The sequence below is a fragment of the Pongo abelii genome, chromosome 18 (assembly GCF_028885655.2).
Source record: "Pongo abelii isolate AG06213 chromosome 18, NHGRI_mPonAbe1-v2.0_pri, whole genome shotgun sequence".
Lineage (NCBI taxonomy): Eukaryota > Metazoa > Chordata > Mammalia > Primates > Hominidae > Pongo > Pongo abelii.
This window is the reverse complement of record NC_072003.2, coordinates 48,580,332-48,639,333: the sequence shown is the minus strand read 5'-3', so window position 1 is coordinate 48,639,333 and position 59,002 is coordinate 48,580,332. Positions and strand designations below refer to the sequence as shown.

The 59,002-nt window shown below is 45.0% G+C and overlaps 1 protein-coding gene and 1 long non-coding RNA gene across 4 annotated transcripts; one reads left to right on the top strand and one right to left on the bottom strand.

The window, feature by feature from the left end:
• Positions 1-15,964: 15,964 nt before the first annotated feature.
• On the bottom strand, positions 15,965-39,888 carry C18H16orf78 (chromosome 18 C16orf78 homolog). The gene is made up of 5 exons (XM_002826400.4): positions 39,399-39,888; positions 35,653-35,769; positions 34,905-35,028; positions 18,699-18,954; positions 15,965-16,247 (listed from the first exon to the last, which is right to left on the bottom strand). Exons 1-5 carry the CDS (start codon positions 39,546-39,548, stop codon positions 16,100-16,102), a joined length of 795 nt encoding a protein of 264 aa, XP_002826446.1. The 5' UTR covers positions 39,549-39,888; the 3' UTR covers positions 15,965-16,099.
• LOC129050779 (uncharacterized) lies at positions 39,702-58,607 on the top strand. 3 transcript variants are annotated; one of them, XR_008514549.2, is made up of 5 exons: positions 39,702-39,923; positions 42,682-42,790; positions 44,570-44,691; positions 46,537-46,669; positions 58,228-58,607. It is a non-coding gene; the product is annotated as an uncharacterized LOC129050779 (long non-coding RNA). The 3 variants fall into 3 exon arrangements; XR_008514548.2 differs by lacking the exon at positions 58,228-58,607 and adding an exon at positions 50,442-50,785 and having other exon boundaries at positions 39,706-39,923; XR_008514550.2 differs by lacking the exon at positions 58,228-58,607 and adding an exon at positions 50,442-50,779 and having other exon boundaries at positions 39,709-39,923; positions 42,730-42,790.
• The last annotated feature ends 395 nt before the right edge of the window (positions 58,608-59,002 follow it).

Genomic DNA, 59,002 nt, shown 5'->3' with positions numbered 1-59,002 from the left:
CACCTCACCGGCAATGGGCCCCTCCTAGGACTTTGCCATTGACAATGGTGCCTTCTGGAAGTCACCTCCATTTCCAAGCTGGCCCGGTAGGGCCCAGATAACGAAGCTGCTTTAACATAAATAATTTGCTTCTGAGGTGTAAGAAGTGGGGAATATTTTTAGAAGGCCTGCCCTCCTAGGGGAAGTAAATGACTTATGAAAACGGGATTTTTCAAAGTGGCCTTCAAGAGAAAAGGGAGCCGTGTGTGATGGCCAAAATGGAATTCTATGAATTAGTGCGACTCATTATTCTGGCCGTACGCACACAGAAACACGCACACACACACACACTCACTCACTTTTCCTCCTGCCATCCATTTCATGGTCTTAGCTCGAATCTGAAATAAAACCCTGGCAGCCCTCCTCCCCTGGCCCTCAGCGGCGGCCTGTCTGATTGGATGCCTCCCACAGCCCTGAAGACCAGAGCTTCAAGGAGGAAGCCGCCAGGGACACGCTGAGTCCTCGCTTCTTAAAGTGCGCCCGTAAGTTACCTTGAAATGTTATTTAAAAAAAAAAAAAAAAAAAGTATTTTAGGTTCAACAGACACTTGGGTTCCTGTTAACAACTCATTTAAGGAGAAAGTGGGGGGAAGGCATTCAGATCAAGGCTTCTTTGACAACGTGAACCTCCTTACTTTGAATCCTTACATTGTTGATGGGATGAAAGATTTCGTGGAGACGCAGATGGGTAAATGCGCAGGTGAGAAAGGACAGATGTTCACTACAACGGAGACGCAGGGATCTTGGGATGAGCTTTGTCTGGCCAATAATGGAGAATAGATATTGGAGGGAGGGGGGAGTGGGAGACCCAGAAAACCAAGACACAAAAACCACTTTTGTGGCCATTGTGTTTCCACTGGAGTCTTGATCTAGGGAAGATGTGCTGTTTGGAGAACTAACAAGACGACCGACTGCTTTGATGGGGCATGTTCTGAAAACCAAGGTCTACAGAAGTCATCCATGGCCGGCTTCCTGGGGCCTTTCTCCCCTTTTCTACAAAATCTGGCTGCCAAGGAGGCACAGATATGTTTTCTGCCCATCACCCCCCAAAGCCCCAGACAATCAGCTCAGACCGTCTTTTCTTGAAGGTTCATGGTTGCGTCCTGGTGCCCACAGGCTCAACTTTGAACTTCTCAGCCAGCAGCCAAGGGCTGCCATGAGCTAGCTCCACCTCGCCTTCTCTTCCCAGTCCTCATACCTCCCCAAGACCCTACTGCCACCAGACCAGTCTTCTCCCTGATCCCATATTATTCTTTCCTCCTCCATGGAGGTCCCCTTATCCAAAGATTTTCCTGTCTACTTGTCTGAGGTCTACTTGTCCTGGACAACCTGACTCCCAGGAGCTTTCTGAGCCCATCTTCACTGAGCTCTTGTGAGTTCCAACTCTATGTTCCTTTGATCCATCTCATTGACTGTCTTTCTAGTCTACTCTCCCAAGAGGACTTTTTAACTCTTTCAAAACAAGAGTTCTGCCTGCGAGGTGCCAGCAGATGGCACAAGACCAACAGAGTGGGCACAATAAGAAAGTAATGGCCTCTTCCAAACAGCATGAAGTGGCCAGGCTGTGGACCAGAGGGTGCACATGATATGGTTCACCACCCTCTCTTGGAGATCTTCCATACCTGAGGCTCAGGGGCAGAACTCAAAAGAAACTGCCACCATAGTGCTGTCACCCTCTGCTGACCATCCTGAAACCTGGAGGTCCGCTTATCCTCTGGGGCAAGACCCAAGCTATCAACCTCTCTATGTTGTCCCAACTCTTTTTTTTTTCTAGAACAGTTCATTCATTCAATAAAATTGTTGAGTGGCCCACTGTGTGCCAGGCACTGGGGATCTGGGGGTGAGTATCCTATACCCAGCTCCATTGTCTTGGGACTTACAGACAATGAATTAAGAGCCACAGAAATGACTGATTACAGTCAGAATAAGTGCAACGACAGTTTAAGTGCAGGCTGCTCTGAATATTTAGATAGACCTAACAATTGCTTCTCAAGGATGCTGTTTTACGTCTGGTGGGTTTTGATCAGGCTGCCCTACAGCAGTGGCAAAAGGAGCCATAAGCTGCGTTGATGGGCCACTTAATGGGATGCTGAGCCTAGGGGGACTGATGGAAGAAGGTCAGTTCTCATGGTGGGTCTGAGGCGAGGCTCGTGCTCTGAGTGCTGGTGGAGAAGTATCTCCAGGCGGGGACTGTGCCTGGAATTCTTAGGAATGTGGAGGAGGTCAGAGTAGGAGCCAGCTGTCCCCCCAACTTAGGCCATAGACAGAAATGTCTCAACATCCTCCGGTGCTAAGTGCCTTCACCTTTTTAAAAGGAGGGCCTTCTTTTCAACAAGCTCTCATGTCCCATGCAAAGAGTCCTCCAAGCCTTGCTAGCATCACCCTATTGGGTACCAGTTACTCCCTCACTGGCTGTATTTTACTTCCTTGATTTTTCTATTAATGAAGCCAATGAGCTGCTTTGTATTATGGCTTCTTCTGCTAATGTTTATCTACTCTACATCATGGTGAGTTCCAGGAGAATTAAATTGATGTCTAGTTCTTTTTGGATATCAATTAAATTGATATCTAGTTCTTTTTGGATCCTAGTGAGGGCATAAACCAGATAAACAAGTATCTGGCATGCATGCCACCACTTCTGAATCCAGTGGCCATGGCAGACATTATTAATTAATCCTGGTGCTCATTTCTGCTGTGCCTTGATACGGTTTCAAAGGAGGTTTCAAAGTACCTCCTCAGAACACTCTTTTCTGGTTACCCTTTGGGGGAAGTCACTCCTTCTCTGATTTTTTTTTTTTAATGACTTAAATCATTCTTTTCTTCACAGTGCTCTTTCACTTGCAATTATGTACTTTTAAAGGCTTATTTAAGGACTGTTTCCCCAACTAAGCTGTAAACTTATGGAACCATGTCTGTCTTTGCTCATCATTGCAGTGGGGTGGTGAGCCCATCCCTTGTCCTGTGGGAAGAGCTCAGTGCATGTTTGCTGCAAGTTGACTGAATGCTTGAGTAAATGAGTGATTTAAAAAGAGGACCCAGGTTTATCATCAAAATGCCTAGCTTAATGCTGGCTTGGTAGCTTCCTAACTGTGCACTTGGACAGCTCCCTCCCCTTCTCTGGGCATCAGATTCCCCATTAGTAAAACGAGGATAAAATCTTTCCTCGTGTCCTGATGGTGGAAAATAAGTGAAAACGTTTTGTAACTCAGAGGCAAACGCTGGCAGTGGTGATTGTTGGTGTGATTTCTCCCCTTTTCTCTGCTGCAGGGCTGGGAGCTGTTCAAGCAGAGGTTTCACTTTTCTGGAGCTTTTGAAGGCTCTGGGACAAAGACTGCCCTCCTGAGCTTGGGGGCCACGGGGAATTTTATCTTGGATTCGGGTTGGTTTGGCGGGTGCTAGCAGGCTGGTGTTCAGTGCGGGGCCTAGAGGGTACATGACGGGAGCGGGCAGCTGCTCCTCCCCTCCTGCCTGGGTCCAGGGTGGCAGCCTCTCCACTGCTGGGGCCCTGTGGGGAGGGGGCCTGAGGTCCTGGGTACTGAGCCCTGCCCATGGGAGGCATGCACGTGACTCTGGCCTTGAACATTTAGGATGCAGCATGGGGTCACTGCCCGCATGGGTGAGGAGGGAGGGGCCACTGTATGCTGCACCCCTTTGTTGTTTCTACAGCTGGGGTCAGGCAGCCCCTTCCCTTTGAGAATTTGAACCCCTGGAGCCTGCTTCCCTACAAGGTAGTCCTTCTCTGGCCAGTGAAGCCTGCCTAATGCACCCTGGGGAAGCTGATGCCTTAAGCAAAGTGGCTCGCGCCAGCCCTGCTGAAGCTGATCCCAGCTGGCCTGGAGCGGGTAGGAATTTGTGTGTGTTGTAGCAGGGGATTGGGGGAGCTCAGGAATGGCCAAGTGCAATGGCAGGACCCTGACTGGCTGTTACCAATCCCAGAAAGGGGCATGGAATGGTGGGGCTGGCCAAGGCCCAGTGACAGGGAAACAGAGAGCTCCACTACCCTGTCTCCTGACTCTCAGCTGGGGTGGGTGGCAGGGCCCAGCAGGAGTCAGGCCTTTCTCCCAGAAGGGCAGGGCCCATAACTTGTCCTCCTAGAGGGCCAGTTCACTGGGGAAAATGGGTCCTGGTTGCAGAGAAACCAGGCCCATTCTCCCTTGGCAGCCAGAGATCTTGAATTGTGGGGGCAGGAAGCAGAGGAGGACCTGGGAGCAGGTCCCCTACAGGCAGGTGGGGCTTGGGAAGCTTGAAAGTCTTTTTCTGCTCACTCTCCTGTGCTATCCCCATTCAACCACTCAGCAAAGCTAGATTCCACCCACTTCCCATCTCCTGCCTTTGCCTGGGGTGCCCTCATCCCACCTTCTATTTCCCTACAAGGTCCAATGCAAATGTCACCACCTCTACAGGGACCCCAGTGACTCCTTCAGACAAGGTCAGTTGCTGCCCCTTCTTGGGTCCTACCCTCTTTTTTTTCCCCCCATTACTAGGGTGTTCTTAGCGGAATAATTATGAATTAACGAGGGCATTGTTTTCTTCTGTCTTCCTCTAGACTGTGAGCTCCAAAGACATCATCATTGTGGTCAGTATCTGTCATTCCTGCCTGCCTTGCCTCCAGGTCTGCTTCCTTCTGTAATGGCACCTGTGGTCTCCAGTCCTCACCATGCCCCCCAGTGATGCTTGGCTCCTGGTCTCCACACCCTTGTGTTGTTCCCTCCCACACTGACCAGAGCTGAGTTGTGTGACCAATAGGACATTACAGAAGTGAAGCAATGCAGCAGGGTGTGTGACTTCCCAGGGGACAGCAACAGGGCCCTCTAGCTTCTGCCCTGTTCCCTTTTGGGCTGGTTGCTCAGACGAAGCCAACTACCATGTTTTCAGGACACTCAAGTAGCCCCATGAAGAGGCCCATGTGGAGAGGTGTTGAAACCTTCAGCCAACAGCCAGCACCAGCTGGCCAGCTGTGAGACTAAGCCACCTTGGAAAATGGATCCTTCAGCCCAGCCAGGCCTTCGGATGACTGCAGCTTTGCTGACAGATTGACGCCAACCTCATCACAGACCCAGCTACCCCACCGTGTTCCTGACCCACAGGAACCATGTGGGATGATACGTATTTGTTATTGTTTGGGGAGAAGTTATTAGCCAGCAAAAGAACCAATAAGTATCTCAGTTCTCTTCGGAAACTACCCTTCTTCCACTGCATGTGGCCTTGGTAGAACTGGCACTTTAGGTGCTCCATCTTCCCTGGGCCAAGGGATGGGGGCCTTGACCCTAGAGAGGACAATGAGACCCTCTTTCTGGAATTTGTATCTTGAGCCAGAGAGACTAGACCAGGAAATGATTGGACTGATTTCCAGAAGCTACTTGACATCACGCACACACACATAGGAACACATACACATATATATGTCTATACATATATACATATAAACACACACGTATGCACACCACATGCACATGCACCCATACATATATAAACCTACATACATATACACATGCACATATATTTTCCTTTTTTTGCCAAAGTTAGGTGCAGCCATCACTAGCATCATCTTCACAGTGTCATCAGCAACCACACCACTCATATTAGGCCCTGGAACACACGTCATTCAGTAAGTGCTCAACCAGTGCATGTTGGATAAATTAAAATCCTAGAAATAAGAATGAAGTCAGGGCTGCTTCTTGTGATTTTGACTTGTGTTTTGTTCATCATCTTGGAGAAGATTTTGAAAGCCTGAGAATTGATGACCTTTGTTCTCTGTCTCCCTCCTTCCCAGAGGAGAGTAGCTTTGTGCTCAGTTACCTGCCACAGAAAGGTTCTGCTGCCAAGCAGGGAGTTGAAGGGATCTGCAGACAGCCTGCCTGTGTTGGTCTGGAAGCCCATGCTCTTTGAGGTGAGAACTGGGGTGAGAGGAAGGCATAAGCCTCAGAAGAAAGCATGGCAGTGGTGGGGGTAGGGGGTAGAGAAGTGGTTGTTGTGAGTGGAGACTTTGTGAGGTTTTTGGGCTGTGACCTGCAGCAATTCAGCAGTGACCAGTATAGGCTGGCCCAGACACTGGGAATCCTACACACCCCAAGGTATTGGTCTGTCCAGGACCTTGGGGGTGTAAGAGAGGGAGCCCCACTAAGGGATGGAAATTGAATTTCCACCAGTCCAGCTCAACAGGGGCATGAAATCAGATTTTTAGTGATTTGATTTAGGGGGCTGTGCCATTTCTCCTGTACTCAAGTTTGTGGAATAAGTCTCAAAGCTACTATAGTGGCAGGAATTTTCATTTTTTGGTCTTTGTTCATTATTGTATTACGAAGTCTGGCACATTGCCTAAAACACAGTAGGCACTCAATAAATGTTAGTGCTTAAAGGCACATGTAGAAAATGAAAATTTCCTGTGTGCCTGCTAAGTGCTAGAGACTCTTGAAACTTCACTTGGATTCTTCTTTTCACACCAACACTTGAAACTTGGTATTTTCTTTCACATTTTATTTCTCCTCCGTTCCTTCATTTCTTCCTTCTTCCCTTCCCAATCCTTTTCCAGCTGTCTGAATGTATTTGCATGTGTTCTTGTAAGCAGTGTATTGTTGTATGTGTGTATTTTCCGTTTGTGTTAAGACTAGAGTGTCACTTCTCATCCTGTTTCCCATCTTTTTCACTCACCTTGTTTTGCCATCCACCAGCAACCAGACACTGGTGCCAGTGCTGGGGTCCTTAAGTAGATCTCCTGGGATAGAACTTTGGAATATACATCCAGGAGTGGGGCTGCTTGCTAGGTCCCTGCAGTGTCCATGTGTAATTTAACCCAGAGCAGCTGCAGTGGCCCACACTCCTACTGCAAGGCATGAAGCTTCCTTCGTTTCCACATCTGTGCCAACATTGGCCTTCCCTAGCTTTCTAACATGTTTCAGTCTCATAGAGTGGTACCTCATGGTTATTTTAACTTGCATTTCTTGCCCCGATTTGGAGGAAAAGAATTGAAGTCTCAGAAAAGTGATGTCAGTGAGTAGCTGGGCTTGTGTCCATCTACCCGAGGCTTAGGCTCGAGGGCCTGGCTTCCCCTTAGATGGGCTGACAGCTCTGCCGGCAGCCGGGCCAGACAGCGTGGACACCGTCAGGAGAGTAGCCTTCTGCTGTGATAGAGCCCCACCTGGTGGCGCAGGAAGGGAAGGGGAAGGGGAAGAGGAGGGAAAGAAATGGAAGGGGAGAAATTTACCCCAGCAGCTGCACAAGGCCACGCCCTGCCACAGTCATTGCACACCTGGAGGACATGGGCCAGGCCTTAAGGGACTTAGGTTTAGTCTCTGCTTCTGGGAGGTGGAAGGAACTAGAATAGCTTCACCATTGAGGAGCCTATTGTTTTTAGCAAATGAAACCGGAACTTTTTTTTAAACAAAAAACAGTATATTTCTTTTAAAAATGTACTTTTAACTAGAGTACAATATACTCACATAAAGGGCATAAATCCCAAGTGCACAGCTCAATGAATTTTCTAAGCTAACTGGCCTCCAGTGGATCACATACGCCCTCTTCCAAGGATAGCCACCATCCTGACTTCAAACACTAGGTCTAGGTCTTTTTTTTTTTTGGCTTGGGTTGAAGGTTGTATAAATGGAACTCCACAGGTGTTCTTTTTTGTATTTTACTACTTTTGCAGAATACGGTGTGTATAATTCATCCATATTGTTTGGTCATTCTTGTTTTCGTGCGGTATTCCATTGTATGATTATACTGCAAGATACGCTTTCTACTGTTGACTGATGGATATTTGGGTTGATTCCAGTTCTTGGTTATATAGAATAAAGTTGCTGCAAAATTTAGCACATGTCTATTGGTGCACACATCCATTGGCGCACACGTCTTTGGTGCACACGTCCATTGGCGCACACGTCCATTGGCACACACGTCCATTGGTGCACACGTCTATTGGTGCACACGTCCATTGGTGCACACATCCATTGGTGCATTTGTCTATTGGTGCACGCATCCGTTGATGCACACGTCTGTTGGTGCACACGTCTGCTGGTGCACACGTCTATCGGCACACATGTCCGTTGGTGCACACGTCAACCGGTGCACACGTCCATTGGTGCACACGTCTATTAGTGCACACGTCCATTGGTGCACATGTCCATTGGTGCATACATCCATTGGTTCATACGTCCATTGGCGCACATGTCCATTAGTGCACACGTCTATTGGTGCACACGTTCATTGGCGCACACGTCCATTGGCGCACACGTCCATTGGTGCACATGTCTATTGATGCACACGTCTACTGGCGCACATGTCCATTGGCACACACATCTATTGGCGCACATGTTCATTGGTGCACACGTCTATTGGTGCACACGTCCATTGGTGCTTACATCTATTGGTGCACATGTGCATGCAGTTCTGTTCAGCATGTATGCATAGGAAATACCAGACCATAGAGGAGAGTATATTCAACTTTACTGGATGCTCTCAGTTTTCCTAAGTGGTTGTGCCAACCTGCAGGGGCAATGGCAAGAGTGTGAGAGTTCTGATTGCTCCAGATTCTCACCAATGGGCTTTGCCATTGCCAGTCTTCAGCCATTCTAGTGTGTGCATAGTGCTTCTGCATCGTGTTTTATAACTTGCATATCCTGATGATTAATGACATTTTTTATGTTTATTAGTCACTTGGCTATCTTCTTTTGTGAAGTTTCTATACTAATAGAAGACTTTTGCCTATTTTTTCCACTGAGTGACCTGCCTTTTTCTTACCAATATATAGGAGTTAAAAATATATCGCCTCGATAGGAGTCCTTTGTCAGATATGTTGTCAGAAGAAATATCTTCTCTTGCTTGTGTTGCTGGCCTTTTCACTCTCTTAGTGATGTCTTAGATAAGTAGAAATTCTTTTCTTTTCTTGAGACAGGGTCTTGCTCTGTTGTCTAGGCTGGAGTGCAGTGGCATGATCATGGCTCACTGCAGCCTTAACCTCCTGGGCTCAAGTGATCCTCCCACCTCAGCCTCCTGAGTAGCTGGGACTACAGGCATCCACCACCATCCCTGGCTAATTAAATAAAGTTTTCTTTTGTATAGATAGGTCTTACTATGTTGCCCAGGCAGGTCTTGAACTCCTGGCCTCAAGTTTTCCTTCTATTTCAATCTCCTAAAGTGCTGGGATTATAAGTGTGAGTCGCTGCACCTGGCCAGAAATTCTGAATTCTAATATAATACAATTTATTACATTTTTCTTTTATTATTGGAGCTTGTTGTGTTGTGTTCAAAATCTTTTTGCCTACCCCAAGGTCATGGAGATTGTCATCTGCCATTCTTCTAAAAACTTCCACAATCTGCATCCATCTGGAACTGATTTTTGCATATGGTGGGAAGCAGAGGGTCAATATTTTTTCCATATGGATATTTAATTGACCAGCCTGATTTATTGGAAAGACCATCATTTCTCCACTGCATTGCAGTGTCACCTTTGCCATAAACCAGGGAATAGTACACATGTGAATCTGTTCCTGGTATATGTGTTTGTCTGTTTCTGTATCTGGTGGTAACTGTTTTAGGGAGTGCAATAGAATTATACTATTCATGAGGCAATTTCAGAGTCTGTAAAACACCCGTTTAGAGTGTGCTGCAGGTGGTGCTGTCTGCTGATGGACGCTGGCTTGGGGTTGTCTGATAAAAATTCCTTTCTCAATGCGACCTGTGAATCTTAGGACTCACTGTGGGCTCGCCTGGCCAGGATGTCAGGAACATGAATTTAAGGCTTCTTGTGCTTATGAAGTCCAAGAATAAAGCACTCTGCACCCACAGAGGGAGCCATGTAGCCTCAGCTGTTTTGAGTGGGACAAGGTCTCTTCTCTGCTTTCATTTCCTTTCCCTTTTCCAGTTCATGCTGAACCCCAGAAAAGCCTTCAGTCTGGCGCTACAGGTGCATCTGGCGTCTGAGAGGTGGGCTCCCCACAGCAGTTCCTCCTTGGAGGTTCTGGAGGCACCAAGCAATCTCTTGAGGATGTGGCATTCAGCTCAGCTGGGGCTGGGCTAGACCTCCTGCTAACGTTACTTCATGAACAGGGTTTTTGTGTTGACGTACAGGTCTCCAAACAGGGGCCTTGGGGTTGCAGAGGGAGAAGCTCCCCAGGCCTAGCTCTGAATGTACCACTGGAGGGGCAGTGGGATGGGCCTGCCTCCCAGGGCCATCAGCCTGGGGCTCAAGCTCTGGCACTTTCACTGGGCACAGATGGGCAGCAAGGTGTGGCTGTGGGGACAGGTCGAGGAGAGCATTAAGTGTGTGGGTTCCAGCAGCAACTCTACCATGAACTCAGGGGAATCACAGGGGGATACTCCATCCGTCTCTGGGCCTCTGACTCCACCTTTGGTCTCTGTACTATGGGTTGGTTGTGTTCTTCCAAATGATATGTAGAAGTTCTATCCCCTGATACCTGGGAATAATCTTATTTGGAAACAGGGACTTTACAGATATAATCATGTTAATAGAGTGGGCTCTAATGTAATAGGACTGGTGCCCTTAAAAAGAGACAGAGGCACATGGAGAAGAGGGCCCTGTGAAGATGGGGGCAGAGACTGCAGTTGTGCTGCCACAAGCCAAGGAATGCTTGTGGCTGCAAGAAGCTAAAGAGATAAGGAAGACTCTCCCCCAGAGGTTTTGGAGGGAGCATAGTCCTGCCAACACCTGGATTTTGGACTTCGGACTTCTACTCTCCAGAACTGTGAGAAAAATGCCTGGGCTGGGTGTGGTGACTCACATCTGTAATCCCAGCACTTTGGGAGGCCAGAGCTGGAGGATTGCTTGAGTCCAGGGGTTTGAGACCAACCTGGGCAACATGGTGAAACCCTGTCTCTACAAAAAATAGCTGGGTGTGATGGTACATGCCTGTAGTACCAGCTACTTGGGAGGCTGAGGTTGGAGGATTGCATAAATCCAGGAAGTCAAGGCTGCAGTGAGCCGTGATCATGCCACTGCACTCCAGCCTGGGCGACAGCGTGAGACCTTATCTCAAAAAAAAAAAAAAAAAAAAAAAAAAAAGAAAAAAGAAGAAGAAGTAATCTGTTGTGTTAAGCCACCCAGTTGTACTTCATTCTAGCAGCTCTGAGAAGCAAATGTACCCTGTCTCTGGGCTTGCTTCTCCAATCTGTCCTTCACCACATCATTTCCTGCTCCAAACCCATTAGTGGTTCCTCATGACCCCTGGAACATCATGGATACTGGCAGCATCTCCCATCTAACCAATTCTAACCCAAATCCCGACTCATGCCTTTCTCTCTTTTGCTCTTTCCCTCTGCATTTTATGGCACACCCAACAGTCACTCAGGCCAAAGGACGGCTCAAGGATCATTCCTGAGTCTTCTCCCTCTTGTTCACACCCAACCTGGTGACAAATTCTTTCAGCTCTACTTCCAAAATATATTCTCAATAATTTGCTTCTATCATGGCCATCCTACTTTAAGCCTCCAACCTTCTCTTTCTTGAACTGCACACTAGCCTCTTGAGGTAGGCTGATTGCAGAATTGCCCACAGTCTCGGACTACTCCCTGCATCCAAGTTATTTGAAACTCTTTCCCTCTGTAGGTACAGGTTAATTCTCCATCCTTGAATTTGTGCTGACCTTGGGATTTGTGTTGGGCACTGAAGACTAGAGTGAGGTGAGAGTGATTGTGTGCCATTTCTGAGCCTAGTACTCAAGAGACCTTGTGCACTTCTTGGAACACTGCCACCATGAGCACAAGCCCAGGCTAGCTAGTTAGAGGAAGATCTGCATGGAACAGAGGCCGGCCAGCCCAGACAAGGCCACACTAGACCAGCCAGACCCAGTTAATCCACTAGCTGACTGCAGATGTGTAATTCCAGCCTAGCTCAGCTAAGCCTGGCCAACCAAGATCAGCAGAGATGCTCAATTGACTAGTGGAATCATGAGAATTTGTGTTGTTTTAAACTATATTTTGGAGGTTATTTGTTACACAGCTGTAGCTGACTGATATACCTCCATAATCATCTCCAGGCTTTCTCTTTCTTTCTCACAGAATATTTTCTCCTCTCAGAAGCCAGAGGGGCCTCTCCTGCACTTATTGCCCTCCAACATGATTTTCTGTTGCAGCTAGAATGATCTCCAAACTCAGGACCATAGCCTCCAAGGCCTGACTTGATCAGTTCTCCCAACTCTCTCCTTTGTTCACTCTGCTTCCACCACACTGACCTTCCTTCAAGTCCTATGAACATGCCTTGGCTTTTGCCATCCCCTCTGCTGCAGCTGTCCCTTCAGGTCTGCTCATGGTGGCTCCTTCTCATCTTTCAGGTGCCAACCCAATCACTTCCTCCAGGAGGCCTGGCCTGACCACACTGGCTAAAGCCATCCTCTCCTACCCTCCTCCCAGTCACTTTTCTTGCATTCTACCATTTTTATTTTCTCATTACTTGCTAAAATCTTTGTCATTACTTGCAAAAAAAGCCTTTTGCTGAAGTGCATATTATTTGTGTCCCCAACTAGAATGTAAGCTCAAATCAAAGGAATGCTTTGATTCCCTGCTGAGTCCTTAGTAGTTATAACAGTTTCTGGCACATCGTAGGTGTTCAATAAATATTTGCTAAATGAATGAATAACAAATGAATAACAATAACCTTCAGGGGTGAGGGGAGCCTTTGGTGTGAAGCTTGCAAACCCTTTGAGCATATTATCTCCTGCCACTGTGCTTCCTGTTAATCGTCCGCTCCATTCAGACTGACCTACCTGTAGGTTTCCTGCCATGCCACGCTGTCTCTGGCCTCTGAACCTTTGTACATTCTGTTCCCTTTGTCTGCTCTTTCCTCCTATACAAAGATCTTGGAAACTCCTATTTATCCATAAAAGTGTTACATTAGACATCCCCTCCTTCGAGAAGCTTTTCCATCATCGGCTGCTCCCAGCCCATGGTGAAGGGCCTCCTCCCCGTGTTCTTTGAGGACATTTGATTCCCTTCACCTCACTCATCATAGCTTGTTATTCCTCTGTCTTCAGGACTATAAACCCCATGTGGGTAGGACTCCCATAGGGGCAGGGATGACACACCCATAAGTGGGTGCTTAGTAACTATGTAATGGCTGAGTGTCAGGATTGAGGAATATGATTGGAGGCCAATGGACTAGAGGAGCTCAAGGTCTGCCCTGTTTCTCCAACTGCACATGAATCGAAACCTGTGAAAAATCAGGGACAATGTGAGCCCTGGGTGGATTTGGAGAAGCTGAGAGTGGATGCAGCATTTGGGATTACACACATCCTCCTGCTACTACCAAGCACAACACAGTGAGGAGAGCTCCTGATTAAGGCCAAAATGCTGGCCTCTCCCTCAGCTTCTCTGTGACATCAGAAGCGCTGGGCTTCCCTTTTTTTCTGAATACCTTTTTCACATTGGGGCTTCTAGTGAGTTGTGGAGGAATGGAACTGATGTATGACTCCAGCTCTTCAGGAAATGATCCAGGGGTCTTAGTGGACCACAGGGGAAGTATAGTACATCAGCCATGTAATACAGCTGGTGGAGGAGAAAAATGAATACATAAAATCTACATGTCATCTTGAAGTCAGTCCTTATTACAAGAAAGGAATCCAGCCACTGGCTTCATGCCTTATTCTGGGTCCATTTTTGGTTATTGCATTTTTTTTCTTTTTTCTTTTTTTTTTTTTGAGGTGGAGTCTCGCTCTGTCTTCCAGGCTGGAGTGCAGTGGCGCTATCTCAGCTCACTGCAAGCTCCGCCTCCTGGGTTCATGCCATTCTCCTGCCTCAGCCTCCTGAGTAGCTGGGACTACAAGAGCCCGCCACCATGCCTGGATAATTTTTTGTATTTTTAGTAGAAATGGGGTTTCACCGTGTTAGCCAGGATGGTCTCGATCTCCTCACCTTGTGATCCACCCGCCTCGGCCTCCCAAAGTGCTGGGATTACAGGCGTGAGCCACTGCGCCAGGCCGGCTATTGCATTTTTAAAAGAGACACACTAAGGATACTGCAGAGATAATCAAACTGAATTGTATCACAGAAAACTGTGGAAAAAACAAGTCTGAAGATGAAATGGCTAAATGGTCACTGTCATATTACATCGCTGTGGTTAATATACCTGACATTTAATTTTTTAGGGCCATTTTATCTCTTGTTTAATTTGTTCCTCATCACTAGTCCTGCCTGAATGTGAATATTTACCAGGCAGTGAAGGCTAGGGCCCTCAATGCAGGATAGAGGTTGGCGGTTCTCTCTCTGGCTGCCGAGTCTGTGGTACTGAAGTGAAGGCCTCTCAGGATGCTTTCAGATTTGATTTTGGTTGAGGTAATATTGACGAAGTGCCTGACACTTGTGATGCTCAGAAAATTTGTTTCCTTTCCCCTTTTTGAAGCACCATTTCTACCCAAGGGACCAGTATTTGCTGGAGAGAGGTAGTATCGCTTAACCCTTTGCAGCTGTTTCCTTGGATTCTGGCTTGGGTCTCACTGTAGTTCTGTCTAAACATCGCTTGCTGGATCCCAAGTTTCCTACTTAGTAGGTGTGTGACTTTAGGCAAGCTACATGGGCTCATACTTCTCTGGCCTGCCTGCTCCTTGGAGGGGTGTTGTATTCCTTAGTGGTGACTGCAACCCCAGGGTGGGCTGGCGTGGGGTAGGGGAGGGTGGGTCTGGCAGCCTCTAGGGCCTCTCTCTGAGCCCCAGTGGCAATGACTTTCAGTGGAGAGAGCTACTTACCTTCAAGGGATTACTTTAGAACCTCAGGGTAGGATATGGAAATTTAAAAGTACATGGAAGGAAAATCCCTACTATTTTAGTATACGGAGTCAGGGAGTAAAACCTGCTCACAAGACTGACTGGAGTAGTGGCTGCCCAGCGGAGATTCTGTACCTGAGTCTCTCTGGGGTGTGTCCTAGCTCTTGGAGGCCCAGAGATCATTAGATGTTTAGGTCTGCCGTGAGCAGATGTGGATTTGGTATTAGCAGCTTCCATGGGGATTGACGTGCCTAGTTTTGGGGATCCCTCTCAGAAAAGCAGCGGCTGGAAAATCAGCTCCTCGTCTACCTCAGTGAACTACGAAACAGCCCACATTTGTATGGAGTTCTCAGCTGTCACTGACTGTGCTCTCTGCTTCACATGCAAGCTCTCATGTGCTCTTCACAGCACCCCTGCTCAGCACATACTGTCATTAACCCCATTCTACAGGCAAGGAAACAGAGGCACAGAAAGGTAAAGTAACTTTCCTAAAGTCACACAGCTATTAAGTAGGACACGTGGGATTCAGATTTGCTTGAAACACTTGCAGGGACTGGAAGGGCCTGAGTTTGTGACCTTGGTTGGCCAGCATACCCAGATGGGAAGGCTGTGTCTCAAAAAATTCCCGCAGGATTGGCCACAGTCATGCAAGAGAACAGGGCAGGAGACTTGGGGAAGATACTGTTTTCATCTCAACCCTGCCATTTCTCATCTATGTAACTCTGAGCAAGTTTCTTGCCCTCTGTGGCTTCTTCTATTCAAATGAATAAGGTCCTGGACTTGCTGATATTGAGGCACCTACCAGCTCTGAAAGGTTTCAGGTCTCCTTTTGGGGTCTGTGGTGGTAAGCACACAAAGGTCTCCTTCCTTGCCTCCATATGTTGATAGCATTTCCCTCTCTCACTGCCCCAATCAGTCCCCCACTCTGCACACAAGGAAGCCAGGTCCCCACAAAGCCAAGTCGTGCCATGGGCGTGGGGCATGTGTGTGTGTTCTCAACCAGCCCTTTTACACTTTGTCCTTTCTAATGTCCCTCTGAGGACCCTGGACTCCCTTTTTTTTTTTTTTTTTCCACACTCCTAAGACTTCCTTCCTAAGAAGCCCTTTCTAAGGATTCTTCTTTTGGTCAGGAGAAAAACCACAGTTTCTCCTAAGCTGGTTCTGACTTGGATGTCAAGGACCAGTCTTACAGAAGCACAATGATCACACAGCCGAGGCTTGTTTTCTGATTGCTTACTTTCTAAAGGGATGCACTAAGTTGGAAGGACCACTTGTAGTGTGCCAGAGGATGGCATCTGGAGGTGAAGGGTCCCATGACAGAAGGAGCCTGAAGGTGGCGGTGAGAGGAGCTATTTAGAGGGCCACGCTGGGTATTCCAGTGAACACCTTTTTAGCGTCTATGTCCCCTTCGACCATGTGGGGGTGGATATCCACATTCATTCCTGCATCCTTGCACAACTTGAGCAAGGTCCGAATGTTCTCCTTGGATAACCTCAGATATCTGTTCAAGAGAAGGCAAAAGAGGTCAGTTGAAGGTGGAGTCACAGCAGCTTCTAACTTTATTGAAAAGAGCTTAGATTTAAGCAGCAGTAAGTGTGGGTGCTCTGCAAGGGGCTGGCTCTCCCAGTCATCCGTGGAGCTGATAGAGACTTTATAAGACAGTGAGACATCCCACAAAGGCGGTGGGAGTTTGCATTGGTGTAACTCTTTTGGTAGTCAGTTGCCTCCAAAGAAAAAATATTCATTATCTTTGACTCAGTAACCCCACTCAGGTCCTCAATGTATCCCAAGAAGAGAAGTCAATGGAAAGAAAAGCTATATAAATAAAAGATGTTCATTTGGGGATTGTCAACAACAGGAAAATGAGTAAATCTACCAACAGAGAAATTGTCAATCTGATAATGGACTACCTCATGTCAAGGATCTTAATTAAAAGGCCATAGTTAGAATGGCATTAGGAAGAAGATGGTGCCACATGGCTGTGACAATACCAAGTGGGGAGAAAAGACAGAATGTGAATTGTTACGTGATTTGTCAATGTCATGCGCACATACACTGAGAGAGGTCACAGGCCAGGAAAGATACAGACAGTGGAAATAATCGCTGAGCAAAGTTTCAGGCATAGTGGTGAGCATTTGTTTTTAATAATATCCACACAATTTAAAAATCAGACCATTGATTTAAAATATTAGCTAGAGCCCCATAATTTTGATACTGAAGAATGGGACCAATCCCATTTGTACTGTGTGATCCAGAGAGCTCCTTATTCTACCAGCAACTCTGACCTTGGTCCCAGCTTTAGTATAGGGTGTAGGCCCCCTACTCAGGCTGTCTGCTGGTTGCTTACTTTGCCACAGACTATGGGAGAGGAGCTGTGTGTTGATATAACGTGATTTTCTGCCTGTTAGGAATGGCCACTGTTCTTTAAGATCTTCCCAGAGCCTACCTGTTCTTATGGCCAGCTCAGACCCCCTCATCAATCCCCACGCTTGGACTACTTTTTCCCTGATCAGCCTAGCCTCTGAGGGTCTCATGCATATGTATATGGGGACACTCATTAAGATCTCATCCAAGTGCTGTGGCTCACATCTGTAATCTAGCACTTTGGGAGGCCAAGAAAGGTGAACCACTTGAGAATAGGAGTTCAAGACCAGCCTGGGAAACATGGCAAAACCCCATCTCTACTAAAAATACAAACATTATCTGGGTGTGGTGGTGCATGCCTATAATTCCAGCTACTCAGGAGGCTGAGGCACGAGAGTGGCTTGAACATGGGAGGTGGAGGTTGCAGTGAGCCGAGATCGCATCACTGCACTCCAGCTTGGGCAACAGAGAGAGGCTGTCTCAATAATAATAATAAATCCCACTCTGAACCACTTCATTCTTTTCTTGGATGTTTTTTGAATGGCTTCATATGCTATCTCTTCAAATATTCTTTCCCTCTCTTAGGAGGGCAGGAGTCCTGTCCAAATCTCTTTTCCCCCACCATGGAATCCGGGTAGGCTGTCTGTTACCCAGAGTCAATTAGAACCACATGGCCCATCTGAAAGCCAGGGCCAAAGTCATCCACCCATGGAACCAGCCAGCAAAGGCAGTCTGCTGAGATCTCTCCCTGTTCATCTTGAAGCCAGTTAACCATTCTACTCATCCATCCTTCTGCCAGTCAGTGAGCAGAGCAGGACTTTGTGATGGAGTTATTAGCTTGCCAGACATTTGAGGCCATCTTAAACCTATAGATGAGTTTACTGATGTCAACCTTACAAGGATGATGACAACTACATTACTCTGTTGTTTTGTTTCCTTATTTGCTAAAGTTTCCGAACTTTGTCAGTTACAACTTCACAGTAAAGGAAAACACTGGGCTAGGGAGAGGGATGCTTGTTTTTTGATGGGGGATTCTGGGCTCCATTGCTGAAAACCAGAGAGCCCTGATAAACAGGACAGAGAGCAAGTGAGAAGGGAGACTCTTTGGGAAGAGCAGTAAATATCAAATGGTTTCACACTTTGTTCATGATCCCTTTGACAGTCTAAAAGTCCAAACATGCAGCAGGTAGGTCACTGAGGATGGTGGCTACCATCACCAGCAACTCAACCCCACAGTGCAAAGGATCGTAGGGAAATCTTCCTATTAAGACAAAGCCACATTCTTTCCTTTGTGAGTAATATTGAAACAAACGGAAATATTGGGAGGGTTGTTGAAAGGTGTGGCATCAAAGTGGCAGCACTAAACGACATTCCCATTCAGGGGATGGTCTACCAGCAGGTGAGCTGCTGGAAACCCACTGGCTTGAGCCCTGGAGCAGTCCTTTGGGACCAAAGGGCAGAGCTCAGCCACGCCAAGCCACTACTCCTAGATCTTCAGGCTAAGCCAAGGTGTTTAAGCCAGGGACAGGAGTGAGCAAAGCCTGTTCCAGGACCCCACCCCTTCTGCCCAGGGGTTGGCAGCTCTCACCGGCAGCTCAGCACCTCCTCTGGCTTCAACATCCTCATGGTTTCCATCTTAGGTTCGGTGCTTTTCTCCATGAGGCTCTTTAGCTTGCGTTCATAAGCCGTGTCAGGCATCTTGTTGGACCAGTCTCTTAGGAAGGTTGTCCTCCGGCTGCTAAAGGTACCCTCCTGTAACATGGGATCTAAGACAATGCTTTGTCGACGGAATGGGTTTGGCCGCTGAGTGGACTCCGGGTCGATTGCATCCTTGATGTCTGTATCTGAAGTTGGACAGATGCCATCAAAGAGTTAGACCGGGGGAGACGTGAGATGTGGGGTAGGCAGGAAGGAGATGAAAGCTGGAGGAATGCATGGACTTCAAACAATATCTGTTCTGAGATATGAGGTCTTTTCATGGCTTCCACAGGTACTCTATACCCCTTCTCCCCTTTCTTTTTTTGAGACTGAGTGTCCTCACTCTGTGGCCCAGGCTGGACACAGTGGCACAGTCATACCTCACTGCAGCCTCTATCTCACAGGCTCAAGCGATCCTCCTGCTTCACCCTCCCAAGTAGCTGGGCCTATAGGCACATGCCTCCACTCCTGATAAATTTTTATATTTTTGTAGAGCTAGGGTTTTGCCATGTTGCTCAGGCTGGTCTTGAACTCCTGGGCTCAAATGGTCCACCTGCCTCAGCCTCCCAAAGTGCTGGGATTACAGGCATGAGCCACCGTGCCTAGCCCAGGTTCTCCTTCTTTATTTGTTCAATCCTTTTACCCCTCCCTCCTTTCTCCCTGCCCTGTTCCAACTCCCTTCCTTTCCCTCCTTCCCCCTTTCTGCTTCTTTCAATCTGTTCTCTGCATCCTCCCCAGCAGGAGTTCCCCTAAGTGGAATGAGCCTAGAGGAGGTAGCCTAGAGGATATCTTCTGATATCCCAGGGAAGGTATCAGAAGAGAAAAACTTTGAGCTGGGTTTAAAAGGGCGAATCGTTGATCAGTTAGAAAAGGAAGGAAAGGATCGCAGGCAGAGGAACAGAAAGTGTGAAGGCACAAATACACGAAATGAAATGGTGAGTGTCTGATGTGACCCAAATATGGGGTTTGTACCAAACAAAATGTTGTTGGACTTGCAGGGGTGCCCAATATTTTGGCTTCCCTGGGCCACATTGGAAGAAGAAGAATTTTATTGGGCCACACCTAAAATCCACTAACACTAATGATAGCTGATGAGAAAAAAAAAATCCCCCCAAAAAAGTCATGATCTTTTAAGAAAGTTTACAAATTTATGTTGAGCCACATTCAAATCCGTCCTGGGTCCCATGTGGCCAGCCTGAAGGTTGAACTAGAGCTTGGACATCTTAATGTTTTTTTCTTGCTAAATTTCCTTCTAAGTGTTTTATGTATTTTTACTCAGGAGGATGGAATATTCTTTACTCATTGCCATTTCTAACTGGCATGACAAGTGTATAGAGAAAAGTCTACTGTTTTTTAAATACTATATTTGTCAGCTGGGCATGCTGGCTCATGTCTATAATCCCAGCACTTTGAGAGGTGAGGCAGGTGGACCATTTGAGCCCATGAGTTCAAGAGCAGCCTGGCAACATGGATTGAGGCCAGGAGTTCAAGACTAACAAAATGAAGCTCCATCTCTACCCCAAAAAAAAAAATTAGGGGTGGAGTGGCACATGACTGTCATCCTAGCTACTTGGGAGGCTGAGGTGGGAGGATTGCTTGAGCCCAGGAGGTCAAGGCTGTGGTGAGCTATGATCACACCACTGCACTGTAGCCTGGGTGACAGAGCAAGACCCTGTCTCAAAAACAAACAAACAAACAAGCAAACAAAAAACTATATTTGTCTAGTATACCAGCAACCACAGTAAATTTTATTACTTTTTAACTAGAATTTCATGAGTTTTGCAGACATACAATCATATTGGGGAAAAATGAATGTATCATTTCTCCAATATTTATCAAAATTATATATTATTTTTAATACATATTACATTTGACAGACCCTCTAAAACACTGCCAACAATGATGATAGGGATTATGCCTCATTTTGTTCCTGATTTTAAGTAATTTGGGCATTGCATCATTTAGAATGATATTTGCCCCTATTTGGGATACATGTTTTATAATATTTCAGTGGTTTTATCCCTGGTTAACATAGAGTTTTTACTGGTGATAATTGCTTGATTCTATTCATTGCTTTATTTTTTGCCATCAACTGATATAATCACATTTTTTCCTTTAATATATTGATGCAATAAATTGTGTTCTTAGATATCCTGATAATGAACCACTTCTCACCTGCTATAATAAAGCCCACTTGTTCATGGTGGAATTCATTTCAGACATTGTACATTTGATGTATTTTCATACACTGAGTATGTTTGCTAAAAATTTTTAGATTTTCGCATTTATATTATTGTGAGATTGGCCAACTTTTTTGGTATAACTTTTAATATTAAAGTTCTGCATTAATTTAATAGCTTTTTAAATTAATGCAGAAATGTCTATATTTTATACAGTCTGTAATAGTTGAAGTAACATTAGAATTATTTGCTCTTTAAATGTTAAAACCTTGCATGAAACCATTTGTCTTAGTGCCATTTTTTAGTGGGAAAATGTTAATTATTTTTCAACCTTCACTGCAGAAATTGCCCTATTCAATTTTTCTGCTCTTTATTGTACCAATTTTGATAATATATTGTATAATAGAAAATCATCCATTTCCTTTAGGTTTTAAAATGTATTGTATAGAGGTATAGTGTTCTATTACAATTCTTTTATTTTATTTGCATCCTTTCTCATATAAAATCTTGTGTATTTTTACTCTTCTTTTTAACAAGGCTTATGATTACTTCATAGCAATTGCTTTCATGTCAATTGCTTTTTCAAAAAGCTAGCTTTATATAGCCTTTTAACAAATTTTGATCTTGATATTATTCATTAATTCCAGCCAGTATTTAATATATCAATTTTCTCTTTTTCATAGTAATTCTTTCTTCTACTTATTAAATTAATAAAAGTGTTGGCAATTTCTTTTATTATGTGTTTTATAAAGAATTCTTACTTTTAGTTTTTACTGTAAATTTTCTTCTGAGCATATATTTTGCCTACGTCTCATAGGTTTTGGCATGAAACAGGCTTATTTCATTAGTTATTTTCTTTGATACAAGGGTAATTTGGATGTGTGTTTTTTAATTTCCAATTTTTAAAGTTGAGGTTTATTTCTAATTGTTGGTTTAGGATGATGTAGGTAGCCCTAAAATCTTTACTTTTTTGAATGTTAATTTTTTTATGACAAAGCACACAGGTGATTTTTGTAAATATTGTTTGGATATATAAAAATACATGTTCTCTATTCAGATGTAAAGCTACAGTTTGTTAACTGCATTGTTACATTCTTCTATGTATTTTCTGTTATTGTCTATACGATCTTCTATTTGGTTCTGAAGGAGATGTATTAAAATTTACCCCCATAGTGGGGAGAATGGGAGGGAGATGTGGGTTGGAAGGCTACCTATCGGGTTACTATGCTGTATTAGTCTATTCTCATGCTGCTAATAAAGATGTACCCAAGACTGGGTAATTTATAAAGGAAAGAGGTTTAATTGACTCACAGTTCCACATGGCTGGGGAGGCCTCACAATCATGGCAGAAGAGCAAGGGACATCTTACATGGCAGCAGGTAAGAATAACTTGTGCAGGCAAACTCCCATTTATAAAACCATCAGATCTCAAGAGACTTATTCACTATCATGAGAACAGCATGGGAAACACCCGCCCCCATGACTCAATTACCTCCCACCAGTTTCTCCCACAACACTTGGGAATTGTGGGAACTACAGTTCAGGATGAGGTTTGGGTGGGGACACAGTCAAACCATATCATATGCTCACTACTTGGGTGACAGGATCATCTATACACCAGGCATCAGCGACACAGAATTTACCCATGTAAGAAACCTGCACATGTACTCCTAGAACTTAAAAGTCAAAATAAAATGTACCACTATAACTGTATGTTTAACGGGTTCTCCCTGCATTTCTAAATGTTTTGCTTTATTTATTTACCTACTATTTATCTACTACATTTTTTGATGCATGTAGGTTTATGGTTATTACTTATTCTCTTTAACATTTAAAAAGATCCCTCTTTTACTCTATGCGTTTCTTTTAGCCTCAATTCTAACTCATCTCCTTGCACTTCCTTGTTGTTTCTTTGCTTTTCCTTTTGTCATAAACTTTTCTATCTCACCTGGTTTTAAATGTGTATCCAGATTTTTATTTTAAATTGCTTCCTAATATGTTGTTTCTAGTCTCTCCTAGAGAATTTTCTGCAGATGAAGGAATGTATGGCTGATAAAAATCCCTAAATATTTCTGAATCTACAAATATAAGTCATTCATTTGATAGTGACTTATGTGAGTTGGGGTCAGTATTATGGGGGTCTTTACTCTTAGTAATGCATATGTGCTATTCCACTTCCAGGTTGATGGCAGGCTGATTTTTTTCCCCTTGTAAGTAAATTATTCTGTCTGTAAGCTTGTAAGATTTCATCACAAAGTTTGGGAATTTTATCAGGATATTCCTAGTGGAAATGTGTCTAGACCTCCCGCAATTACATAAATGCAGAGACAGTGGCCTGAGGTGTGGGTGTGACATGCCCAAGGTGTCACAATGAGTTAGTGGCTGAATTAGGACTCTTTATGGTACATGGTGCTCTGGCATGGTAGCTGGTCCTTGACACAGTGATAAGGTCAGGTGGCCTCAGCAGTCCCTGCTTGTGCGTGGAGGAAATTGGCGCTATGCTCTGGGAGGATCATGAGCTGCACATTCTCTTTGACACAAATAAGGAAATTCCTTGGAGAAAGGGCAATCACCTTTCCTGAAACATCTGATCCTCTTCCATGCAAGGTGGGTCTCATGAAGGAAAGAGCGATAGCAATATAAAAAGTAATAACAATTACACAGATTAGCTAACATGTGTTGAGTGACTCACATACCAGGCAGTGTTCAAGGGCTTTCTGGCAGTGAGGGCACTTTAGTCTCACAACCACATCATATCCATTTGACAAAGGAGAACATTGAGGATCAGAGGGATTAGGTAATGTGCTCAAGATGCCACAGATTATTAGTGGTAACCGAGGACATGAGCCCACATTGTCAGAGCCTTTTTCTGGAAGCCTGTCCTGGCCACTCTTTTGGACAAAATTGACCCACATTCCTGGGTTTGTGGCTGAAGAGATAGGTTATATTTCTAGTGAGCCATGTTTGGGACACCAGAAGTTCCCTCTGTGCTCGTGGAGACAAAAGGGGGTATGGCCTTCTAGCCCTGTGCATTAGGAATGTATCCTTGGCCTGGCATCTACACAATATTCTGGACATAGGTGCCCAGGGAGGGAATTGCCTTTCCAGTCTACTACTCAGACTTTGCCAAGATTTACTTTGGCAAGGTGTTACAGTTGTTTTCCCAAGATCTTTTCCTGGCTCATAGCCAGAGCAACCTTTCTAAAATTTAAATTCGACTTGGTAATTTCCTTCGTAAAACTTTTCAGTGACTTGCTACTGCACTCAATAAGGTTTATGTTTTGGAAAGGCCAATCTGAGACTTCTGCCTTCAGCCAAGATGGGGTAGCAGGGATTCGATTTATCCTTCCACCTTAAGCAATAAAAACTGGGCATGTCATATGAAATAGTGGTTTTAAGACATTGGACAACACACAACACAGGGCAGTGATCCTTGAGTGAGAGGAAAGAAATGAGGGGAGCCTCATGATTGCCCCAGCTTTCATTTGGAAGATGCTTCCAAGTTGCAGCACGGGGTTGCGGGGAAGCCTAGGCAAAGGCAGAGCCTAGCAGTCCCCTTGAGCTGGGGAGAGAAACCAGATAATTTAGGCTAAACCATAAGAGCTAGAACAAGAGGAAAAAGCTGCACCAAGAACTGCAAAGTTATGCAAAGATTCCTCTCAGCTGAAGACTAGTCAGCACAAGCCGGAAAAGAAAGTACTCCAGTGAAAGAATTGGTAGACAAGAACATGGCAACAGCTAGTATGACATACTCTTGTTATGCCCTCCAAGGCAGGGTCACATTAAGAAGAGACACACAAGATTAAAATGACCCAAATCGAAGTTCTCGAGATGAAAATAACAATATTTGAAATAAAAATTATATTGGATGGGATTAACAGAAGATTAGGTATTGGAGAAGAAAAGATTAGTGGACTTGAAGGTATAGCACAAGAAACTATACGAGATGAAAGACAAAGAGAAAAGACTGAAAGATGAAGAAAAACACAAGATGAATTTTGGGACTTTAAATATATGTAATTGGGGTGCCTGAAAGAGAGGGGAGAGAATGGAGAAATGAAATAAATTTGTGAAGAAATAATGTCCAAAAATTTGTCAAATTTGATGAAAACTGTAAACCAAGAATTTCAACAAACCCCAAATACAAACCCAAGAAACATTAAGCAAAGGACACTAAGGCACATCATAAGCTCCTTTCTTAAAAGAAAATCTTAGAAGCCAGAGGAAAAAGATACATTACAGAGGAACAAAAATTAGGAAGAGAGCCAGCTTCCCATTGCAAACAAGCTAGAGGACAGTAGAGCAACCTTTAAAGTATTGGAAGAAGAAATGATAACAATAGAAAATTCTACACTCAGCAAAAGTGTCTCTGAGAAACAAAAGTGAAATAAAGACCTTTCTGGATATACAAAAGCTATATGAATTTATTACCAACAAAGCCACACCACAAGATACGTTAAAGGAAAATCTTCAGGTAGAAGGAAAATTATTCCACACAGAAATCTGGATCCAATGAAGAGCACTGGAAATGTTAAATGTGTGAGTAAACACAAAAGTCTCTTGAAAACATAATTGCTTGGGGCAAAAATCATAACACTTACGGGGTTTATAATATGGAAAAATATAATGTGTGGCAACAACAGCATGTAGAAGGGGAGAGGAGAAATGGAAGTATACTCTCGTAAGGCTCTTATGCTTTACATAAAATGAAGATAGACTGTGCTAGTTTAAAGAGGTATACTACACACTGTAACAGAATCACTAAAATGTTTTTCTTTTTTAATACAGAGTCTCGGCCTGTCGCCCAGGCTGGAGTGCGGTGGTGCAATCTTGGCTCACTGCAACTTCCGCTTCCCAGGTCCAAGTGATTCTCTTGCCTCAGCCTCCTGAGTAGCTGGGATTACAGGTGTGCGTCACCACGCTTGGCTAATTTTTGTATTTTTTTTTTTTTTTTGAGATGGAGTCTTGCTCTGTTGCCCAGGCTGGAGTACAATGTCACGACCTTGGCTCACTGCAACCTCCGCCTCCTGGGTTCAAGTGATTCTCCTGCCTCAGCCTCCTGTAGCTGGGACTACAGGCATGCGCCACTATGCCTGGCTAATTTTTGTATTTTTAGTAGAGATGGGGTTTTGCCATGTTGGCCAAGCTGGTCTCGAACTCCTAACCTCAAGTGATCCACCCACCTCCGTCTCCCAAAGTGCTAGGATTACAGGCGTGAGCCACTGAACCGGGCTGCAACAAAGAGTTATAACTAGGAAGCTAATGAAGGAGATGAAATGGAATCATAAACAATATTTGGTCTAAAATAGGGCAGGAAAAGAAGAAAGAGAAAGCAAAGAATAGACGGAACAAGTTAGAAACGCATGTGAAGATACGTGTTAATTTCCACATATTTTTAGATTTTCTAATTTTTCTGTTATTGATTTTTTGTTTTATACCTTTGTGGTAAGAAAAGATAGTTAATATAATTCTAGTCCTCTTGAATTTGTTAAGATGTGTTTTGTGCAGTGCAATAAAATTAGAAATCAAGACCAAGAAAATCACTCAAAACCATACAATTTTGCTGGGCACAAGGGGTATGCTATAATTCCAGTACTTTGGGAGTCCAAGTTGGGCACATCGCTTGAGCTCAGGAGTTTAAGACCAGCCTGGATAACATGTCAAAACCTCGTCTCTACAAAAAAATACAAAAATTAGCTGGCCATGTTGGCGTGCACCTGTAATCCCAGCTACTTGAGGGCCTGACGTGGGAGGATTGCTTGAGCATGGGAGGTCGAGGCTGTAGTGAGCCATGATCCTGCCACTGCACCCCAGCCTGGATAACAAAGTGAGACCTTGTGTTAGGAAGAAAAACCCCATAAGATTTCATGGAAATTAAATAGCCTGCTCCTGAATGACTTTTGGGTAAATAATGAAATTAAGGCAGAAATCAAGAAGTTATTTGAAACAAGTGAAAATAAAGATACAATATACCAGAATCTCTGGGACACAGCTAAGGCAGTGTTCAGAGGGAAATTTATATCACTGATCACTCACATCAAAAAGTTAGAGAAATCTCAATTTACCAACCTAACATTACAACTAAAAGAACTAGTGAACCAAGAGCAAACCAACCCCAAAACTAGCAGAAAACAAGAAATAACCAAAATCAGAGCTAAACTGAAGGAGATTGAGACACATACACAAAAAACATTTACAAGATCAAGGAATCCAGGAGTTATGGGTTTTTAAAAAAAAATTTTTTTTCTTAATAGAGACAGGATCTCACTATGTTGCCCAGGCTGGTCTTGAACTCCTAGGCTCAAGGCATCTGCCCATCTCAGCCTCCCAAATTCCTGGGATTACAGGTGTGAGCCACCACAGCTGGCCTGGTTTTTTGAAAGAATTAATAAAACAGATAGACTGCTAGCTAGATTAATAAAGAAGAAAAGAGACAGGATCCAAATAAACATAATTAAAAACTACAAAGGAGATTTTACTACTGACCCCACAGAAATACAAATAATCATCAGAGAATATTATGAAAATCTCTCTGTACATAAGCTAGAAAAAATGGATAAATTACTGGACACATACACCCTCTCAAGACTGAACTGAACAAGGAAGAAACTGAATCCCTGAACAGACTAATAATGAGCTCCAAAATTGAATCAGTAATTAACCTACCAACAACAACAGCAACAAAAAAAGCCCAGGACCAGACAGATTCACAGCCAAATTCTACAAGATGTACAAAGAAGAGCTGGTACCATTCCTACTAAAACTATTCCAAAAAATTGAGGAGGAGGGACTCCTCCCTAACTCATTCTGTGAGGTCTGCATCATGCTGATACCAAAACACGGCAGGGACACAACAAAAAAAGAAAATGTCAGGCCAGTTTCTTGAACATTAATGCAAAAAGCCTCAACAAAATGCTGACAAACCAAATCTGCGCAAGAGAAGAAACTATCAACAGAATTAACAGACAACCTACAGAATAGAAGAAAAAAATTCAAACTATGCATCTGACAAAGGTCTAATATCCAGCACCTATAAAGAACTTAAACAAACTTACAAGAAAGAAAAAACAACAACAACAACAAAAGAGGGCAAAGGACATGAAAAGACATTTTTCAAAAGAAGACATACATACATGCAGCCAACAAGCATATGGAAAAAAAATCCTCAATATCACTGACCATTAGAGAAATGCAAATCAAAACCACAATGAGATACCATCTCACACCAGTCAGAATGGCTATTATTAAAAAGTCAAAAAATAACAGATGCTGGTGAGGTTGTGGAGAAAAGGGAACACTTATGCACTGCTGATCAGAGTGTAAATTGGTTCAACCATTGTGGAAAGCAGTGTGGTGATTCCTCAAAGAACTAAAAGTAGAACTATCATTCAACCCAGCAATCCCATTACTAGGTATATACCCAAGGGAATAGAAATCATTTTACCATAAAGACACATGCACACGTATGTTCACTGCAGCATTATTCACAAAAGCAAAACATGGAATCAACTTAAATGCCCATTGATGTTAGGCTGAATAAAGAAAATATTGTACATATACACCATGGAATACTATGCAGCCATAAAAAGAACAAGACCATATTCTTCGCAAGAACATGGATGGAGCAGGAGGCCATTATCCTTAGCAAACTGATGCAGAAACAGAAAGCCGAAGACTGCACGTTCTCATTAATAAGTGGAAGCCAAATGATGAGAACACATGGCCACATAGAGGGGAACAAAGGAAACTGGGGCCCACCTGAGGGTGGAGGGTGGGAGGAGGAAGACGATCAGGAAAAATAACTAATGGGTACTAGGTTTAACACCTGGGTGATGAAATAATCTCTACAACAAACCCCCATGACACGAATTTACCTATGTAACAAATCTGCACATGTACCGCTGCGCTTAAAAAAAAAAAATGACTTGTGGTCCAACATATGATCACTTCTGGAGACTATTCTACGTACATTTGAGAAGAATGTGTATTTTGATGGAATGTGTAAACATATGTTAGGTCCATTTGGTCTATAGTTTTGTTCAAATCTGCTGTTTTCCTTATTAATTTTCTGCCTGCATGACCTACCCATTGTTGAGAGTGAAGTGTTAAAGTCCCCTACTATTATTGTATTGCTGTTTATTTCTCCTTTCAGTTCTGTTAATTTTTTTTTATATATTTAGGTACTCTGATGTTGAGTGAATAAATATTTCAATTGTTATGTCTTCTTGATGAATCAATCTCTTGTTATATGACAAGCTTCTTTTTTTCTTGTGGCAGTTTCTAACTTAAAATTTGATATAAGTATAGCCACTGATGCTCTCCTTGGGTTACCATTTGCATGGAATATCTTTTCCAATTCCTTCTCTTTCAGGCTGTGTGTGTCCTTAAAGCTAAAGTGAGTCTCTCATGGGCAGCGTATAGTTGGATCTTGTTTTTATTAAATTCATTCAGCCCGTCTATGTCTTTCAACTGGAGCATTTAATCCATTTATATTTACAGTAATTATTAATAGGTAAAAACTTACTGTCATTTTGGTCATTGTTTTTTGACTGCTTTGTAGTTTGTTTGTTTCTTTTTTTCTCTCTTGATGTCTTCTTTTGTGATTTAATGATTTTTTTGGAGCAGTATGTTTTTATGTATTTTTCTTTTATGTATTTACTACAGGTTTGTTTTTTGTGGTTACTATAAGGCTTGTACAAAACATTTTTTTTTTTTTTGAGATGGAGTCTCACTCTGTCACCCAGGCTGGAGTGCAATGGCATGATCTCGGCTCACTGCAACTTCTGCCTCCCAGGTTCAAGTAATTCTCCTGCCTCAGCCTCCCGAGTAGCTGAGGCGCATGCCACCACATCTGGTTAGATTTTGTATTATTAGTAGAGATGAGGTTTCACCATATTGGCCAGGCTGGTCCTGACCTCGTGATCCACCCACTTGGCCTCCCAAAGTGTTGGGATTACAGGCATGAGCCACTGTGCCCAGCCATAAAACATTTTATAGTTATAACATTCTATTTTAAACTGGTAACAACTTAACTTAGATCATATACAAAAACTATACTTTTACACTCCACGTGCCATTTTAGGCTATTGATAAAACAATATACATATATTTTGTATTGTGTATCCACTAACAAATTATTATAGTTATAGTTAATTTTAATACATTTGTTTTTTAGATTTTATACTAGAGTTGAAAGTCATTCATACATCACCACTATGATATTAGAAAATTTGAAATTTTACTATATATGTATCTTTACTAGTTAATTTTATACCTTCATGTGTTTTACATTGTTAATTAGTGTCCTTTTATTTCAGCTTGAGGAAGTCACTTTATGATTTCTTATAAGGCAAGTTCAATGGTGATGAAAACTCTCACTCTTTGTTTGGGAAAATCCTTTCCTCTTATTTCTAAAAGACAGCTTTATCAGGTATAGTATCCTTGGTTGGCAGTTGTTTTCTTTCAATATTTTAAATATTCATTCCATTCTCTCCTGATGTGCAAGGTTTCTGCTGAGAAGTCTACTCATAGTCTTGTGGGGGTTTCCTTGTATATGACAAGCAGCTTTTCTTCTGCTGCTTTCAAAATTCTTTCATTGTCTTTGACTTTTGACAATTTAGCTATAATATGTCTTGGTACAGACCTTTCTGTGTTCAATCTGTTTGGGAATGATTGGACCTTATGAATCCTAATGTACACCTCTTTCCTCAAATTTGGGAACTTTGCAGCCATTATTTCTTTCAATACATTTTATTACTCTATTCTCCTTCTTAGACTCCCATAATATGTATTGTTTCACTTCCTAGTGTACCATAAGTCTGTTGGCTTTCTTTATTATTTTTCATTCCTTTTTTTTACTCCTCAGACTGAATAATTTCAAATGACATGTCTTTAAATTCACTGATTCTTCTGTTGGATTGAGTCTGCCATTGAAGTGCTCTATTGAGTTTTTCAATTCAGACATCTTGTTCTTCAGCTCCAGGAATTAGTTTTTGGCTTTTTTTTTTTTTTTTTTTTGATGGAGTTTTGCTCTTGTTGCCCAGGCTGGAGTGCAATGGCGCTATCTCAGCTCACTGCAACCTCTGCCTCCCGGGTTCAAGTGATTCTCCTGCCTCAGCCTCCTGAGTAGCTGGGATTACAGGCACACACCACCACAACGAGCTAACTTTGTATTTTTAGTAGAGATGGGGTTTCTCCACGTTGTTCAGGCTGGTCTCGAACTCTCTACCTCAGGTGATCCGCCTGCCTTAGCCTCCCAAAGTGCTGGTATTACAGGCGTGAGCCACCGTGCCTAGCCTTTTTTGGTTTTTAAAAAATGGTTTCTATTCCATTGCTGAATTCATTTTGTCCAAGTATTGTTTTCCTATTTCATTTAGTTGTTTGTTTCCTTGTAGCTCAGTGAATGTCTTTAAGAGCATTATTCTGAATTATTTGTCAGTCAGTTCATAGGGCTGCATTGCTGTAGAATCAGTTACTGGAGCTTTATTAATTTATTTTAGGGGTGTAATGAAGAAACTATGTATTTATTTATTTGTAGAGATGGGGGTCTCACTATGTTGCCTAGGCTGTTCTCAAACTTCTGGCCTCAAGTGATTCTCTTGCCTTGGCCTCCGAAAGTTCTGAGATTACAAGCATGAGCCACATTGCCAGATCCAAAACTCACTTTAAATATAAAGACATAAATAACTGAGGAAGGCCAGTGTGGCAGTCATAGAAGTTGAAAGCAATTGGTGATTCTTATAGTGGATGAGGATCATGGTTAAGCTGAGATACTGGCTGTGGAAATGGAGAAGAGAAAGAGATTAAAGATATTAAGGAGGCAGAAGCTACAGGACCCAGTAACTGGTCATGAAGGGAGAGTGAGGCAGAAGTGGTAGGAAAGACTCTGACATCCAACTTCCACATTGAGATAGTACCATTTCCTGGGAGGGTGCATGTAATGTAATGCAATCGGGATGTGCTTTGATTATGGTGACCCAAGCTAACCTTGGGCATGGTGTATGGGACTATCTCTAGGCCCTTCCTAGGGGCTGCTTTGTTTTGAATTTGTCTGCCAATTCAGATCATACCCATTCATTTAGTCTACACAAGAGGCTCTCCTTACTGTGCCCAGGCTCAGCCCTGACTAGGTCCTGGGTGCCACATCTTGAGGCCCAGACTGTTCCTAGATGCCTCTGAGCACCTTTTGCACTTGGGCTGGCCCATTTGAAACCACACCACCCACTGGCCATTGGTCTTATTACGTCAGGAGAGACAAGGCTTCTTCATTCTCCAGTAGAGTGGATTCGACTTGAATGGTGAAAAGAAGGGAACTGCAGGGAACCAAATGGGTGTCAAGTCAACCTGACCTGCTGGCATCCTTGTGCAGTGAGATGTAAATAATTATTTAATCAGCTGGTATGGGTTTCTTTTAGGGAGTGAATTGTTTAAGAAAATGTCTTAATAGACTACTTTGAGTGTGAAACAAGACAAATGAAACATGGTTCTCTTCAAGTAAAAAGCCAATAGGAAAGTGTTAGGTGGAGAAGGAAGAGGAGGGAGGAAAGAGAAGAGGAAAGAGATAGGAAGAGGGAGAACTGAGCAGTACCAGGACTTGGGTGAGGAAAGCAAGGTGCCCAGGGTGCAAAATTTAAGGAGGTATTCACTCTCAGACTCACACAAGTGCATGATTCGCATCTGAGAGTGAGTGCTTCCTTAAATTTGGTGGCCTGAACTCCTGGTTTGCCTCACCTTACCCAGTCTGAGTTGAGAAAAACATCAGGGGGCTACTTCCTGCAAAGACATGTAGCTAGGGAAAAATTTCCTGGTGGCAGGGGATAAAGGACTTTGAAGAACAAGGGAGTCTAATAATCAATCTCTAATTTGTTTGCTGTATAATTCTGTGACGTAATTCTTTCCCTCTGTTGACCCCAAGCCTTCAGTAGAATGTATTTACACACAATGACTTCATGTGAGAGGTTTCAGGAGAAATCAAAGAGACAAGATAGCAGCCACTGGAAGCAAGATTTACAGAAGCTCCAAGGCCCAACAGGACCAGGATTTTGGAGCCGGACATTACACTGGTAGTCACAAAAAATTTGGGGAAGGTATGGGGCTTCCCATAAGGCATAAGGCAACCTAGTTTATTTTTTAAATAAACCTTAAATATTTTAGAATAATTGCGGTGTATTAGTCAAGATCCCATCGAGGGTCAGAACTAATAGGATAGATGTACATATGAAGGGGAGTTTATTAAGGAGTATTGACTCACACGATCACAAGGTGAAGTCCCACAGTAGGCCATCTGCAAGCTGAGGAGCAAGGAAGCCAGTCCACGTCCCAAAACCTCAAAAGTAGGGAAGCCGACAGTGCAGCCTTCAGTCTGTGGCCAAAAGCCCGAGAGTCCCTGGCAAACCACTGATGTAGATTCAAGTGTCCAAAAGCTGAAGAACTTGGAGTCTGATATTCAAGGGCAGGAAGCATCCAGCACAGGAGAAAGATGAAGGCCAGAGGACTCAGCAAGTCTGATTCTTCCAACTTCTGCCTGCTTTATTCTAGCTGTGCTGGCAGCTGATTAGATGGTGCCCACTCAGGTTGAGGGTGGGTCTGCCTCTCCCAGTCCACTGACTCAAATGTTAATCTGCTTTGGCAACACCCTCACAGACACACCCAGGAACAATACTTTGCATTCTTCAATCCAATCAAGTTGACACTCAATATTAACCATCACATATGGATTTACAGAAATGTTGCAAAGAAAATAAGGAGGATTCCTGTATATCCTTCATCCATTTTCCCTTAATGTGAACATCTTACGTCCACGGCATGTTTGTCAAGACTAAGAAATCAACATTTTTTTGTACATTATAGAACTTTTTCAGATTTCACCAGTAATGCCCCTAAAGTGCTATTCTAGGATTTAATCTAGGATCCTAAACTGCACTGAAAGTCGACTGCATTTAAATCTTAAAGGGAAGTGACTGCATTTTGGTCACAATGGCTTTGGTATATTAAATGAAAAGGGGAAAAAAAGATTTTGTTGCTGTTGTTGGGCACAATGGGGGCAATTTTATATATGAGAATTGACAGCCTCTGCTTGAAGGCTCCTGAGCACTTTTCTCCTGGGCTAATTGGAATCCCTTCCACATTTTTTTTTTACCCTACACCTTTGTCCCAAGGGGCCAGATGTAACAAATGTATCTGTTTTTCCAACACCACATTAAAGACCACCTGAAATTTTGGCAAAATTTTTACTTAGAAAAAAACCACTAATATTTATTCAGCACCTCCTCTTGGTCAGGCTAATTACTTTTCATGCATCATCTTGCTTAAACCTCACAACCATACTATGAGGCAGGTATTATTATTGTCCCATTTTATAGATGAAAAACCAGACTGCAGAGATGGAATAAGTTGTCCAGGATTATACAACTCTGAGCTCCTTATAAAGTGGTAGAACCAGGGTCAGGATCCAGGCAGTCTTTGAAATTGGGGATCTGGCACAGCCTAAGCTCATCCCTTCCTAGAGGTGAGCAACCCCTGGCAAGTTTCAGGCCAGCAGGAGTGGTACCTTCTCTAGTTGATATTGTCACAGTATCTAAATTAATTAGATGATTTGTAACTCATGAAGTTGATGTCACCAAAATAGCTTCAGGAACCTGGACACATGAGGCTGGTTTCCTGAGAAGGGAACACTCGGGAGTGGGCACGGCCTTGACAGACACTTGCCACCTGTTCACGTCACACCCTGCTTGCCAAAAGCGACCCCAGGAGTGGTCTCTACCGAGCCTCCATGCGGGCTTCTGACTCCTGTGTGCACAATGGTTGGATTGACGTGGACGCCACTGCTCTAAAAATGGTGTGAGCTTTCGGTTTCTTCTAGAGGAGGAGATTATGGAGGAGGATTCTGGCGGCTGGGGCCAAGGTTTTTCCCTTACCAGATTTCTTGGGGCCATCCTTGATGTAGCTGCCAGGGACCATGCTGAGGCGTTTCCCCTTTTGCTCCACTCCATAGAGCCTTTGGTAGGAGGCAGCGTCCTTCCTGAATCTCTTTCCTATGGCCTTGGAGGGAGCAGGTGAGAAGTCACACCCCAGTTACAGGACCTGGCTCACCCTTCCCGCTCCATCCCAAGCAAACAAACAGCGATTTCAAGGGTTTGCCGAAAGGCAGGCAAAGGCAACCAAGGAGAGAGCTTCCCTGGGCCCCGGGAGAGGTCGGAGGGGCAGGGTCTGCCCATGGGTGCTTGCTCACCAAAGCCTCCCTCTTCTCCCCACCATATATTGGAGGGGTCCCTGGGGGCCTTGGAAACACAGGCCCTCGGAGGCCATTAGGTCTGGGTGGGTCTGCCCTGTTAGCTGTGTGGCCAGGAGGCTCTTGTCCCTCACTGAACCGCAGTGTTCTCATCTTCCAAGTGGCCTTCCTGAATGGTTTCGGGGATAAATGTGGGCAAGGGAGGATGTGACACCTGTGAAGAATGAAACTACAGGGAGGGAGCAATTGGGTAGCATGGCTGGACAGGGTAGGGAGGGGTGGAGATTTTATTTGAGTGTTAATGTGGGGCCAGAGTGAATTTCAGAGCCTTAAAATTTAGAAAGTAGGCAGACATTATGCAGGAGAGAAGCAGGGACCCCCTCCTCCATTTGGAGACCCAGTGGGAATGAGGGGGGTAAGGGGGGCCGCGTTACCTGCTGGGAAGTCTCCGTGGCCCTGCGGTTCCCTCCCCGTGCCATCATGAGGCCTTTGCCTTTCTTCTCTTTCTTCTTATTTCTTTTAAGGACTGTCACCACTTTGGGCTTTTGCTTCTGAAAAGACAAGGGAAGAGAGCCCTGCGGCCACCGCTGTGGGGACAGCGTCCCCTCCCTTTCTCCGAGGAGAAGGCTCCCAGGTGAGGTGCTGTCCCTCCCCTCCACTGGCTTCAGCACACACACTCTAGGGCCTGTCATCACTGTCACTCTGCTTCCAGATGCGCCCTGGTATACATGTCGCCGCCCCCAGAGCGACTTTCTGAGCCTCAGGCCTGGTCCTGTTCCTCTCCACCTCAGAATCCATCAGGGGCTCCCCATCACCCCCCACATAAAGGCCTCACTCCCTAGCCTGGTAGGAAGCCCCTCCTGCCCCCATGTGGCCTTACCAGCTTTGATTTCCCTGCCCCTGCCTCTAGTCTGGAGTCACAGGAAGGCGGCCCTGACTTTGAACAGGTGCTGATGATCCAGACCTCTGGGCCTTTGTTCAGCCCAGCCTCTCCCTTAGTCCCAGAGCACCCCAGGCCCACCCCATCCTGTCTTCCTGGAGTGGTGGTCACCACTGACCTTGCCTTTCTATTTCCCCAGGTATTCCTTCACCTGCCCAAGAGCTGAGCACACCCTGCCCTGAATGGAGTTCCTTGTGCATGGCACATTCCTGGCCCTCCTGCTCTCATGGGGGAGGCAGGGAGGGCAGGGTCATTAGGGATCTCCAGGGTCCCACAGTCCAGGAGCCCAGCAGAAGCACTTAAAGGGTAGGCTACCCAGGGAGCATCCCACCTAAGCGGTAGGGGTGGGTGCCAGAGTATCATGGGAGAAACTAAACAGACTGGGTCTTCTCTGGGAATGTGCTGCTTATGGTTACAGGGAGACAGTGGCCTGGACTGCAGTCTCCAGGTCAGACTGCCTGGATTCCTGCTCTATCCACGGCTGAGGGCTGAGTGACCTCGGCAAGTTTCTGCTCTCTCTGTGGCTTAGTTTCCTTGTCTGAAAGGTGGGGATAATAGTAGGACCTACTTCATAAGGTTACTGAGAGCAGTAACTGAATTATGACATGCATGTGCAATGCCCTCCATGAATTATGGGGGGCAGGTTATTATGCGGGGTGGGTGGAGGAGAAGTGTTGATAAGCCATTTGGGAGTATGGAAGGAAGCTGTCCAATGGCCTGCTCCATGTTGCAAGTTGCCTTCTAAGGAAGGTAATGCTGGTTAGCTTTAGGGTTTTGTTTGGCTTAGTGGAGAAACAGTGCAACTCAGAGCCAAGGCTGCATTTTCAGGCTGTGAGGAGCTAGGATGACCCATCTCCTCCAGGACAGCCCCTTCCACCATACCCCACTCAATCCTCAACCTCCCTCAAAGAGTCACCTGAGTAGCTCCCCACACAACCCCCATTTTGGGGAAGCTGAGCGGAATTGACATGGCAATGCTTTAGACTCAAGGAAACTGCAACATTCAAGGATTCAGCATCCTCCATTGCTGAGACTTCAGACCTCAGGGGTCTTCGCTGATGCCAAATGGATCACAAGGGGGAAATACCATGAGCAGTCTGTTGGGGGAAGAGCCTGGATGGCCAGGTCAGACCCCAGGAGAGAACAGAGGAGGTCACAGAGGGCCCTGAGTGGTGAAGATAGAGCCCAACCATCTCACTAGAGGGTCCCCCATCACCTGCTGCTGTCGGAGACCTGCCAGCACACATCATCTTCCTCTTAAAAGCTTCTTTAAAATCCCAGATGCTTCTGGGAAAGGTAATGATGCTTGAAGACTTAATTATATTTCCCATGTAAACTTGCTCCCTCTCTAGGTCCAAAGTTATTTACAATAAAAGCCACATTTAAGGTAAAGCTGTTAAAATGTGATTATTAGAATCTTATCCTGGTAAAAGGAGATAGACCTGAACATACTAACCATGGAAGTGAATGTAATTCCTGTGATGATATTAAATTGAGTTTGGAGAGACCCAGAAGTCAAGCTTCCCCTTCGTCCCCAAATCAAGGCAGTGGGTAGGCTATCTGTAAATCATTAGCACCTTAGAGTAAAATCTGTTTGTCAGATGTGTCTGATGGAATTGGCACTCGAGATCTTTCTGACTATAAATGGTAAGTGGTATGGTTTGGATCTGCGTCTCTCCCCAAATCTCATGTCAAGTTGTAATCTCCAGTGTTGGAGGTGGGGCCTGGTGGGAAGTGATTAGATCGTGGGGGCACTTTCTCCTGGTTTAACACGTTTCCCCTTGGTACTGTCAAGAAGGCGAGAGTTCTCGTGAGATCCAGTCATTTAAAAGTGTGTGTGACACCTCATCCTCCCACTTCTTGCTCTGTCCATGTGAAGTGCCTGCTCCTCTTTTGCCTTCTGCCATGATTGTAAGCTTCCTGAGGCCTCCCCAGAAGTGGAATCTCCTATGCTTCTTGTACAGCCATGAGCCAATTAAACCTTTTTTTTTTTTTTTTTTTTAATAAATGACCCAGTCTCAGGTATTTCTTTGTAGCAGTATGAGAATGGACTAATACAGTAAGTAAGTACATGAACATAATGGAAGCTTTCCCCAAAGGCAGGTGCTGACCTGGATAAAGCAGAGGAGTCTATGCATTTGGGAATTGGATAAATCTCAGTTTGAGCCCTGGCTCTGCCCTTTATTACTTCTGTGACTTCAATAAAATGACTTATTTTCACTTTGCTTATCCTTCAACTGGGGGTAAAAATGGTGCCTCCCTGGTAGCATGACTGGGAGCAATTGACCACATAACCCAGGTACAAATCTAAGCACAGGGCCTTGACCACAGTAAACATTAAAAGTTAGTGTGATGAGCATTGTTATTAGTAATGGCATTTTTTACTCATTTTGCTCTAGGGTCAGGAGATTCAAGACCAGGTGACATCTTCTGCAGAGGACACCACTTTCCAAAGACATGGCTTGGTTCTTCATAGATGATGGGTCTTGGGGGAGCTCTGGGAAAAACTGAGGCAAACTTGGTTGCTATATTTCTTGGAGAAAGAGGAAAGGGTGGGTTAGAACTAGCTCGATGTAGGGTAGAAAAGAGGAGGTATGTTAGCTGGAGTTGCAGTTGCAGTAATGGCAGTGAGGAATGAATGTTCTTTGATTCTGAAGGCATCACAAGGAGGGAAGAGCTGAGGGCAGTAGGAGGATCCCATCCTGCAATACGGAGACCGAGAAGCCACGGCCCCTTGGCCCTTCTAGAATTCTGACCAATATTAACATTTGCCCAGCTTGACTAAACTTTAGACAGGTTTCTTCCTGATGATAGGCCTTTGGCCTCCTTTTCCTTAGAGCATTTCCTCTAGAAAACTTGGATTTGTAAATTTTTTCTCTGCCCCTTTGAGATGTAACTCTCTCAGTCTCTTGCTAGTTTTACAATCCAGGAATGTTTTTCTCAAGGACCTGGGAGGACCCTTTGAAATGTAATCATCAAGAAAGATTGTACCCTGTCTCTCAGTCTCTGTGAGACGATGGGAGTCTAACATTGATAAGTGCAAATTAGCAACACAGACAGCCTAATCATATTAACTAATCCCCCCACCCCCTTAATGTCTGTGGGTACTTCTCACTAGCTTATCCCAGCACTTCAAAACCATCCCGCCTTTTGTTTCAGGAAAGTTAAGTTCAATCTCTTTCCCCTACTGCAACTATCTTGAGTAAAGTCTTCCTGCCATTTCTCTTGGATGGTACCCACCTCGGAAGCTTGTTTCTTCTTCCCCTGCCTCCTCTCTAGCCACTCCAGCACACAGGTGAGGTCAGACATGCGCCTATCTTCAGCAGTCTTCCACGTGTATTTCCTCTTTGCGGGCATTAAATCCTTCAGGTCCACTGGTTGCTCTGACATTGTGAAGTCTTGCTAGTGGCTTGGGTGGGAGGTGGCTGGCACTCTCTCACTCTTTTGATCCCTTTGTCTGGACTTGATGGCCTGGTGACTCAGAAGGTAGGGTGTGGCCTCCAGATGTGAACATAAAGGGCAGAGTGAGCCAAGACCCTGGGATATTGGCCTTAAAAGGTGGAAGGCCTGGGCAGTGATTGTGAAGTCATTGCCATTCTTGGTAGCTGGCCCTGAGGTCAGAGTGGAGGTGGGACATTGGCCACCTCCCACTGTTCTCCATGTGGTCACTACCCCTCTTCAGGTGCTATGTCTCCTCTGGACTGTGCCACAGCCTCCTTGCAGCCTCTCCACCTCTACCTCCACAGAGATCTTACTAAAATAAAGGTCAGTCCATGCATCTTCCTTTCTCAAAAACCTTCAATGGCTCCTTGTTGCCTATCTAAAAGAAATCTAAATTCTTTAGTTTGGCATCCTGTCTTTCTATAGTGTACTCTAATTAGAAGAAAGCTTTTTATAAGCCCAATTCATCTATATTCATTTATTCATCCAACATGTGGTTATCAGGCACCTACTAAGTATTGGGAATGGTGCTGGGGATACAATGCAGGAGAAAAACATAGGCAAACCTCCTAAGACATATAGGCTAGTGGAAAAGATAGGGCAGATAATTACCGTATGAATCCATAACGACAAGTGAAGATGAGTGCTCTCAAAGAAAGGAATGTAGTTCTGTGAAAGGCCATATCAATGGTACTAGACTTGGATGGGGTGGTGGGTACGCCACCTTTGAGCTCTGAGCTAAAGGATAAATAGACTTCAACAGGGCTGTTACGGTCTGGACATTTCTGTCCCTCCAAAATTCATGTGTTGAAATCCTAACCCCCAAGGTGATGGCATTAAAAGGTGGGGTCTTGGGAGGTAATTGGGTCATGAGGGCAGGTCTCTCATGATTGGAATTGGTGCTCTTGCAGAAGAGACTAGAGAGAGCTCCACCATGTGGAGATGTAGTGAGAAGGTGTCACCTATGAACCAGGAAATGGGTTCAGCAGACATGGAATCTGTCAGAGCCTTAATTTTGGATTTCCTAGGCTTCAAAAATGTGATAAATGAATGTTTGTTGTTTATAAGCTACCCACTTTGTGGTATTTTGTCATAGGCCCAAGTGGATTAAGACAAGGCCTTTGGACCAGAGACATATGCCTGTGCAAAGGCCCTGTGAGAAGCGGGAGGCATGGCACTAACAGCAGAAGGCAAGGGTGGCTAGAGTACCAGAGGGAAAGAGGCAATGGTACAGAGGTGGCCAGAGGCCAGGCCATCCAGGAACTTGGTGGCCACAGGTTCTGCTCAGACTGGGAAGGGAAAGGGAGCAAGAGGAAAACGATAAAGGAATTCAAAAAAAGGGGAGGGAATGGCATGGTCAGGCTTCCCTTTTTTGCTCTAGTAAACTTCTGTTGAAGAAAATTACATATACAGAAATGTGCCAGAATCACAAATGAAGACATCTATGTAACCAGTACCCCAGAATCTTCCCTACAGCCCCTGGTAGTTATTACCACCCTCCAAGGGTAAACATCATCTTATCATCCAATTTCTTTTTTTTTTTTTTTTTTGAGACAGAGTCTCGCTCTGTCACCCAGGCTGGAGTCGGCTCACTGCAACCTCCATCCCCCAGGTTCAAGCAATTCTCCTGCCTCAGCCTCCTGAGTAGCTGGGATTACAGGCACGCTGTAATTTTTGTATTTTTAGTAGAGACAGGGTTTCACCATGTTGGCCAGGCTGGTCTTGAACTCCGGACCTCGTGATCCACCTGTCTCGGCCTCACAAAGTGCTGGGATTACAGGCGTGAGCCACTGTGTCCGGCCTTGTCATCCAATTTCAAACTTTTTCTTCCTGTTATTGAGTTTAATATAAACAAAATAATATGTATGTGATATTTTACATCTGGATTTATTAATTTTGCAACATATTTGTAAGATTTTAGAAATAATGAATTATTTTGTCTTTGTTTATGTGGTAATGTCTTTATTTTACCTTCATTCTTGAAGAAAGATTTTCTGGATAATGGAACTCTTGGTTAACAGTTTTTTCAACACTTTGTATGGGTCATTTGACTGCTTTTTGCCCTCTATTGTTTTATATGGGAAGTCAGCTGTTAATTGCATTGTTGCCTCTTGTAGTAATAAGTCATTTTTCTCTTGCTTGTTTTTCTATTTCTTTCTGTCTTCTGACTGCTTGCCTATGATTTGTCTAGGTGTGGATCTCTACATATTTATCCTACTTGAGGTTTATTGAACATTTTGGATGTGTATTTAATTTTTTTTAAGTCAAATTCTGAAAGTTTTTGGCCACTGGTTTTTCCATATGTTTTCTGCTCCTTCCTTTTTATTTTCTACTTCTGGTTTTCTCATTATACATCTGTTGGCTTGATGTTGTCCCACTGGCCCCTATGGTTCTGTTCATTTTACTTCAATCATTTTTTTTCTCTCTGTTCCTCAGGTAGATACTTTCTATCACTCTATCTTTGAGTTCATTGATCTCTTCCTCTGCCATATATAATCTGTTGTAATAGGTCTTCAAAGTAAAATTGTAATTTATGCTTTTCAACACCAGAATTTCCATTTCTTTCCTTATAATTTCTATCTCCTTATTTAGAATCTTTCTCTGATTGTTTATTATCATAATTTTATTTACAAATTTAAACAGTTCTTTGAACATATTTAGAGTAGCTATTTGAAATCTTTGCTAAATACAGAATCTAGGGAAACTCAGACAAATTCTACTATCTGCTATTTTCCTCAGTATGTGTCACACTTTCCTGTTTCTTTGCATATCTTGTAATTTTCTGTTGAAAACTGGGCACTGAAAATATTGCAACGGATATGTTAATTGATATGTAATGAATATGTTAATTATCTTGATGTAGCTGTTCCATAATGTATCATTATGTTGTACACCACTAATATATACAATTTTATTTGCCAATTAAAAAAATTACAGCAACTTTGGATTCTGATTTCCCCCACTCCATGGTTTATTGTGAATCATGAAATTGCTATCTGGGAATCTTGTCTTCTCTGTTGTGTGAAGCTGCTGAAATTTCTGATGAAATTTCTTACATTCTTGCTTTTTAAAAATATTTAAGGCTAGCTTCCTAAGCATTATCTCTGTGTCTGCATATCTAATTGGACAGAGATTGTGCTGAAACACCTTAAACAAGTAAAGTCATCTGACATCTGCTGATCAATCTACATGTGAGTATGGGAGCTGTATCAGTTATCTTATTGCTGTTTAATGTTATCTCAAAGTTTAGTGGCTTAAAACAAGAGAAAGATTTTACAGTTTTTGTGGGTCGGGAATCTGGGTGTGCCTTAGCTGGGTTCTCTGGCTCAGGCAACAATCAAGGTGGTGGCCAGGTTGCAGTCATCTGAAGGTTTGACTGGGGAAGGATCTGCTTCCACACCCCTCATGTGATTGATGGCAAGATTGGGTTCCTTGCAGGCCATTGAACAGAGAACATCACTTCTTTGTCACAAGAAACCCTTTGTTCTTTGTAACATGTGCCTCTTCATAGGAAAGCTCATGACATGCAGCTTGCTTCATCAGCACAGGAAGTGGGAAGAACCAGAGAGAGAGTGAGAGCAAGGCAGAAGTCAGTCTAACCTTGGAAATGACATCCACCATTTTTGCCATATTAGAATATGATTTTTTGGAAGCAAGTCACTATGTCAGCTTCACCCAAAATGAAGGGATTACACAGGGTACTAATACTGAGGACAGCATTTATAGGAGCCATTTTAGAAGCAGCCTACCGTAGGAACACATTCAAACTTCAGTCCATTTTCATGCTTTCTCTATTTTTGCTTTCTACTGGGCTCTTTCTCATCTCCTCTGCATATCTGTGCAGCCTCAGAGTTGGCCAGCAGAGTCTGGTTTCTGCTATGCAACCATGCAGCTTTAGCCAGAAACATTTACCCCAGTCATGACTGCAACCTCAGTCTAAAGGACCTTTTGGCCCTCCTGCTTTTCTGCCTTGGCAACTTTTACTTAAACCAACATAGCTGCCAAGAGTGGATGTTGCCCAGTGCTCTAAGTCAAATAAGCTCCCTTTAACTACAGCAGAGAAACTGCCTCTCCTCCCAGTGTGCCCCACCCTGGAGGAGCCTCCCTACTGACTTAGCTAGGAGCAGGAGATGGGAGCAGCCTTAGGCTAGAATGCCATAGATTCTCACTGTTGTTACCCAGATTTCTGCAGTTCTCAAGCATAAGTATTGCTCCAACTGTTGTATGCCTTCAGTTGATTTCTGGAGTGCTGTATAATGGTTTTGATCAATTTTTTGGAGCTTTATAATTGCTTTTTGGGGAGAGCTTGGCCATAGACAATGTCCCTTGCTAATGCCCTTTTAATACATTTTGTAATACCTTGTTTGCTATTTGGAAATCAAATCCATATAAAACTTAACTTATTTGCATACATACATTTAAAAAAATTGCTATAATCCTCTAAACTAATACAAAAAAGAAAATTTTAACAATACAGTCTCCTTTTGGGTGTATTTCAATATTATAATATCTGGTCACAACTAAAATAATTGATAATAATTTAGTCATTCCACAATATATCATCATGTTGTTTATTATTAATGTATACAACTTTATTTGCCAATTTAAAAATATTGCAGCAAATTTGGATTATGATTTTCCCCTAAATAGAGTCTTAGGATCTCTATTTTAATGTTAATGCTTGTCAGTTGTGTTGACCAAAAAAAGAAAACTCTGTAGTATATTTAAAGAGTTTTATTCTGAGCCAATATGAGTGACCATGGCCCAGGGAACAGTCTCGAAAGATCCTCAGAACATGTGTCTGAGGTGGTTGGGTTACAGTTTGGTTTTATACATTTTGGGAAGACAGAAGTTATAGGCAAAGGCATAAATCAATATATCTAAGATATATAATGGTTCAGCCCAGAAAGGTGGGACATATATATATATATATATATATATATTTTGTTTGTTTGTTTGTTTGTTTTGAGACGGAGCCTCACTTGGTCACCTAGGCTGGAGTAAAGTGGTGCGATCTCGGCTTACTGCAACCTCTGCCTCCTGGGTTCAAGCAATTCTCCTGCCTCAGCCTCCTGAATAGCTGGGACTACAGGTGCGTGCCACCATGCCTGGCTAATTTTCTGTATTTTTAGTAGAGACAGAATTTCACCATGCTGGCCAGGCTGGTCTTGAACTTCTGACCTTGTGATCTGCCCGCCTCGGCCTCCCATAGTGCTGAGATTACAGCTCTAGTGCTGAGATTACAGGTGTGAGCCACCACGCCTGGCAGGTGGGATATCTTTTTTTTTTTTTTTTTTTTTTTGAGGCAGAGTCTTGCTCTGTCGCCCAGGCTGGTGAGCAGGGGCGTGATCTTGGCTCACTGCCAGCTCCACCTCCTGGGTTCACGCCATTCTCCTGCCTCAGCCTCCTGAGTAGCTGGGACTACAGGCACCTGCCACCATGCCCAGCTAATTTTTTTTATTTTTAGTAGAGATGGGGTTTCACCAGGCAGGTGGGACATCTTGAAGTGGAGTGGGGTGGTGCTTACAGGTCACAGGTGCATTTTCTAATTAGCAATAGGTTGAAAGAGTTAAGCTAAAGACTTGAAGTCAGTAGAAAGAAATGCTTGAGTTAAGATAAAGGGGGTTGTGGAAGCCAAGGTTCTTGTTATGTAGATGAAGCCTCCAGGTAGCAGGCTTCAGAGAGGATAGATGGTAAATGTCTCTTCTAGACCTTAAAAGGTGTCTGACTCCTAGTTAATTTCTTCTAGATCAGGGATAGGCCTGGCTGCATTAATGGAGGTTCTTTACAGATGCAAGCTTTCCCCTACAAAAGACGCTTTGCAGGGCCATTTCAAAATATGTCAAAGAAAAATCTCTTGGGATAAAATAGTTTCATTTCCTTCAGGGTCTTCTATCTGTCATGTGATGCTATACCAGTGTCAGGCTGGAATTTGGTATCTTATTGCCAAAGAATCTGTTTTGTGAAACTTGGGATCTCTATTTTAATGTTAATTCTGGTCAGTTGTGCCTAAACTCCATAAGGGAGGGACTATACTGAGGCATATTCAATCTTCCTTCTTATCAAGACCAGGAATTCAATTTTTCAGGTTTCTCTTTTCCCAGAGAGGTCTGTACAGTCAATTAGGGGGACTTAGGATTTTATTTTTGACTTACAAAGGTAATCCGCCAAATTTCCTAAATGTCTCTTAGGGAATGGTACAACCCCACTGAAAACTAACAGCATAATCAAAACTGTCTAGACTCTATTTCTGCAGTTCTTGTGGGGGGCAAGTTCTGTTCTGAAAGTTTTCCATGGCTGAAAGTTTATCTTCCAAGGTCTATTTTTTACCTGAACATTCATGCAAACAAATCAACTTTGAAAGAGAAACGCACTTTCCTCAAAGGATATTAACCTTGGGCTGAAAAGTTTTATTACATTTTTTCTGACTGGAACACCTCAGAGACACTGGTGGTGGAAGGGAAACAGAAGCCCAGGTTAGTTTCCCAATGGGAAGGAGAGGCAGAGTGGGTCTGGAGTGGCTTGGCCCAGGGACAAGAAGGCACTTTTGCTGGGCTCCTGGCCTTGTGGGATAAGGGTGTATTTAGAAGTCATCAAAGTCAAACCATGATGTTAATTATGTCTCCAAGAGTAGACACTTTCTTCCAATGATCTGGGCTCTTTAATCTCTCAGATACCCTCCCATTTCACAAATGGCTGCTACTATTAAACTTGAGAAATATCCCTGGCTTTTCTTATTTTTCCTTCTTTCTGATTTCCAAATTCAGACTGAAGTAGAAGCTCTTTTATGGCCTAGTCTCTCCAAGAAACATTTTCTAATTTTTATCCTGAAATCCTTTCCTTCTACTGAATGTGCAATGCACATTGATAAAAGAAAAACTTCAGCTGAATTAAATTTAAAAGAGTTTAATTGAGCAATGAATGATTTGTCAGTCAGGCAGCCTCCCAAGCCAGAGTAGGCTCTAAGACTCCAGCACAACCACATGGCAGAAGAAGATTTATGAACAGATAAAGGAAAGCAACATACAGAAAACAGAAGTGAAATACAGAAACAGCTGGATTGGTTACAGGTTGGCATTTGCTTTATTTGAATATGGTTTGGACAGTTGGCTACATTTGATTGCCAAAACTCAGTAATTGGCACAAGTGTAGGCTACGATCTGTTTATGCTTCCATTTGTTATAGTTCATGATGTACAGAAAAACCTTTAGGCCAAAACTTAAAATATGTAAGGAGGGAGCTTTAGGCTAAACTTGACTTAACAAAATTGATATTTATTAATGTCTACCTTATACTTAATTGCATTCCATTCATATTATTATTCATGAGGCTTTGAGAGTAAAGACCACACCTGGTTCATTTCCACATCACCTGGGATGTCAAGCACAGGGTCTGCCACATAGCAGGTTCTTGACAACTATTTTTTGCTATAATAAACAAATAGCAAATCAATGTGTAAATGAATGACTGAATTATTCAAATGAAACATGGAGTAGATAAAACCAGTGAGGGCGTCAATCATTGAGTTAAGGTTAGAATGAATCACTGTATCAATATCTGTACTAGTCAAAGCATTTTTAGATGCAGAGAACAGAAACCTACTCAGACTAGCCCAAGTAAAAATAGCACTAGGAGAGGGCAGGCTATTGCTTAACAACTCAACACAGTGTTTCTCTGTTAAGAAGGAAGGAAGTTTCCACAAGGACATAGAAGTAATGATACCGTGTGAACTGGGCTGGAAAGCCCACACCCAAAATGTCTACCGGAAAATTTTACTGATAATCTTAGAACCCAAGGCTCCAGGGTACACAGCTGGGCCTCAGGGTACTAGAACCAGAAACAGAACATATGGGAGCCAAGGCTGAGGGCTCCACATCCCTCTCATTCCTGTCCATCTGTCTGTCTAGCTGTTGTGCCTTCTCTCCTTGTATTCTGGCTTTCTGATTTTGTCTGTATCACAATCAGTGTCTTCTAGATCATTTTACCTACATCCTTTTCTTTACAAAACATTTCAGCATAGGCGCCTACCACTGTAACAGTGAAAAGGAGGTCTAGCATGACTAACTCTATTTTGCTTCTAATCTCCCTCCTTATGTGATGATTATCTTTTAGGTTACCTGCTTTTGCTTACTTTGGTATGTAGGCCAAGCCAAGTAAGGGAGGAATTTTAGCTTATAGTTTACCTTTAAAGCAAGGATGACAATAGCCCCTTCCCAAAACTAACCCCTGAGAAGACAAGGAGGGTGTACACATGGTTAATACTGTTGTGTTAAAGATTTACAGGAGCATTGTGACCTAACCAAGGACAATGAAAGTTACCCTTGCTGGTGCACAGATGTCTGTGGTCATCAGTCACCTTTTGACCATGACCCTCTCATTCCCCTCTTCCCATAACATTAAAGGAACCCTAAATTCATATGAGCTTAAGATGTCTTTAAGTCCATCATCTTCTTGGTTTGCTGGCTCTCTAAAATAAAGTCACTTTCCTTGCCCCAAGACCTTGTCTCTTGACTTATTGGCTATTGTGCTGTGAGTGGTGTGAGCTTTGGACTTGATGACACCAAAAATTGCATTTTTTCTTGGTTCAAATCCTCCCCCAATACTCCCTGAAAAGAAAGAAACCTCAAGGACTCAGTCCACTCTCTTTGGCTCAGACCTGATTTTCCCTGGGGCAGCTGTTATCCCAATCTTATCAAGGGTGGTGGGGGTGGGCTCAGGCCGGCAGGGCACAGTCACATGGTCTGTTCCCATTCAGCAGGCCTGTAGGTAGGAGAGGCAATGATAAACAGGCACAAATACAGCCAGCGAGTGAATGAATGAGTGAATGAACAAGATGTGGGGGTGACTCTCAGGCTTCTTCACCCGAGGTTGCTCTTTCCCAAATCTGCAATAGAGACCAGCAGCTACATGTTTTGGAAGCCTTGCCCCTGTCTCCACAGAAGGCAGCTGGAGGCCTTGTCAGGGGCTGGGGTGCGGATTGGGTTACCAGAATTCTACTCTTGAGAATACAAAGTATTAGCTCTCTCTTTCATTTTTTAGAGACAGAGTCTTTCTCTGTCACCCAGGTTGGAATTCAGTGGTGCAATGATAACTCACTGCATCCTTGAACTTCTGGGCTCAGGAGATCCTCCCACCTCAGCCTCCTGAGTAGCTGGGTCTACAAGCATGTGCCACCATGCTCAGCTAATTTGTTTACTCCTGGCCTCAAGTGATCCACTGATCCACCCACCTCAGCCTCCCAAAGTGCTGGGATTACAGGCATGAGACACTGTACTTGGCCGTTCTGTGTTATTTTAAAAGATACCAAAGGCCAGGCCCACCATGCCCCCGATGGTCATCTGGTACTGTTAGACATAGTTAGACAGGCATGAGTGGTGCAGGAGTGGACTCTCCCCAGCGCACTAGGGTTGTTGGGTGATGGTTTGGCAATCATCACATTGCGTCTCCAAAAGTGATAAATTGGCAGCTGGCACTAGGGAGAGGCCATTTCTTGATGGCCCACCTCTGTTGCACTGAAGTGTTAATTGAATGCAGGTACCAGGGAGAAGCAACTTCCTGGGCACGTGCATTAAGAGATAAAATGGTGCAGTATAACCTTCCAGGGGCACACCACAGGAAAAGGGAAGAAAGCCTCAGATGGGCATGCATACAACTTCCTAGACACACTGCATGTGCTCACCTCCCAAGGGTAAGGAGGGCACAGCACACATGGGCAGCCCACCCTAAGGGAAGAATCATGGGAAAGGGGTGCAAGATGCTGGAGGTTGGCAATATGAAGACTTTTCGTATCTATTGTGCTAGGCCATGGGTCTCAAATTCAAGTGTCAGGCAGGTGACATAGAGGAGTGAAGCTGGCTGAGTATAAGGCAGTAGGGAGTGTGTGGAGTGGAGTGAACTGTCAATTACATGCCCTTCCTAAAAGGGTGGCTGTCACTTGGTGTCAGGTGGTTGTGGCCATGTGGGAAGGTGAGCCCAGTGTGGCTAGATCTTCTGATTTTGTTTTTGAGAAGCTAGAAATTTTGATTTGTATGTGACACTAGTTGGAAACTGTCTTAGTTCATTTTGTGTTGTTATGAAGGTGGAGTAACTTATGAAGAGGTTTATTTGGCTTACAGTTCTGCAGGCTGTACAAGAAGCATGGCACTGGCATCTGCTTGGCTTCTGGTAAGTCCTCAGGAAGCTTGTATTCATGGTAGAAGGAGAAGGGGAAACCAGTGTGTCCCATGATGAGAGAAGGAGAATCAGAGAGGAGGAGGTGTCAGGCTCTTTTAAACACTCAGCTCTCATGTGAATTAATAGAGCGAGAACACACTCATTAACTCAGGGGTGGCACCAAACCATTCATGAGGGATCCACCCCCATGACCCAAACACCTTTCACCAGGTGGAACATTGGAAATCACATTTCAACCTGAGATTTGGCGGGGACAAATGTCCAAACTGTAACAGGAACAAATTTGAAAAGAAATGTTGGCCGGGAGCGATGACACATGCCTATAGTACCAGCACTTTGGGAGGCTGAGGTGGGCGAATTGCTTGAGGCCAGGAGTTTTGAGGCCAGCCTGGGCAACATAATGAAACCCTTATAGCTACAAAAAAAATACAAGAAATTAAAAATTAGCTGGGTGTGATGGTGTGCACCGATAGTCCCAGCTACTCAAGAGGCTGAAGCAGGAGGCTGAACCCCAGAGTTCAAGGTTATAGTTCAAGCTATGGTTGTGACACTGCACTCCAGCCTGGGCAATGGTGAGACCTTGTTGCAAAAAAAAAAAAAAAAAAAAAAAAAAAAGACATGCTAATTTTTCTGTTATTATTTGGACAAAACTTATATGATCCTGCTCAGGCCGATCTGCAGTCTCTGCCTCGTTCAACCCTCACCACAGCTAGGAGGCACATCAGGCCAAGTGACTGCAGATGAAATTGAAGCACAGAGATGGGGAGGCTACTTATTCAAGTCTACTCGGCTGGGAATAAGAGCACTCAGGACTTGAACCCAGTTCTCCTGGCCCCCAGTCCAGTGGGGTTCCACAAGAGAAGAGTCTGAGAAACAGGGCTCAGGCAGCAGTCATCCCTCAAGGATGAGGGGGCCTTGAAAGTGGAGAAAGGTCTGAACACATCTCCAGCCCTGGGGTGTTTATGGCGGTGAAATCCACAGGATTTTTCACCTTGGTGCTGCACAATTCCTGAAGAGATGGGGCAGATGTCTTGTTTTTATTTTGTCCTATTTTCTGCTGTTTTAATATCCAGTATCATTGCAATAAACAAAAACCATCTAAAGAATATATAATCTTATTAGTGAGAACTGGCTTCCCTGTGGCTGGTCTAAGTTCCAGAGAAAAGCCATTGGTCCCCCTGTCTCAGCAGGGCATCTCAGGCGAGTGGCTCTGACTCTTGGAATGTCACATCTGCCCTATTTTCTAGGACATTCCAAGCAAATGTCTCAATTAGGCCGCAGGATGGATGTGCTGTGGAGTGCGCTGTGATTTACATATTCAGAGCCCTGCAGTCTCTTTTGCCCTAGAAATGTCCTTCCTTGGCTCTGCAGGGCCCTTGAGGAGACTACTGGCTTCCCAGGGGGCACAGGCCTTGGGGCTGGATGCCTGCGAGGGTGATGTTAAAGACCAGGCAAGTAGCAATGTGGAACTGTGGAAATCAGGCCGATCCAGGAGCCAGGGATATTCTATGAGACCTGTTATGCTCTGTGTCCATTCGCTGGATGACCTTGGGCTTGCTACATGCCCTCTTTAGTCTTGCCCCTCTGCTCTGAAGTGAAAAGGATTCGATTAGGGGTTGCAAACTGGTGCAAGTTGTATTAGTTTGTTCTCACGCTGCTTATAAAGACACGCCCAAGACTGAGTAATTTATAAAGGAAAGAGGTTTAATTGACTCACAGTTCCACATAGCTGGGGAGGCCTCACAGTCATGGCAGAACACGAATGAGGAGCAAAGTCATGTCTTACATGGATGGTGGCAGGCAAGAGAGCTGGTGGGGGGAACTCCCACGTGCAAAAACATCAGATCTCATGAGACTTAGTCACTACCACGAGAATAGTATGGGGGAAACCACCCCCATAATTCAATTATCTCCACCTGGCCCCACCCTTGACACATGGGGATTATTACAATTCAAGCTGAGATTTGGGTGGGGACACAGCCAAACCATATTAAAGTGATATTTAGCCCACACATGTATTTTATTCAACCTGCAAAGTGTTTTAGAAATCAGGGAATTACACACACACACACTCTGTCTCAGATTTCTGATTTGTTTAAGTAAATAAATAGTCTGATATGACTGGGCCTGGATAGCACTGGCCCCCTTGAGCAGTGGGGATGCCACCTGTTGCTATAATCCCACATGGCCAGCTTCATCCATCTATGGAATCTGCTTGTCCCTTGAAGACATTTGTGTTTGTGACCCCTGGATTAGGTAATAATCCCACCCACTTTACTATTACAAAGACAAAGTTATATCTTCCTATCTTTGATCTGGAAAAGTAGAGATTCTTATCTCATTTTATAGGTTTGGAGCCCAAGGCTCCAAGACACGTGTTCACCCAGGCTGTCAGTTACTATGTGGTGCAGCTGCACTCACACCTGTCTGAGCTCAAGCCCCATCTCCTTCCAGGCTCCCATTAGGTGGGGGATTTATCTCCAGTGCATACCTGAGCTGATCGAGGCTAAGGGTCCTTCTAGGTCTCGTTGCCAGTGAAACCCTGACACTTCACTGCTTGCCACTGGGAGGACAGAGGGAAAGGCTAAGGGGTTGGGAACACCTGGAAAGTTCTCTGGTGCACCTGTTCTTGCATTCCACAGGGAGACTAGAAGGGAGAGGGAGGCCTTTAGGGTAAGGGATTTACAGAGAGGCTGGGCAGGGCAGTGGGCAGAGTGCAGGGCTGGGCATCAGGGGATTCACTGACTCTGTTCCTTTCCTTGGGACCTCCTGACCTCATGACTATAGGGAGGCCGGTTTTTCATAGACCTCATTTCCTCATCTGTAAAATGGCATTGACATCAGCCTTGCTTCTCTTGTGCAGGAGCTCATGAGATTTTGCAAAGTTGCAGAAACTCAAGGCACATGATAGCATGATGATGATAGCAACAGAGTTAACAGCACAGGCTCTGTAGGCAAATCAACCATGTGCCAGCTGTGTGCCCTCAGGCAGGTTGCTTAACCTTTCTGGTCTAAGTTTTGTGTTCTGTAAAACAAAGTCAATAATAATCCCTATTCCGAGCAACTGTGGGCATCCAATGAGATATCTCTACCAAGTGCCAGGCACACAGTAGGTGCTTCATATAGAACATGGACAAACACATGGGCCTATGATGACCAAGGGTGGGGAGTGATGCTGAAATGCACAGAATGAAGGCCCGGGGAAGGCCAGACCGGGGGAACCAGTGCAGGGGGATAAGCACAGAAACAACTTCGACAAAGTCCAGGCAATGTCCTCGCCCTGGTTCCTCCTCCCGCAGGTCATCAGCACCACAGCTGGAGCAGGGAGGCAAGCATCCATGAGGAGGTGCTTTGGGGCTGGGCATAGGTTCTCGGAGGGTTTGTCCTGCTGTCCAGGATGATAACTCAGGGCTCATTTCCCTCTGTTACCAGTCTCTTAGAGAAAGCTCAGCCTGGTAGGCTAGAAGTCTGGCCCAGTGGGTAGACACAGGGTGACTGACCCCAGATTCTGGGCAACTTGATGAAGCGAGGGTGGTTTAGTCTGGCCACCTTAAGCTAGTCCTGCTCCATACTGGTGGCCTGGTTGACAAGTCCCAGCCTGGTTATAATCATTGTAATTTAAGTAGTAATAACCCCCAACCCTCCGCTGCCCTCAGGGGAGTGGCCTCTTATGGCGGCGCACACTGCAGGAAGGGATGCCGGAAGCTGCCTTTCTGCTTTATAGGAAGCCATCCCGCGGAACCAGCCTTGCAATTCTCTCCTTGAAAAAAAAAAAAAAAGCCCTGGGTGTGAAGTTTTTGTGCATAGAGGTGGAGAGAGGAGGCTGAGCTGACCCCTGCTCATAGGTGTCCCAGCTTTCTTGTTGTTTGACCCTAAGATATGAGAGTTGGGTTGAGAGTGAGGGTTGGGGCTGGGATTAAGGCTGCCAGGCCCTGGAGGAAACATCTGGGATGTGATACGAGGCTGATGCTGGTTCTCGGGTGCTGTGGCCTCATCCGCTGCCAACCAGGCACTATGCTAGATGTTTCCATGTATTTTCTCATTTAATTCTCCCAATGAACTGGCAAAAGAGGTATTATAATCCCCACATGATAGCTGGAGAAATCAAGTGTCAAGGGGGTGAAGTTGCTGACTGAGGTCCCACCAGTGGCAGGGAATAGAGTCCCCATTTCTCTTGCTTCTCAGGAAACTGGAATTCTTTTCCTCATTGCATAGCTGAAGAGACTGCAGCCCAGGAAGGGAAGCAATGGTGCCACAGCCAACCAGTGGAGGGTCAAGAATTTAAGCAAGCCTCCAGGTCTTGAATCCACAGCCCTTTCTAGTTAGCCCAATGGGGAAGGCCCTCATGATGGAACAGCCAGCTCCTTTGAAAAGCTTCACGTAGGTGTTTTGCCACTTCTTGTCCCCAGAGGCATCTCCCCTATGCAGTCCTGCAAAAAAAGAGGCCAGCTTTTCTGTCCTCTGGCAGGGGCTAATGGAGTGTAACAGGCACGTGCATGAACTCGGGGGCTAAGTCACTAAGATTTGAATCCCAGCATTGCCACTGGGCATCTTTGACAAGTACAGAAAAAACAACAATAAAACCCTTTCTGCCTCCCTCTCTTCCTCTGTAAAATGGGATAAAATGATATGACAAATCTCATAGATCACTGTTTAGAGTTCTGAAATCAGGCCATAGGTGTGAAGTGCTTACAGCAGTGCCTGGCATATGAAATTGCCAGTCGCCATTGTTTTGGTGCATGTGAACAGTGGTGTGGAGCTGCAGGGAGAACATGGGGGGCTGGGTTCCCACCCTCAAGCCCCTCCACTCCCTGAGTCTGAGTTTCCCTGCTGCTGCTCAGTTTCTTAGCACCCACTTGCCTCCAATTCCGAATCTGCGATTTTGCTGTGCCAGAAGATTTTCTCAGTGACCCAGCACAGGCATTCATCTTTTCAGTGCATAGGACACACAGCATCACATGGGTCTCCCTGTGTAGCAGGTGAGCCCACGTGCTCAGCGCCCCCTGGTATTCCATGGCTGCACTTATTTCACCTCCTCCCTCTCATCTGTTCCCACAAAGCATCACTGAGACCCCATGGGTGCCAGGCCCTGCACCAGAGATAGACGCTGCCCTGCAGGAGCTCTCATTTGGGGGTGATTTTGCCCCCTCCAACCTCCAGCAGACAGTTAGCAATGTCTGGAAACATTTTTGGTTTGGTGGGTGCTACTGGCATCTGTGGAGCTCTGCTTACTTAGAATGTGACCTGGAGGGAGTTCCTACCTGTCTTTTCGTGCTGCCCCGGCCCTCCCTACCTCAAGGCTCTGTGGCTCTCAGTCCCCAGCTTTCTTCCCCTAGAAAGATCACCTGGGACATGGGAGCCTAAGTCACAGCTCACGTTTATGGCCCTTCGTTTCTTTCCTGTGAAGAAGTGTCTCTCTGCTTTGCAAGCTAATACTGTTGTTAATAGTTCCCACATGCTTATTGTGTTCAAAATCTTTAGGTGGATTAATCCTCACCACCACCCTAGGAGGTAGGTGTTATGATTAACCCAAATTTTGCAGGTAAGGTAATTGAGGAAGAGAAGTTAAAAATTGTGTCTCTGGTCACACGGGCCATAAGGGAGCTGTGGTGTGCACTCCAGCCAGGGATGCCGCTAAACACCCTGCCAGGCACGGGGCAGCCTCCATGACAAAAAATTTTTCAGCCAAAATTGTCCATAGTGCTGAAGTTGGGAAATTCTAGTCTGTTGGGCCACACAGACATATGGCTGAATGGTTAAATTAAATGTGAGGAGCCTATGGCAGAAGTAGGGACAGAATTATTTCGAGGTCCAGAAGTGGGGAGAATAACCGTATCAGAGGGAAGCAAAGGCAGCGCCCATGGGGGAAGTGACAACATCCCTGTCTCCTCTGTGTCTCAAATATGTTCCGGAGCTTCAGTTGATTTTGTAGAGCCTGCAAGTACAGCCCTTCTGACAGTTGAAGCCCCATCTGCTCTGGTAATTTCATTTGAACTCCTGGATCCAGCCATGCCTGAATTCTTGTACTCTCTGGTCATGTGGCACCTCTAGGTTTCTTTATTCCTTAGACTTGTTCGAGTTTAGTTCTAATAAATAGATAAACATTATGCTAGTAACACAATCACATATCTTGGGCAGAGTTTGCTTCTCCCCTAAGCACCTGATGGCCCCCCAACTCATATCTGCTCTTTTCCTCCTTCCTATGGTGTATTATTTATCCTATGGTTGGTGGCTTCCATTAGGGCTGCAGAAGTGGCAGCTGCCATCCCTGCAGCATCAAAATATCCAAGCATCAATTGTGTGATTGAAGTGTTCCATCAGCCCGGACTGGGGACGCCATGATCAGATGTGGTTCATGGAACAGCTGCCTGTGCAGGGCTGGCAGTTAATTAAAAGCCCCACGCACTTAGTGATTAACTAATCACAGCATGGTGGCAGTTGGTGATGAGGCGGTGACTTCTCTGCTGGAGTCAACTGAGAAGCTCCAAATGTCTGCCTTCCGGCGGCCAGCCCCAGCAGGGGGCTTTGGGAGCCCCAGTGTAGGCGTCCCAGCAGTTTGCCTAGCAGATTCCCAGCTGTGCCTCTTGTTTAAAACTTACAGGAGAGAGTGAAAGAGGACTCTGGTGGGAGGAGGAAGGCGTGGCCATCATTGCAAGGGCTGGGCAGGGTGGGGCTGCAGAGGAAGGGAGGGGGCGCTGTCAGCATTTGGGGACCACCGTGAAGGCAGAGGCTGAGCCTGATGAGACGTCAGGAAGGTGGCAAGAAGGGAGGGAGTTGGCCATAGGTCCTGAGTGGAGTCTCGGGTTGAGCTCAGGGTTGGGAGTGAGGACACAGCCCTCTTCATCTTAGGGCAGTGTGGTCCAAAGGTTAAGGGTGTGCTAGAACCAGAATGCCAGAGTGCACAATACGGCTCTGCCTCTTACTGCTCGTATGACCATGGACACAATTTTTAACCTCTCTTCCTCAGTTTCCTTACCTGCAACATTTGGGTTAATAATAACACCTAGTGCCCAGGTGGCGGTGAGGATTAATCCACATAAAGTTCTGAACACAGTAAGCGTGTGGGAAATAGTAAAGATGCTATTAGCTTGCAAAGCAGAGAGACACTTCTGCCCAGGAAAGAAAGGAAGGGCCATAGCCTAAGCTGTGATTTTGGCTCCAATGTCCCAGGGGCTCCTTCCAGATGAAGGAAGGTGGGGACTGAGAGCCATGGGACCTCGAGGCAGGGAGGGCTGGGGGGCCTGAAAGGCAGGTGGGAGCTGCCCCCATGTTGCCTTCCAGGCAGAGCTGCAGGGAGCAGCTCAGGCTCTGCGTCTCCATGGAGGACCCTGGGCTGGCACCCCTGGAGCCATGCGGGTTGGGTAGCTGGCTGCCCCTTTCCCACTCTGTCCTGCCTTTGAACCCAGTTCCCCAGCTCCTGATTCTGATTAAGTGCCACCCTACATGATTGGGTGTAGCTGTGGCTTCAGTGTCATGAATGCTACCCCCCCCCCCCGCCCCTCTCCAATTCCCTATGGTCCAACAGGAAAAGTTCATACAAGGCTTGTGGGCCTGTGGCCAGCTGGGTCTGAACTCCTCCGAGTCTCTCTTTGCTGGGGCTGGCTGGGCCATTGGGCAGGCACTGGGGTTGCAAGCCCCAGCCACTGGCCCTGACTCGCTTGGACCAAACACATTTGTTGGAAGGAGCTGGAGTAACTCTCAGAGCAGCAGGAAAATGTGGAAATCTGGGTCTTGGGAAGCCCGAGCTGGGGGCAGAGCCATGTGTCATCTGCCTCCACTGGCTGTGCCATCTGTGTATCCCTCTGCTCAAATTTTAGTGGGGGACATAGCTGACCAGCTTGGCTGCTGGTCACAGGACAACCCTCTGTCAGAGGAGGGCAGGACCCTTGACAAGGGACTCAGAATGTATCCCATGAGGAGGGATGGTTCCCCAAATCAGGATTGGGGTTCTAGCATCAGAAGAAGAAAGTGGATACTGAGGCATCCCCTCAACTGAGCTAGGTCCTGGTTTCTGGGAGGGGCATGTTGTGGGGCCTGGAGCCCCAGGAAGATGCCCTCCCTCTGCCTTTACATCTGTCCAGGCCCTTCTTTAAGGGGCTGGGTCACAGCAGGGCAATGGTCAGCAGGTGCATGTCTTTTCTTGTCCTTCCTACGTCTACCACCAAGGGCCTGAGTATCTGGACCATTTTCCACATTCTGAGGGATGTTGAAGGTGGGCAGACACAGTGTCCTGCAATCAGAAGATGAGGAGGGACACCACCGCTCTCAATGCCGTGTGACCTTGGCACGCCCTCTGAAGTCTCTGAACTCTTGTCTCCTCACTGGGGATAAGGAGACTGCATAGACAGGGAGTGCTTTGAAAAGTGTGAAGTGTGTGGGTTTGGTGACACCTTAGCAGTGAGTTGCTCATGTCAGCCCCAATCCCCACAGTGTCCTCCCTCTCTTTCCTTTCCAGCCCTTCACCCTGGGGGCAGGACCCTGTCCCTGCATTCCTGCTGAGAAGGCTGCTCTGGGAGCTGCCCCAGCACCTTGTCACTTCGTCGCCCAGCGAGGAGACCTGGCTGAGAAGTCAGCAGAACTGGCGGCATGCAGGGTGCCTGCAGGCAGAGGCCAGGTGGCCACGGGTGAGGGCGTGGGGGCATCTGGGGAATGTCTGATGTGATGATGGCTGTGGAGGGCAGGCAGGTCCTTGGCACCTCGGACAAGCTGGTCCCCCCAGTCTTGGTGCTGCACAGAGGACATTCAGGGCACGTTCCCTATAGAACAGTCTGAGGGATGGATCTCTCAGCCAGAATTGCTGGAAATAAATACACATCGTGGGCTCAGAGACCATCACTGATGTGGTGGAGAGTTGTTGGTTTTAAAGATTGGTCACTCACCAGATCATACAAATAAGTACTTCGTCTTAATCACTTTGGGCTGCTGCAACAAAAATGCCACAGGCAAGGTGGCTTACACTACATATTTCTCAGAGTTCTGAAGGCTGGAAGTCTGAGATCAGGGTTCCAGTGTGGTCGGTTCTGGTAAGGGCTGTCTTCCTGGGGTGCAGATGGTCACCTTCTCCCTGTGTCCTCACCTGGCAGAGAGAGGATGAATGCTCTCCGTGTCTTTTTTTTTTTTTTTTTTTTTTTGTTTGAGATGAAGTCTCGCTCTGTCGCCCAGGCTGGAATGCAGTGGTGTGATCTCGGCTTACCGCAACCTCCTCCTCCCAGGTTCAAGTGATTCTTCTG

Bases quoted from the DNA above. Each gene is read 5' to 3' on its own strand.
- C18H16orf78 (XM_002826400.4), bottom strand. From the start codon at position 39,548: ATGTCAGAGCAACCAGTGGACCTGAAGGATTTAATGCCCGCAAAGAGG. The intron at 35,770-39,398 runs GTGGGTACCATC...TTGTCTTTTCAG, and splicing joins AGAAGAAACAAGCTTCCGAG to AAGCAAAAGCCCAAAGTGGT. The intron at 16,248-18,698 runs GTGAGAGCTGCC...TCTCTTGAACAG, and splicing joins GAGGAGGTGCTGAGCTGCCG to ATATCTGAGGTTATCCAAGG.